We start from the raw sequence: 72,089 nt of genomic DNA, 5'->3' as shown, positions 1-72,089 counted from the left end.
AACTTTACAAGCCACACTGCTAATTAATCCACAGGAGTGGTAAACGACTGATGAAATGTTGAAATGTATAATTTCATTATGGAGGATGGCAGGCATAGATGAGTGCCTGTAAATTTCAGCATCACAGAGTACAACCACGAAAACATATTGAGAGAGATCTAGACAGCGAGAGAGAGAGAGAGAGAGAGAGGAGGGGGGGGGGGGGGTTGGGAGAGAGTGGTGTGTGACGTCATGTCAGGTTGAGATATGTCAGAAAAGAAGCTGGAAGTTTGCCGCATGTGAAGGTCAACTCTGGTGGCGTAACAGTCTCCGGTATTTACGTGTCTATAACAGTGGAACAATGCTGGAATCATGCCAGTCATATTTAGCATATTTCTCACCCTGTTTTTTTGGAGAAAAGGTTTAGTTATAAAAGTTAATGACCTTCACATAATCGCAGTGCCCTGATCGGGAGTTCTCGGATGTCGTTAAGAGACAGGACATTCCACTGCATAAAAACATTTGTTGATATAGCAATGGGTAAGTAAGTCATGAGATTTTTTCCTATAACACTCACTCCCTTGCGCAACTTTACTTACGGACAACATTCAATGAAAATGAACGCTTGAACAGGAATTAGTTCATTACTTCACAATACATACACACAAAGTGTAGAAGAAATCGACGATTCTGTTTATAATGGACATTACTGGTAAGGTAAAAGAATTAGAGAGGCAACGGAGACAGAGGGGGGAAAAAAGAATATAGCGATCCTTCAAGGGTACGAGGAGGAAATCAAAACTAGCTGTTCTGTTCTCTGTCTTCTTTTTCTTTTTTTTTTTTTCTTTTAAAAAGAATGTAGCATTCATTGTTCCGTTGGGTCAAGCTTATTGTCTGAATGGGACTTCTTCAGCCATACCAGTCCCTGTTCTATGATGATGTGGTGGTGATTACGTTGTTAGCTATGTTGCTGTTGTTGGTGCCGCTGAGGTCCGGTTCGTGGAGATCTCAGATTTAATGCTCGGCTTCAGGGAAGTACTTCGGATGAGATAATATGGACGAAGAATTAACTGGCAAGAGGTGATTCTATGGTTTAGGATTGCAGGAGGGAATTATTTAGTCGAATATTGTCAAGGTTGGGATTACTGACAGAACTTTGCCTTGCCGGCGAACGGGATCGGCTGTAGCAGTATGCCAAATGTTGTTTGGGGTTATAATGGCGCTTACAAGATTTTCTAAGCGGGAAAATAGGAGAAGGGACCGGTATTGGAATAATGAGACTTTGGCATTACTGTGAAAGACAGGCCGTCCTGGCAATGTCAATTTTTTGGACAATATGGGGGCCACTTAACACAAAAGCTTTCTGGGCACGATACCTCGTTATAAAATAAAAACCTAAACTTCTACGTTGACTGACTCTGGCAGCATAGCTCTATACAATAAAATATGGGGGCCCTTAACTAGGAGGATATATAGTGGCCATCATTTAGCGGATAATAGCACTACCTTTGGTGATAAGTCACGCTGTAGTTACCATTGTAGCAAATACTACTGTAGCAATTATATCGTGCAGATGAAGAACAGAATATATCTGAACTGTCTGTCATAATTAAGACGTTATTATATAACAACTGAGGATGTTTCCAAAATTACATTTTCTTAAAAAAAAGTGAAATATAATTGCAGCAGTGTGAGCGATATCTAGGAAAGCAGTTCAGTGGATGGAGGTCGTCAATATTTTGTGTAACTGATTTCTCCTGAAATTTGTGCGAATAGTTATTGTCTAATGGATTGTAGGTGTCACAAAAGGGTGGGAATTACCGGTTAGCCTTACTCTGGAAGGCTGTGGGGTAGCAATACCCACTGCAGTACGACAGGAAAGTTAATTTTTACAATATTTCATTAAATAGTTAGTATATGTGAACCGTATTTTGTAAAAGACTTCTTAATGCTGTAACCACTGTATCTACGGAGTTATTAAATAACAGATCTGTTGGTAACGAGATGCTCAGTAGCTGACAAGGATTCAAACAACCTGATGACAACGAACGTGGCGCTGGAGTTGTGTGCGTTGACATCTTTTCAGGTTTGGGTGTTAGGGCCGGAATATCACTCTCTTTCACGTTTCTCTGCCGTGATCCTATTAACTCTGAGAGAGTTAATGTACATCCATAGATGCACATTGTAATACTATCTCCTTCCGACTTGTGAGGATTTGTAAACGTTTTAAAGTAACAAAATAAAATGTTCACGAAGGAAGGTAGCATCACATTAACAACAAAAAGAGAATGATGCAAACATACGAATGCTTAGGCTTTAGGAGTCATTACTTGAGAGCAAAGAAAATTCTCCTGTTGCGTGTATCACTTTAAAGCAATTAAATATCTGTTCTCTTTGTGAACCTAAAGCATTAGGCTCAGAAGTCGTTGTTGGAAGGTGGGTGGGCTTGGTGATACAAAACTATGTCTTGTAGAAATGTGTGTGAATTCCTGAGGGACCAAACTGCTGACGTCATCGGTCCCTAGACTTACACACTACTTAAACTAACTTATGCTAAGAACAACACACACCCCCATGCCTGAGGGAAGACTCGAACCTCTGGTGGGAGAGGCGGCGCAATCCGTGACATGGCGCCCCTAACCACGCGGCCACTCCACGCGGCTACTATATTTTGTGTTAGGTTTCAATGCAAATAAATAACTTGGAAGAAAATATCAATGATGATCTGACTTCGTTCAAACGGTAAACTACCGACTCGAGTTATATACGTTGTAATATGGAAACAAGATAGCGCAATTTTGTCGCCATCATAGCGTCACCCGAGGGACCACTTACAACTAATTTAATAGGCTAAAACACACATTAAAAGATTTCTTCGTTTAGAGGGTCACAGAGTTACATGTAATGTTCCCGAATAACAATTAAATTTCTTATTATTCCAAAAGAATTCTCAAGAGCACACTAATTACCTGACTTGATCGTCCAGTGGCTTAGATGCATAGGTAAAGAAGACGACTACTTGTACTTCACTTTTTTTTAAAGAGCAAACAGTCTAAAATTGGCGAAGTATATAAATTCTTTACTAAAAACAAATTTTGCTTTAAGCATTACACTTCTGTCGCTGACAGCGAATTCAATTCTCTCCTGCTAGCGGCCGTACTCAGCACTCCGAATGAATGAGTCTACAAAAAGCACGTGATACACTATGTGAACCTCAAATATTTCTGATACCACTTTTAAACCACAGATAGTTTGTGAAAAATGATGCTATGAATTGAGATGCGTATTTTTGTGTATGTTTATGATCGAATGTTTTATACACCGAGACACAGAACCAAAGACCATAATCGCCGTTGACTGTAGAAATTATTTATTTCACAATTGCCGTTTCGGCCGTTGAGCCATTTGTAAGTGGTACTGAAAAAAACTAGAATAATATAAAAATGAAGTATAGAGTTTACATACAGAACTACACAAACATGTCACGTAGACAGTAGTTCATTAGAAAAATAGTAAAAATAATACATCACTTACATTTCGCTTCAGCACAAGTCGAGTTTAAAATCCTCCAACACACCCTTATCACAAATAAGCCTTTTCACTGTACAAATACCGTAACATCAGACGAGACCGAAGCCCTGTACATCGTGAAATGATGGAAATAAAGTGAAATATTACCAGTATTAACGACCTTCACATAAACCGTTAAAAATAAATGTTCCAACAGTATACTTCCAGGTGAACTACGGCCGTTGGCACGCGAGTACATTCACAAGTCAGACTGTATGTGTAATAATCAGAGATATTACAATCCAGCGATAACAACTGTAAGCTTCATAACATAATATCTTTTTAGATCTGTTGACAATGTATTGCTTTCTAGGTGATGATATAGTCATAAGGTGCCAGTGGACAGGATGGGAAAATTTATTTATGAGTATAATAAAGTAGCGTAAAATTACATATGTTATCGGTTCTAAAGATCTCTCACTGACTTGAGTACTCATACAGAAAGTGGCAATAGGAATCTTAAAAATTACTTTGTTTATGCGTACATTGCAACTGGTGAAAAAACACAGAAAGCTCAAAATAAACGCTAGTGATACAGCCAACGATGAAGCGCTACAAATTTGGACAATAAATCAGAAGACACTGCCTCGTAAATACAGGCTAAGTCTTCTTACCAAATCCTCATACGCGGAATGTAGTTGTGTAAAAACATATGTATATAAAACAATAAATTCCAAAGTGCTTAAAATGCTTTAGATAAAATTGTAAAAAGTGTAAGTAGGCTGTTTAGGTTTTTTTATTGGTAACGCCACCTCTGTATGAAAATCACTGGCTGTGCTGTGTGCAGTCTGTGGCTCCTTTGCATTGTTGTAATACTCGCCATTGTAGTGTTAGGCAGCTGGCTGTGAACAGCGCGTAGCGTTGCGCAGTTGGAGGTGAGCCGCCAGCAGTGGTGGATGTGGAGAGAGAGATGGCGGAGTTTTGAAATTTGTCATGAACTGCTATATTTATATATGATGATATCAAGGTAAATACATTGTTTGTTCTCTATTAATATCTTTCATTTGCTAACTATCCCTATCAGTAGTTAGTGCCTTCCATAGTTTGAATCTTTTATTTAGCTGGCAGTAGTGGCGCTCGCTGTATTGCAGTAGCTTGAGCAGCGAAGATTTTTGTGAGGTAAGTGATTTGTGAAAGGTATAGTTTAATGTTAGTCAGGGCCATTCTTTTGTAGGGAATTTTGAAAGTCAGATTGCGTTGCGCTAACAAAATATTGTGTGTCAGTTTAAGCACAGTCATGTATAATTGTTCAAAGGGGACGTTTCATATGTCGACCCTTAGCTGAGGATACCTCACTGGAATCTTCTGATTTTTCTTGTAGTTTGTGTAATTAGTGTAGATTTTGTTTATTGATAGCGCGTAATCATAGAGAGAATTTCCTCTGTAGTTGTAGTTTTTCATTGTTGTACAGTAAAACAGTTGTGGCTTGCATGTAGATTTGCACCAAGTATTTCGCAGCTGCGCTGGCAATTAAGTAGACATTATTTCCATTGCTATGTTATTTTATTTTGCTCTTCAAATTGTGCTTTTCTGTGTTATCGTGTGAAATATTGTGACAATTATGGCGTGTGAAAAACGTAATACTAGGCTCCAAAGTAAATGAGAAATGACAGTGAAGACGAAAGCAGTGTGTTAGCGCCGCAGAGTAATGAATTAACTAATGTTCAAAGTAGTAATTTGGTAATTGCGCATAGGGAAATGGAGCGGGCGGCAAACAATGGTGTAGACAGTGAAACAGGTAGTGAACAGGGAAGCGTTATCGATCGATTGGTCGGAAACAGCTCGCCTCAGGAATCGGGAATGACAGAACACAATATTGCAAATACTGCAGACTCAGGTTTTGGGTTCTCACCGTTTTCTCAAATGAGTCAAGACACATTTTCCGCTTGTCAAAATGTGAATGTTGCCGGTGCAACTTCACTGCCGAAAAGCACTGAGGAACATGTTTCAGACACCAGTGCTTTGTTATTACAATTAATGCAACAAATGGGACAAAAGCTTGAAAAGTTAGACACAATGGAACAACACCAGAGACAAACACAGCAACAGTTAGACACAGTGGAACAAAATCTCAAAAAGTTAGACACAGTGGAACAAAATCTTAAAAAGCTAGACACAATGGAACAAAATCAGAGACAAACACAGCAACAGTTAGACGCACTGGAACAAAATCAGAGACAAACACAGCAACAGCTTCAAAAGTTAGACTCATTGGAACAAACTCTTGAACAAACGCGTGAAGATTTAACTACTGAGTTACATAACATTGAATCGAAATGTCAAAAAGTCTGTAATGACGTAAAAACTCAAATTTGTGAGCATTTTCAACCTATTTTTTCGCGGCATGAAAAGGCATTACAGAATCACGAAGAAGCCATAAAAGAACTGCAAATTATTGTTCATGAAAATCATGAGACCTTGCAAGCTAAATTTGACTCAGTTGCATCTACCGATTCGGTTACGCAACTTGCAAAAACTCAGGAAAACTTAAAGAACACAGTAGATTCGATTTCAACACAAATGGACACTCTGAAACTTGGTTCAGAAAAACACATTGAGGAAATGTGTTCACTATCGGAGAAAGTAGCCGAACTTTCGGATCAGTTCACTAACTTATCTACGAAGGTAGATGATAATCTGAACGACACAAAACCGGTAGTCTTTAATGACACAGAAGAGTGCGAACAAATTAGGAAATTCAAACAAAATCAGAATCAAATTAATACGCAACACCAAAGAGAAATCCGGGAAGTACAAGATCAGCTGACTCAGGTAATACAAGAATTACGTATTTCAGAGGCCACTCGCGCTCCAATACGGGAAGAGGGACTTAGAAATACGGAACAACGACAAAATAATAACACAGGACACTTCGGAAGTTATGAAAGAAATTGGCAAGGTGCACCGAATTTTGAAATGGAACCGCCAAAACGACCTAACAATGACCGATATGCGACTCGCCGACATGATGACTTTGACTATAAGCTGTTCATTACTACACGTAAATTCAAAACATTTAAGAATTCTGGCAACGACATTCATCCACAAGCATGGCTCCATCAATTCTCTCATTGTTTTCCTCCCAACTGGTCATCAGAGCACAGATTAGAATTTATGTGTGGCTACTTAGAGAATGAACCAGCTGTAACAATGCGGTCGGTCATTCACGATTGCCACAGTGAAGGAGAGTTTTACCATGCCTTCCTTTCAGCATATTGGTCTCAGGCCACACAAGACCGAGTAAAACAAAGCATCATAATGATGAAACGTTTCGAACAATCTGAATTTTCCGGTCTTATGAAATATTTTGAAGACATGTTGCACAAGAATCAGTACCTGTCGAACCCATACAACCCCTCAGAACTTATCCGCATTTGCTTAATCAAATTGCCTGAACATTTACGACACATTATTTTGGCAGGACGTTGCAAAGACGACATTGAAGCTTTTCAGGGACTGTTACAAGAATTGGAAATTGACACTGACAATCGCGGAATGCGGAAACAGGAACACAACAATTACAGGTCACATCCGTCACAATTCCTCGATAATAACTGGACGCGACAAGGCTATTCTCACAACACAAATCGTGACCAAAACAGACACCACCCGTATGATAACCGTTGGCAGAGTAGTAATAATTACAGGGAAAGATCACCTCTCCGCGGTAATGACTATTACAGAGACAATCAGAGAAACAGACAATATGGGAACCAAAATAATTATTATTACGGGAGACAGAATAACTTTAGACGCAACGGTCCAGCGCAGAGTTACGATTCAGGGAGAAATTCTCCACCACATGACCGACAAACAAGAAACTATGTAAACTACCGACAAAACGACAGACGTGAATTTCATCAGAACTGGCGGGATTCTAACAGAGCTGGGCCCTCTTGGCAAGGCGAATTCGTAGAAGTTAGGTCTCCTAATCCCAATAACAACGCGCGCCAACAAAGAGACAGACAATGACTCGCGCCGCAGGCACCCACGTGCGCCGGCTGGCTCAGAGAAAAATAACATAGACGCTAACCTTGTGAAAAATTCCAGTATTCTTTACTGACGTATACTGCATGATAATTGCGTTCAAGCTGAAATTCTGAGTACTTTGAAGAGTAAAAGATTGTACCACATTTCACATGTAAAACCGTTTATTGAAAGATAATTTGCTTTTTAACTTCGTCTTTGCCATAAAACTTTTCACTTCACATTTCTAGTATGCTTTGTCAGACTTAAGAAACTGTTAACATGCAACAATGTTTGAAGTTAAATATCCAGTCTAGAACCTAGGGAACATTTTTAAACAGAAATTACGAATGCATTGTTATAGTGTACAGACGACACGGTGTTGTATTTGTACATTCTTGCTTGTTAGTTGCACGATTACGTAACGACTATAAGGCTTACATACTTAGAACATTTACCAGTACTGCTAATGAGATTTTAATGCAACATTTTGGTTTACTTGAAAATATATTCTGGATTTAAAGTACTTTCAGTGAGATACCAGATGGCACAGTGGTTAGTTTATGTGACAGCTACACGATTTTATCACGACGCTACTAATGAGTGACAATTTACAATGTTGCTTTTGCAGTGTTTCTGTTTTATATCTGCACAGTTTTTCTGAATTCTTCTGGAAAGTAAAACATGTTTTAGTAGTAACTTTTGTGGTACAGCAACAATGAGATTGTCTTTTCCGTAGCACAACAATACGTTACAGCACAGTACTTTCTTCATCACGGCAATAAGCGTAATAACTAAGATATCTATACATAAAGCATTTCACTTTTGTTTATCATGAGGTAAGTACATTGACTTCTGCAGAACTTGGCTTTCGGAGGACGATAAGTACGACACTTCCACAGAATTATCTTACAGCAAGACGCACATTTAGCGCTACAGGACACGCATTTGAGAGATTTTGTACTTAAGCCATTTATTTTTCAAGATTTTTGAATTACAAAGAAAGTTTTCCGTGATATATTTCATTCTATTGCTGTAATCTGTAACACCTGAGGGTATAATTACATTAATCCTCAGGGGGGTATACGCCTACTTTGTGTACCATGTGTTTGGCAACCACAAGGAACCCTAGCTAATATGGTATTTGCTTATACAACTTTACACATCGGTACCATATTTCTCTAACACACAAATTACACAGCTATCTGATCATGTAACTGAGAGATAAACTTTTTTTATTACATCAGTGACAGATGTTTACGCAATTACACAGTTGGATAACTTCACACTTATGAAATTGTATTTTGTCTGTACTTTGTGAAATGCTCATATTTTTTCGGAACCATTGTGATACTATGAGAGCTTTGAATGATGTATTTGGTATGGATTCATGATTTTTAAAGTACGTTTGAGGCAGATGACACTTTTGACATGAGCAGAGAATTTTTTTTAATTATTGGAGGAAGCTACGACGATTTTGAGATTTGACTGAGGTGTTATGATGTTATTTTTACGACGACGATGTGTATTATGCTGCTGAGGTATGTTTACGATTAATAGGCTGAGGCTATATGAGTTATTTGATTATGCTTCATATTTATAATGACGAAATATTGACGAGTGTCGATGGATACGTATATGTGTAATAAGGTAAGGAGTAATGAATAGTGGGTAGGGACTCTTGACTTGTGAAAAAGGATGTTGGAAACCAAGAATCGTACTTTAAGAGTTATGAAATGTGTGTAAATGCGTGAATGTATCACAATGCCGGCGAAAATTTTTTGGACAACGTTATATTCATAGGATTTTCTTTCTACAGATTTGCAACGCTAACTCTTGACCTGTGAAATATTTTTATGTGAGACTGTCACTGTAGCGGAAACTGGTGTCGTAAATATTTCCGTAAGAAAGTTAAGTGACCACCTGCACGTAATGCGTCGTGGGCACGCAGCTGTGTCAAACACCTGGAGAATAAGCCATTAGGGTGTGCCTTTCCGGAAGCACAGGTAGAAAAAAAAAGAAAAAAGGCAGGCCTTTATCCTCGCCATTGGCATTCCTTTAGAGAAAATATTGCAAATGCGACACCCTCATTACTTCCATTAACCTTGCTATTGACATTCCTTTGTAGAAAGCATCGCAAATATTACACGCTCATTACCTGAAAACATATGATTACTCGTACTTTGTGCTAATTACTGCAATGCTTATGAATTGATGGGAAATATTCGTACATCTGCACACCTGATTATGACAAGTGTCTTTCTATGAGAGTTGAGAGCTACTGACTTACGAAATGCCACATGACTATTGAATGATATTTTTATGCTTTGCTTTTCGTAGTTGCTTATTTCACTTGATATCTGGTTTCCAGCTGCGTTGCAGCATTGCTTTTATAAAATAAAATGCATTTGCTAATGTGAACACTTTCTGTCAACAGATCTATTAAATAATTATTTTATGATCCACATTCTTTAAAAAAGGAGCACTTGGAAAGGAAAGAACAATAAGAAGGAACTAGTAACAGTAACACATAATTTTCTTTTCAAGTACATGGTAATATTTCTTTTTACAATCAGTTGTTGTGGTGCACCACTTTAATTACATAGATATTAAGATGTGAATACACATTTCCCTTATCTGCATTGTTGTTTTTACTGTAATATTCTTTCTGCTTGAGCTTTGTCATGTATAGATATAAGTTTTATATTTTTTATATTTTTTATATTTGCTGCTGCTGTTTGCCAGGCATAGTGCTACTGAATTTTAAATTGTGTTACTCTGTTAAGCTAATTTTACTACTGACTTATTTTTCTTGCTACTGTACATTGGCTCATATTAGTTGTAATGTTGCATTGCTTGGTAATTTATATTTACTGTAGCTAGTTTTGCAATTTTCCATTTTTTTTGCATTGCTGTTTGTGTTAATTTGTTATGTGCTGCTGCATTGCCTCGTCCCTTAGTTTAGTACCTGAGCTCAGTAGATTTAAGTTAGCTTAAGAGGAGACTATATAAGAAACTAACTATTATAAATTTATAAGAAATGCATTGAGAAGCTATCAGAAAATGGTCTGGCAAAATAAAAAGGATACTGTACAGTGGAGAAAAACTATTATTGACAGAGGATGTGAACAGAATACAGAAAGCAGAGAGAAAAACTATTTTTGACAGAGGATGTGAACGAAATACAGAAGGCAGGCTTAGATAGGACTTTTGGGAATAATGATGAATGAAGGGAGATCTCCAAGAAGCAAAGAAAGTTTTGTTTGCAAAATACTGCAATGAAACAAACCCTATCCTTTCCTTTTGTGTTATCCCACTATGTGTTTGGGTACCCTTGTGTATATATGTTCTTCCTGTCTTTATATGTTTACCTCATCAGACTTTTGTTGTAGAATTTTTCTCATACTCAGCTACATGAATTATGATGAGGAATACTGTTATCCTCAAATATAATTTGCGTTAATAATATGTTATTTACTTTGTAAAGATGTTAGACATTATTAATTCTGTTTTGTTTTAATGCTCATGTGTAAAGTTGATGTTTCAAAAGTTATTCTGATCTTTTATGTATTTACTTATGTCATAATTCCTGTAACACTGATGTATATGTTTATTTCTATTCTTTTGTAAAGCCCCTATTACTACAAACGTTATCTGTATTATTATGTTTTAATGATGTGTTTTGTACCTTTGTTATTGTATTCTTATGTTATAAAATTGTAATTGTCACCAGTTCATGATATTATTAACTTGTTAGTTACATTTCACTGCACACGTTTCTGTTGGTCATAGTATATGGACAATATGTGAGAAGTAGGGACTGATAGTGTTTGCACGTGTGTTAATGATTCAGCAAGGGACTGGATAACAGCATTGCTGGTTCTAAGGACAATTTCAAAAACTTTGTGAGTGCACAAGTGGTGGTTTATGGACTTGCTATATTATCCGCAAGACTCTTCAACGGTGATTGTGCACCTGCACAGTCACAACAGATGGCTGCTGGCTATCTCTCCAAGGACTACAGTGGGTCTGCATCTTTGATGACCCACCAGTACCATTATCTCTACAAGGACTACAGTGGGTCTGCATCTATGATGACCCACCATGCCATTATTTCTACAAGGACTGCAGTGGGTCTGCACCTCTGGTGGCCCACCAATACCGTAATCTCTACCAGGACTACAGTGGGTCTGCTCTGTGATGACCTACCTACCAATACTCTTCAAAATTTCGACTGACTCTGCTGTGGGTTTGCTCTGTTGTGGCCCATTACCTGTCTGCATGTCGAGAGTCAGCACTGTCTTTCCATTGGAAGGACAACACTACTTCTTCAAGACTGCATGGAAATCCACTACTTCCGTGTGCATTTTCTTTTACTGCTCAGACTTTGAGAAAAACACTGCTATTCTCCTGTTATGTACGATTAGGACTGTCTTTATGGACTGTGAGACAATTTTAGCTTTTGACCAACATTGTATCAATAAGTGTGTGCATTTGATTTCTTTGTTATTGTAATTATGAAAAAAATTTTTCAAATCTGTATTGGCCACTGCCCAATCCAATTTGTAAAATTTTTTGTGGGGAGCATGGGGGCTATGTAAGTAGGCTGTTTAGGTTTTTTTATTGGTAACGCCACCTCTGTATGAAAATCACTGGCTGTGCTGTGTGCAGTCTGTGGCTGCTTTGCATTGTTGTAATACTCGCCAGTGTAGTGTTAGGCAGCTGGCTGTGAACAGCGCGTAGCGTTGCGCAGTTGGAGGTGAGCCGCCAGCAGTGGTGGATGTGGAGAGAGAGATGGCGGAGTTTTGAAATTTGTCATGAACTGCTATATTTATATATGGTGATATCAAGGTAAATACATTGTTTGTTCTCTATTAATATCTTTCATTTGCTAACTATCCCTATCAGTAGTTAGTGCCTTCCATAGTTTGAATCTTTTATTTAGCTGGCAGTAGTGGCGCTCGCTGTATTGCAGTAGCTTGAGCAGCGAAGATTTTTGTGAGGTAAGTGATTTGTGAAAGGTATAGTTTAATGTTAGTCAGGGCCATTCTTTTGTAGGGAATTTTGAAAGTCAGATTGCGTTGCGCTAACAAAATATTGTGTGTCAGTTTAAGCACAGTCATGTATAATTGTTCAAAGGGGACGTTTCAAAAGTAATTACGCACTAGCATGATGCTCTGCCAAAATAAATTAGATATGACAAGATAATCTCTTAAGGACAAAATGAAATGTAAAAGATAAAATTAATTTACTAAAATAAAATGTATAGTAGTGCACTTAACCATTTCTCGTTACAATTTATAAAACTTGCAATACAAAAGAAAACATCGGGAGCACTGATAAAATTTGTTACATAGCATTTATGAAGAGCTGGTAACATATATCACTTAAGAGATTATAAAGATAAATAAAGATGAAAATAAAAAGCAATATCGCATATCTTACTGAATAAAAGCTTCGTAAGCACCGGACATATTATGAAATCAAGGACAACCATTTCTGTATAGAATTTTAGGCCAGCAAACACGCATCTGATGGGAAAGATAACACGTCCTTATGTCAAGTTACTTTCTGTCAGTTGCACATAAAATAGTCTGGAAATTATATAGAAATCTTCTGTTTCTTAAACAAGACTGATAATTAAGTAAGTCACCAGGTTAATTTTTAATGTAGCTATAAATTTCTATTTCTTCGAGAATGTTCATATCGCTGGAATGTATTATCTCTGACTAGAGTCCAAACAGTCAGACTTGTGAATGTCTTTCGTGCCAATGGCCTTACTTCACACGTAAACAGTGTGTTAGAACATTGATTGCTAACGATTTATGTGAAGGGTGTTAACATTAGCAACATTTCACGAAATTTCCAGCATGTCACAATACAAAGAGCTTTGCAGTCGCCTGACGTTACGGTATTTCTTCAGTGAAAAGGCTTATTTTTGACGATGACATGTCGGCGGATTTTAAAGTCGACATGTGCTGAAAGAACTTATAAGTTATGTAGCCTATTATTTTCAATTTTTGTAACATTCTGCTGTCTACATGACATGTTTGTGGAGTTCTGTCTGTGCGCTCTGTGCTTCATTTTTTTTTAATCTTTTAGTTTATCGAGTACTACTTAAAATTGGCCAAAGGCCGAAATTTAAATTGTGAAATAAATTATTTCTACAGTCAACGGCGAATATGATGTTTGTAAAACACCCCGACCGTGAGAAGTTAAATATGTTACTGTACTATCCGTCCGTTGAGCAAGCGACAAAGAAGCAAAAGTCGGCCTCGGTAGTTGTGGGTTGGCGCGGAGGATTGCTAACTGAAGGAGCCCAGGTTCGATTCCTCCTAGCCCGGTCGGAGAATTTTTCCGCTAGGGGACTGGGTATTGAGTTTTGTTGACCTTCGTGTCTTAATAAATGACATAGCGCTATTGAGATGGCTGTATGCACACGACCGGAAAAAATAGGAAAAAGTTAGGTGGAGAAATTAAAGTTCAGGGAGAAGGAATAAAAACTTTTGCTTACCACATGATATTGTGCTTGTTATTCTGTTAGAGACAGCAAAGAATTTCAAGGAGCACCTGAATGGGTTGGACATTTGTCTTGAAATGAGTACATAACACGAACAACAGAAGCAAAATAAAGGTAATGGGATACTGTCAAACTGGAACAGGTGAAGGTTCGGGAGTCAGATTGCAAATGAGAGACTAAATGTAGTAGATGTATTTTGCTGTTTTGGCAGTAAAATAGTTGATTATGGCTCAAGTAGAGAGAGAACAAAATATAGACCGCCAATGGTAAGGAAACTGTTTCAGAAGAAGAGAAATTCGTTAACATCGAATATAAACTGTCTTGTTAGGATGTTTTTTTCCTAAGTTATTTGACTGGCGTGTGGCCGTGTACGGAAGTGAAACCTGGACGATAAGCAGTTCAGACAGGAAAGAGAGTGGAAGCTTTTACAACGTAAAACTTGACTGGAAGAAGACACTGTTTGACAGTAAACATTCTAAGACATCAGGGAATCATCGGTTTAATATTAGAGGAAAGCCGGCCGCGGTGGTCTAGCGGTTCCCGGAACCGCGGGACTGCTACGGTCGCAGGTTCGAATCCTGCCTCGGGCATGGGTGTGTGTGATGTCCTTAGGTTAGTTACGTTTAAGTAGTTCTAAGTTCTAGGGGACTTATGACCTAAGATGTTGAGTCCCATAGTGCTCAGTGCCATTTGAACCATTAGAGGAAAGTGTGGTTGGAAAAAACTGTGGCGGGAGACCAAAGGATGAACAAAGTAAGCAGATTCAAATGCATGTAGGTTGAGTAGTTATTTGGAGGAGGTGCAGGTGTTTGCATAGCACAGAGTAGCATGGAGAGCTTCATCAACACAGTCTTTGGACTGACGACACAACGGCAACAACAACAACAACAAGACTATCTATGGCATGCGAGTGCTCTGCAAAAGAGACTGATGAGTAGTGATATCATTGAGGTTTGCAGAGAAGCTTTTTCTTTTAGAAATGTGTTAATGGATATTATTATGGTTTTAGGCTTCTAAATTCAAGGTTGTAGGGAGAGTAAAAAAGGCGCAAATATGTTAAATACGAAGAGCAAAACAGCCAGAGTTTAACTTCCGCCGTCAAATGAACGTCACTTGAAAGGTAGAGAAAAGATAAATTGCATCAAAAGATCTGGCTTTCATTAATGGGAAAATCGCAGTTTACTGTGGGAAATATATCACTCATATTGGTCCTAAAAAATGGTTCAAATGGCTCTGAGCACTATGGGACTTAACAGCTATGGTCATCAGTCCCCTAGAACTTAGAACTACTTAAACCTAACTAACCTAAGGACAGCACACAACACCCAGCCATCACGAGGCAGAGAAAATCCCTGACCCCGCCGGGAATCGAACCCGGGAACCCGGGCGTGGGAAGCGAGAACGCTACCGCACGACCACGAGATGCGGGCATATTGGTCCTACTTTAGCACTGTTCCTGATTTGCTATAAGTATTATTTAATAAAGAAGTTTAGTATTTCGGTAGATAAAAGGTTTTGATAATACGGCGTATACCTGTTCGTGTGAGTTCTGTCATTTGTCGGAAACCTGCAATAGATATCTCGGGCCTTTATAAACTACTTAGAGTGTCAACTTTTCGTGTAAATCATTTTGGGTACAGATGTACTGGTATTCGCAATGTGACGGGTGTAAATTCCACATGCAGTCTCTGGACCAAGTCAGCCATTTTGCTGAGTCAGTGAGCCAGTAAACATCAGCAGCTGCTATTTTAGGCAGTCGTTAATATTCTCATATGACCCAAGCAGATAGGCCCCAGACTTGTTTTTCTCTATCCTAAGGTATTTCGGTAATCCTCGGGATCCGATTAACGTCGATTAGGCGCTGTCTGCGTCATACAGTGCGCGCGAGCGTCAGTGCTGCCTGCGGAAGATTTAGTTGTGCGGTCGACGCGCGGTGAGGCTGGGCGGGGGTTCAGACCTCGGCGCGCCTGTATAAAAGGGCGCGCGGCCGGCCGCCTGCGTAGTCGCCACCATCACCGCCGCCGCCGGACAGCGCCTTCCTGCACGCTAAGCGCACCAGACATGGACGCCGCTGCCTCCTGCGCTCTGCTGCTGTTGCTGCTTGTCTCGGCTTCCGTCCTTCCCTCGTCAGCTCTCAAACTACGTGAGTAGCCACATCCAGTCCACTCAAGTTTCACTTTTCGTTCAGCTCGAGGACCACACTGGCGTCGTCGAATACGATCCTATTCTAAATTTTGAAAACCGAACCACGAAGGCTGGTTTGACGCATACCTCCAAAATACTCGATCCCGTACGACCTACAGCCATTTGAACCTCCTTTCAGTGGTCAAGCCTTGATCCCCAATTTACGTACGTACGAGGAGCTACTTGATTGAGAAGTAGCGGCTCCAGTCTCGTAAACTAACATACGGCCGGGAGAGCGGTGTGCTGACCACCTGCCCATCCATATGCGCATCCAGTGACTCCTGTGGATGAGGATAACAGGGTGGTCGGTCAGTACCGTTGGGCTTTCCGGTGGAGTTTAATTTTTTGTTGTTGCCTGAGGATGTGTCCTATCAACCGATCCGTTTTCTTAGTCAAGCTGTGCCACAAGTTTCGTTTCCCCTAAGTAGATTTAACACCTCATCATTAGTTGTCCGTTCCTCCCATCGAATCTAAGCATTTCTTTTGTGGTAATACATATCGAAACCTTGTGTTCTCTTCTTGTCCGAACCTGCTATTGTTCACGTTTAACTTCAGTTCAACGCTACAGTGTAGACCATGACCGGTCAAGATTTCGGCTTGAGGGTCGTGCCCGGGCACGAGTGCCAAAGCGCTCAGCGTCACGTCACGTCACGTCACGTTTCCCCTACCGCTACGTCGCGCTGCCTGAGCGTGAGGAGGAGAAGAGGGTAAAACTACAGACACGACCGCGCAGTGCGGTCACACTGCAAACTAGTTGGCTTGTACTTCGTTTTATATTTCACATTTCTCAATAACACAGATCAGAAACAAACAAAAATTTCAGCCTTATTTAATTATTTTTGGCACCCTGAAGACTGTAATATAATTTTTATCTAGTACAAATTGTCGGCATATGAAAAGACGAAGATCATTTCACGGAATTTCGTCCTGAGGTTGACACGTAATCCTGACTTACTTAGTTTCATAATCGAACAACATTTCACACAAATATGTCGATCGAAATATTGTAATACTTCAGCAACTTCATATGGAGACTTCGAAACTCTACCTGAGGAAAGCAATGTAGACGTTTCAAATTTAAAGGCATTTGTCATTAAAACTGGAATTACTTTGCAGATCAGTCAGTTACCTCTGTACAAGCGCAGGACCGCTTTTCAACTCAAACGGCAAAGGATATCGAAAACAGCCCTGAAACAGATGTGAGACAGACAGTGTCCTGAAAAACTTCATATAACTCCTTGTAACTCTTTCAAGACCATAAAGAATTTTTCAAACCGCGCGTGTTCCTCAGTGCCAGTGAGCTTATAGAACTGGACGCTCTTTGTGAGAATGTGTCACTTGTACAGCGCTGTTTTTTGTTTTCTTTCTAAATGCATCCGTTTTAAATCAGTAAGAAGTCATCTCGCAGTGTCTTACTGTGGCCAGTTGTAGCCAAGTCCACTTAAAATGCGAAGTCTGCAATCCATTCTAGATATTCTAATTTTCGTCCTTGCAACCCTCTTTCCTTAATAAATTCTATAACAGCGTGTTTTAAATCGAAGAATCGTTCCAAGCTTGCCCCTTGACTTAATCAAGGTACGTTGGAGTACTATGTCTAGTTTCCATACTCTTCGTACAGTTCTATTGAAAATTGTTGCAACTGACAATGTGCGATATCAGAAATTTTAGTATTCTTTCCACTAATTACTTTACGTGGTCCAGGCCTGCAAATTTAGCGGACAGTGCTTGTTGAGGGTCAAAACATTGAATCCCATTAGTCGAGCGTCTTTGGTTTTTCATTGTCAATCAAATCTTTAAATTCTTTCAATTCTTTTTGCATGGCATTGTAATGTCGTTACATTGCAGATTTGCAGCACCTGTCGCTTATACGAACTGAGAACAGTCATCCCTCTCTTCTGTCATGCCCATTCATTTTAAAGGACTGCAATAATAGATCGATGGACTGACTAACTTTCTGCAAACGTCCAGTGGATCTAGGGCGTCTTTCATACCACGAGAACATAGGGAAGATTTAACAGTGCTGACAGCACGATTCTGACGAAATCAAAGAGTTGTGCCGACCAAAAAATGATACAGCGCAATTCTAAATGAAATGTCGCGCTGTTCCAGGTACTTCTGGGAAGGACCCAGCAAAACTACGTGACAGCTAGGGCATTGGCCCGCACGCGGTCCAAACACGCTGCACACGTGCACGTGAAGTTTGCACGCCGTAGCCGGCTCTGCTCTAAACAACCAGAAAAGCCATCCTCAGATTTAAATTTGTCTCTTCTCTCCTGAGCCAACAGCATATATATATATATATATATATATATATATATATATATATATATATGTGTGTGTGTGTGTGTGTGTGTGTGTTTTCACATCTGCTCCTAAACCACTGGATCGATTTCAGCCACACTTAGCACAGATTTCCTGTACTGTCAGGCAACAACTGCTGCGAGAGCAAGGCCCCCTACCTAACATACTTAGGGAGATATGACGTAATAAACAATTAGATGCTTGAAATATTGTCGCATCATGCGTGAAGTTGTAATACATTTATTCCTTACTATTAAGACACTCGAACAGACGAGTTAAAGTAATGAAATCCCCCACATCTGGCAGCGCTTTTGACAGCTTTCAACTGCGAAGCACGAATGGCTGGAGGCGAAAAAAGTATCAGTCTATAGAGCTATGAAGAGAGAGACGTTCACAAGATCACGCTGCAGACGCGCGATGCAGCTGCTCCCAGCATATAAAAACTATCCGGGGTAACGTTTCATAAATTGGATATTGTACGTATACATCTGCACATTGTGCATATTATGTTGTACGACTACAGAATTTTAGATATCATTATTTGGAAACAGCGATCTGTCACTCAAGTAAAATTAGTCAGAAACAGAATCGATCGCACAGCCATTTGTTAAAAATATGAGAGGGTTCGGCCTCTAGTAGCAGGTCATATTTAGATATGCACCATGCAGCTTACCATGATGACTCTTGGGACAGCAGTTTTGTGACTGGGGTCAACCCAGCTGTTCCTAGCGTCATCACCGAAAGCCGGAAGGTGCATTATATGATGATGGTCTACTACTAGAGACAAAACCGACTATGGAATCGAAACTGTTTTTTACTGCTTCTACTTTGTACAACTGTTCCATAATTCCAAGGGTGTTTTCATGAATATATGGAAATGAATTTTATTCGATAGTTCTCTGTAAACACAGTTCTTTGTTGTTTTAGCTTCTGATAGAAAACTGGCAAAATGAATACCCGGGCTGTGCCTTGTTTATCAGCTAGCTTTTATAGGAAATGATTACCATTTAGCAGAAAAATGCTATATTTAGCTTTTGCTGGTCGTATTTCTTCACCAAAAGCTTGTTCCACCTAGTACGCAATGTGTCTCAAGTGTATGTCTGGGTGGAGTGACTTTCATAATGCACCTTGGAGGGGATATTTGTCTGGTGACATGTAGTACGAAAACATATTACACCTGCTTCCTTCTTACATCCGGAGAGTGACTACTTTCCGGCGACGAAATCACACTCGATCATCTGGGTCAAAGGTTGGACGATCGCGTACCTCTATGGGGATGCTGCCAAGTCGCGACTCGACTTTTGGTATTTCTTGCAGCAAGCCCACAATGAGGTTCATAGATGGTCTCACTATCGGAAAACCTTTGCCAATTATCTTCAGGCAGTCTTCCTCGACCCCCCACGCAGTTGGGAGGTGCCGGGTGCAGTCGGTGTGCACATTTGACAGCTGATAATGAACCTCACGTTTCTCTCACCGCTCCATATATAATGCACAAGCTATACCATGAAATGATCTACATGTTCCTTTTAACAGAGCGATCTTTATGAAAAATAAATAAATAAGTACATAAAAATAACATCCCTGTATCCCTGTTCCTTTACATTTGTAAAAAAAAAAGTTGGTAGAGCACTTGCCCGCGAAAGGCAAAGGCCCCGAGTTCGAGTCTCGGTCCGGCACAGAGTTTTAATCTGCCAGGAAGTTTCATTTCACAAAAAAAAAAAAAAAAAAAAAAAAAAAAAAAAAAAATTACTTAATTTCGTCTGTATAGAATACTATTTTTGACAGATAAAATTACAGCTCTTGACAAAAAAAAAATGCTTATATTGAAGAAATACGACCGCCACAAGCTAATTAAAATATTTTTCAAGCAATTGGGAATCAGTTTATGTAACAATTTATGTATGTTCTCGATGATAACAAATATACCTTCGTCAGAAATGTATATTTTGCTACTTTTTGAAGTGGTTACACAGTGGAATTATCGACAAAACCACCGTAGGATTCAATTCAATGGCTTTAGTTATTATTTTCAGCTGAGTGTGCTTTCGACACCATCTCTTGCTAACTATATTAAAGCTGTCCTCATCCTGCAGCTAGATGTGAGCAACGCTGAGCTTTACTAGGCATGCTCCTATTGGACCCTACCAACCTTTGACCTGATTTATCCAGCCAGTTGTAGGGATACTTAGATTTTGACATGGATCGCGAACCAAGGTGCAGCTTGGCCCTGTTCACCTTAATGAATGGCTTTCATACGTGAAAGAAACAATAAGTGAGAGAAAGAGCCTGAGACGAGCTGGAAATGGAACCACAGCTACCTGGGTGTGTAGTCAGGCAATTACCTTCTCTGCCACTGGGGCACACCCCACTCCTGCTTTCTTATGTGAATCTGTTAATCTACACATTCATATTAGTGTAAAGTATATTACTGCAGATGTTCATATTCCAAAACGTGTTTCACACCCTTTAGTTCACATATTCCTTCTTCTGTTAAAGTAGTTAACGCAGAATATTGATAACTTTTACTTATGGACCATCTGACAGCAACTGAATAAAACACGTGTGTTTTATTCAGTTGCTGTCAGACGGTCCATAAGTAAAAATTATCAATATACCGTAATATTACACGCAACTGAGGAAGACAGGACTACAAAAGTTGAAGATGTCAATACAGCTAGTTAACCCAGATTTGTCTATGGATTCCGTTTGTACATTTTATAGCCTTAAATTTCTGTTCGGTAAATTTTTAAGATCTTCACCAACAACAGCCAAATGGATCCAGTCTCTTCTTTAACGGTTGAGTCACTGCTCATATTCATTTCCGCACAGCATTCTGGTTGTACCTGTTCCGGTAACTTCCTCCGCTGGTCTTGGTGGCCGTTCTAGAGGGCAGTGCTCTTATTTCTTTAATTAGTAAACGTCTTTTCGCTTCATTCTGTCCAGGTCTTCTTTTCTACATGGAGAGAACTGTTCTTTCCCCTCTACGGTTCTTACCAAACATTAGTCTTTTAACACAGGAATTAATCTGAGTGCTAGACCTTGTGGCTGCTTGGCCTGCTAACCGACTGTTCACCGTCCGCTGCCTTAGAGACCGTGGGACGGCAGCACTGGCGCCTCACAGCAATATGTCGACTCCCGATGTCGTCATGTCGTCTTGCGAAACTTACGCCTTCCTTTCGTTCAAGAAGCAACTCAGTTGTACTCGTGCGCTTACTTGTATCCCGTTCCGGTTTTTTCACAGCGGAAAAATCCTGGACACTTTCAGTAAACGAAACAAGTTGCTACGTGTGTTGTGAAAACGCGCTCATCACATACCGTGTGGCGAACAACAGTGGCACTTCCTTTTGCCCTGAAACTGAGCTCCTCGTCATACACACTTCACTGTAATTATTTGTATTTAATACTTGCAGCTATTGGTTAGTGCTTGGCTGACTTTACGTCATCTCCATTTTACTCAGTTATATTTAGCTACCACTAGTTATTACAATAATTTCCTTGATATATTCATTTTCTGACCGATAGCTAATTAGCGTCGCGTATGTCTTCAATATTCGTCTCTAGTCTGTTTTCGAAGAAACATATTAAATGTCACGAGTTATTAAACTTACCTTAATTTCGAAATGCTGGTGCTTTCTTGGCATGTGTGTGATAAATATGTTTTTCCAAAAGTCTGATTTTTCGTTGAAGATAAAATACTGAACGGTCTTGTAGTTACTGAGTTTTCCTTTTCCATTCTGTTGTTATTTCATCCATTTCTATCGAGTTGAAACAAACAATTAAATCAACTGGTGTACAAATTTGCTTGCCTCAAAAATAAAATTACTAGTGAAGTGGCATACTCGTTAAGAGAATTAACTATTACTGCGAATAAACGGGATAGAAACTCCTGTTTGGCCATCTTGATTTTGATTTCTTTGGCTTTCTCAAGCTACTCGAGATGAATGTGTTGGGACACGAGATTCGCATTCGGGAGGTTGGTGGTTCAAACCTCGGAGGGCCATCCAGCTCTAGATTTTCCGTGCTTACCCTAAATTGCTGGGTTGGCGCCATTGAAAAGGACACAAATGATTTCATTACCCATCCTTCCCCGATCAATCGCGTCTTCCGTCTCTGATGTTCTCTTCGCCGACGTAAAAAGCTAACCTTCACCCCTTCCTCTTTTTCTTTCCAAACGAATGGCTGTCTGTGACATGTCGCCACTTGCTCTCATCCATCATATCTGTTCGAATGAGCATGGGCTGCGTCTACTATCTGACCCACAAGAATACCTCGTACTAATTTATTAACAGTTAAACTTCCTCTTTACTGACTGATCATCAAGTAAAGTTTGGTAGACAGTGAAAGCCACAGTCCCGACTTCCGATCGATAATAATGAAGGGAGAAAAAGAGGGAAAGAATTCAATTCATTCACTCACACTATTAGTTCTTTAGAAATGTGAAATTATGATGTACGTTTGTTTTCTAAATGTGGATATAATGCTTCAGATCAGTTTGGATTTAGGTATTACTAGAGTAAGAAGCAAAGAGAACTGCGAAAACTCGAGAACGATATAACTCTGTTGCGCCTCATAAAGAGACAAATTCTTTCAGGTGGGTGGTACAGTGTGCAAAGCAACAACAAGAAAAAGGAGAGCCAACAGCTATGTACCACCGCAAAAGATATAGTGCCGTCGCTTCCTATCAAACGTTGTGTGTGTCATATTGACTGATAGTTCTTCGTTTTTTTTTGTTTTTTTTTTTTGAGAACAGCATTTGAGTATCTCTTTCGCTCGATTATCTTGAAGTTTTTATTTTGTCTCTGTTTCTTGTCATTGTTACTTGCTCTTATAGCTTTGGAGACGGCAGTGTCTCAAAAATCAAAACTGTACTGTTGCAGCCAGCTATGTGAAACCGTGCTCCAAGAATGACCCGAACCTCAACGACTGCGCCTACAAGCATGCACAAGAGGCCATCCCGAGCATCCTCAAAGGTGAGTACTGGACGTCGTCCGCTCAATCTGTAGCGTGCCATACCATGTCGTGCTGTAAATCGTTTGGCATATTAAGAAGTCTGTTCCACATGAAGCTTTACGATTTCTAGCACAACATTTCATTCTTTCTGTGCGACACTGGAACATGAAAGCTGTATCTGAATCGAAGCTAATCTATATCTGTTAAGAAACGCCCACAGAGCACCAGGTCGCTCAATGTTTCGGCATTGTAACCGCTTTGATGACGTCACTCGTCTATCGCTGTTTTGTGCTAATGCTTACATACATTCACATCTGCTGTAACAAAGATTCTGAATAACTCGTTACACAATTTGTAAACTTTAGCCACCTGTTAGTATTTATTAAGGTTCCATATCGAAATCATCAAAAACGGAACCCTTATACGACAACTTTGTTTTCCGTTTGTCTGCTTGTCCGAATGTTAAGAAACATTTTTCTCAGAAACAGGTAGACGAATCAAATTGAAATTTACGTCACATTCTAGTGTCTATGGTCCCTAATGATGTAAAATAGGTAAGGTCTAAGTCAGTGCAATCAAAATATACGGCCAGCTTATTTTAATACTGCCAAACTCACTCATTAACAGCTATAGAATACTTCACGTTGACCTAGAAACATCAAATTTGGCAAGAAGCAAAGTGTTACAGTGCAGGAAAGAAAACTAGAAAATTGTTAATTTCTAGATATATCACATGAAAAAAAGATTCTTTTCTCGTTTGTTATCTGACTTCCAACTTAAAATTAAAACATTCTCGAATTTTTTTGAATTTCCGTGACGGATGCATTGTCTATATAAATATTTAAATTTGTAATAAACACTCAGAGCGCGATGTCTACGCCCACCTGGTAATTCTTTTAAAAAAGGTGTTGCTTTCAGTTATTGCCTAGGTCCATAGGAGTGTCTACCTGTACTATTTTTTTCACAGTGACGTCTGTGCCCGTTTAGTCTTTCTAACAGAACAAAATAAGAAACTTTCCAGACATATGTTAAGATGACCCCTGAAGTAGAGAAAATATTAAGCAAACCTTGCAGTTTTGAGGAAATGGAAGCGCGTTGCAGTCTTCCATCCAGCACTTTCGAAATGAAGCACTCTGGGACACAGATGTCTGACAAATGAAGTACGTAACGGATTGAAAGCCACCATTCAGTACCTGAACTAACAACAATCAAAAATTAGCGAAGAAGTTAGCCTTCGAATGTCAGACAAGTTTATTATAGAGCGATCAGATAAATTGTTTATTTGTTCACTAAACTTTCTTCGGTTCCTATTTGTTGTTAAAACTTTACGCAAGAAATGAACTGAACGTACCTTCTCCGTGTCTTTTGCGTTGCCTGGAAATGGCGCTTCACACATTTAAGGGCGGTAGGACGTCAAACGGGCCGTCTTGGAGCAGGAGAGACACCACAGGACATTTTAATTTCCACTGTCTATACTTTTACGAATAAATTCATAAAACTTTGTCAGCATGACCAGGAAGGACTCAGGATTCACAATCATAGCAGTGGAAGTTCAAAAGAATTACAAAATATTTTTTTACATGTGAAAGTTCATCATTTTTTCGCTTCTATTGGCTGCGTTTGTTGCTATAAGTACACGTTTCTTTATAAGTAAGAGAGATTCTTCCATGAATTTTGCACAGCATACAAACCATACTTACAGGTGTATAAAACTCTAGAATTTATTTAATTTATGAAAAAAAGATTGAGCTGTTATATTTTAAACTTCATGTTTAAAAAAATACAAATTTTATAGTTAATTACCACAATTTTTACCACGGTTTTTAATAGATGTGGAAAATTCTAGAGTTTCATACACCTGTAAGGACGGTTTGTATGCTGTGCAAAATTCATCGAAGAATCTCCCTTCTTATGAAGAAAAGCGTACCTATAGCAACAAATGCAGCGAATGGTAAGTGAAAAAAGGGTGAAATACAAATGTAAAAAAAGAAATTATTTTCTTATATTTTTGAACTTCCACCACTATATGTGTAAATCCCGAATCCTTTCTGGTCACTCTGACAAAGTTTTATGAATTTATTTTTAAAATGATAGACAGTGGAAATTATAAATTCCTATGGTGTGTCTCCTGCTCCAAGTCGTCCCGTTTGACGTCCTACCCTCTAAGAAACATATGGCTAACTTGGCACCAATAACGTTCCCCGCGTGTTTCATAAGAAACTCTAGTTATTCTTTTATTACAGTGTTTTCAAATTACTCACCAAAGCAAAATTAAACTGTACATTGCACTTTACCAACGAACAAAATTTCATGTGTTAGTGAAATAAAATACACGTAAATTCACTGTTTTAACGTTTTGCGCCCCTCTGCTTTTAATTATCACGTAACAGCCAATTCCGGAAAAATTACTTTTTCATACGCATATCGTTGTGCTATCATGCAGAGTACGTTGAGAAATGACGGTTGCCGACTAGGCACAGATTCTGGGTCACGATTCCGGCGTGACGCGGCGCAGCCTCGAGCGCAGATTTCTGATGCTTCCGTTGTCCCGCAGGAGACCGCAAGTACAACGTGCCGGCTATGAACCCCCTCAAGGTGAGTCAGATCAAGGTGAGCCCAGGCGACGGCAGCGTGGGACTCGGCATAACCTTCAATGACGTCAACCTCTACGGCGTCACCGACGCGGTCATCAAGGAGACCAAGTGAGTTCTCGCTGCGCCTGTTTTCACGGAGAGGCTCCTGCCAAAGCGCTTCTTTACTTCCGGTCAGTGTGCAATAGGAGGACTTTCTTGCGTGATTTCGGATTACAACTGCGAAACGTAATACACTAATGGCCATTATAACTGCTACACCACGAAGATGACGTGCTACAGACGCGAAATTTAACCGACAAGAAGAAGATGCTGTGATATGCAAAGCATTAGCTTTTCAGAGCCTTCACACAAGGTTGGCGCCGGTGGCGACACCTACAACGTGCTGACATGAGGAAGTTTCCAATCGATTTCTCATACACAAACAGCAGTTGACCGGCGTTGCCTGGTAAAACGTTGTTGTGATGCCTCGTGTAAGGAGGAGAAATGCTTGCCATCACGTTTCCGACTTTGATAAATGTCGGATTGTAGCCTATCGCGATTGCGGTTTACCGTATCGCGACATTGCTGCTCGCGTTGTTCGAGATACAGTGACTGTTAGCAGAGAGTGGAATCGGTGGGTTTAGGAGGGTAATACGGAACTCCGTGCTGGATCCCAACTGCCTCGTATCACTAGCGGTCGAGATGACAGGCATCTTATCCGCATGGCTGTAACGGATCGTGCAGCCACGTCTCGATCCCTGTCAACAGATGAGGTCGTTTGCAAGTCAACAACCATCTGCACGAACAGTTCGACGACGGTTGCAGCAGCATGGACTATCAGCTCGGAGACCATGGCTGCGGTTAACCTTGACGCTGCATTACAGACAGGAGAGCCTGTGATGGTGTACTCAACGCCGAATCTGAGTGCACGAATGGCAAAACGTCATCTTTTCGGATGAATCCAGGTTCTGTTTACAGCATCATGATGGTGGCATCCGTGTTAGGCGACATCGCAGTGAATGCACATTGGAAGAGTGTATTCGTCATCGCCATACTGGCGTATCACCCGGCGTGATGGTATGGGGTGCCATTGGTTACGCGTCACGGTCACCTCTTGTTCGCATTGACGGCACTTTGAACAGTGGACGTTACATTTCAGATGCGTTACGACCCGTGGCTCTAACCTTCTTTCGATCCCCTACAATTCAGCAGGATAATGCACGACCGCATGTTGCAGGTCCTGTACGGGGCTTTTTGGATTCAGAAAATGTTCGACTGCTGCCCTGGCCAGCACATTCTCCAGGTCTCTCACCAATTGAAAACGTCTGGTCAATGGTGGCCGAGAAACTGGCTCGTCACAATACGCTAGTCACTACTCTTGATGAACTGTGGTATCGTGTTGAAGCTGCATGGGCAGCTGTACCCGTACACGCCGTCCAAGCTGTGTTTGACTCAATGCCCTGGCTTAACAAAGCCGTTATTACGGCCAGAGGTGGTTGTTCTGGGTACAGATTTCTCAGAATTTATGCACCCAAATTGCGTGAAAATGTAATCACATGTTAGTTCTAGTATAATACATTTGTCCAATGAATACCCGTTTCCCATCTGCATTTCTTCTTGGTGTAGCAATTTTAATGGCCAGTAGTGTACGTAAAGACTTTAAGATGATTGATACATTAAAACGTAAAACATTACAAGGCTGCAACACACCCACGTTTCAAAAGTCAACATCTCATGACCATTTTCGGAATGAAAATTCCATTTTCGAGTAATTATTTGCGGAAGCTGGGTACAGGTGTGAGTGTACATCGCTTCTATAGCTGTAACATTATATAATTCAAATAAAAATTAATTTTATTTGTAATGTATAATTTTATCTGCATGTGTTTGTCAAATTGTGTTGATGATGGTTATGAAGAGGATGAAGATGATGATGGTTTGTAATGAATATATTTTTATTGCTATACTTTAAATATTTACATTGCAAGTGGAATCAACATAAAGCCAGTAGGAAGGCTAATACACGGGTAGACAGTGATCATAGCACGTAACAGACTATTATCGAGCCATTGGGTATATCAGTAAATGAAGAGGTTCGTAAAGAAAAATTAACAAACAATAATTAACCAGTCGAATGGAGGCTGACTGTAAAAAGCGGTAATCACTTAAGTGCACATAGGTTTCAAACCTTATAGTATATGTAGTAAGGCATTTGGTTAATGAAAGTTAGAAATCAACAATATGAAATCTTTGGTGCTTAATGCTTCATGCTCATGCTTGTGATAGATGAAATACAGTCGGTGATGGAGTATTTATTGGTGTCAGAAGTAGTTCGCCTTGTAGTAAAATTGAAATAGATAGTTCCTGAGAAATAGTAGGGTTGAGGCTATACCTGACAATGAGACTAAACTAATAATTGGATCGTTTTACCGACCCCCCGACTCAGATGATATAATTGCTGAACAGTTCAAAGAAAACTTGAGTCTCATTTCAAATTGGTACCCCAAATGTCAATGGTGACTTCAATCTACACTCAATATGCCGGTAAAATTATACGTTTAAAGCCGGCGGCAGGCATAAAACGTCATCCGAAGTTGTACTGAATGCTTTCTCAGAAAATTATTTTGCACAATTAGTTCATGAGCCCACTCGAAGAGTAAATGGTTGCGAAAGCACACTTGACCTCTTAACAACAGACCGCAAGGCAGTTGCTGCTAAGCTGAATAACATTACACCTACGACCATCAAAAAGAAACGCAAAATATATCTATTTAAGAAAGCTGATAAAAATGCTCATAACATCATTTTAAGAAACAGTCTTCACTCCTTCCGATCCGATCATGTAAGCGTAGAAAAGTTGTGGAATGGTTTCAAAGAGATAGTATCGGCAGCAATTCAGAGATATATACGACATAAATTAATAAGTGATGGTACTGATCCCCCATGGTACACAAAACGTGTCAGAACGCTGTTGCAGAAGCAGCGAAAAAGCATGACAAATTTAAAAGAACGCAAAATCAACAAGATGGCAAAGTTCTGCAGAAGTTCAAAATATAGCGCGTACTTCAATGTGAGACGCTTTTAATAATTTCCACAACGAAATTCTGTCTCGAAATCTGGCAGGGAACCCAAAGAGATTCTGGTCGGACGACGTGGATAGGGGTTAAGGGAGAGTACGTTCTCAAATTACATGTTTACCTACTAACATTTTCGTTTTTTTTAAAAAAAATGACTTTTTGGCACACATCTAGGATGAGTGAGGTTCAAATCACTGCCCACCTACCTAGATAATGTTAGTCCCTGTGATCTCTCTATCGATCAAGGTGAACGTGCTTACTGTCACAACCGCTTTCTATAATTGTGGGAGTGGTACGAGATTTAATCATTTACTACATCACTGTTTCATTTTCAGCTTCGATCTCGCCAAAAACGAAGCTGTGATAAAAGCCAGCGTCCCGGTAGTTCAGATGGTGGGCAAGTACGTCGTGGACGGCAAGATCCTCCTGGTTCCCATCAAGGGCAACGGAGACTGCAACATCACACTCAGTGAGTACAAGTGCATGTCAGCGGCAATATCACCTCCCATGCTATGTCTCACTCCAGCCTTTGTCCTCCTGTAAATGATTCCTCTCCGACCACTAGCTAACCGTTGCCTTCCTTTCGTTCTTTGGGAATTTACTATAGAATTAGAAATGTATACTAATACAATAACGTATTTGCACGCCTCACAGCTCCAATCCCTCCACCCTTCTCATGACTGCTCTCATACGTTACAAACTTCACGTAAGCTCTAGCGCTTACCTTACTGCGTTAGTACTTTTGGAAGAAAGGTTATCGCCGAAATTTGGTTGACGCGAAACGTGGGAATTATGCTCTTGTCTTTCCCAGAGTACCGTCAAGCGGTGTTATTTTTCACAACCTGCATTACTTGACTCTCTTCCCATTAAGTACTATCGAGGGCTGCACGTGGCCAGTTTTGTAAGTTCTGAGTAAAATGGCTGCATAGGTAAGACACAGTGAACCTTAGTGGTAGGAAAGACGTGATTGTGTTGTTGGTACATCATTTTGCTGGATAATAAATGCAGTTAACAGGACGTGGGTATCTTTGTGTATTGTACGTTACCTAGAAAGTCTCATTGCTATATCATAGTTACGTTCTAGTTGTTATTCTGGTTTGCGTGAAATGTACTTCAACAAGGTCTCAAGAGGTGGGAACCATAGGCGAAAGTTACTAGAAAGCCGAGAACAACCGAAGGTGTACGACTCACGATTGGGTGGGGTAAACTTTACATAGGCTGCTAGATGCAAACAGAAGTAAAAACAAAGAAAACCAAGAACTTTATTGGACATGTGGACAAAGTTATTTGTTGCGATGAGAGACAATTTCGTGAAGATAACGGGTGACTTAACATACATATTTATATGGCCTGATGTTGATGATATCTCCGAAATCAATTATAAGGACATTGTGGGCGCACTTGATAAACCTAGATTTGTGCGAAGAGTGTTTCTGAAGTTCAAAGAACACCTGTAATCACTTACGTACATATCAGTCTTTACTGCAATCAAATTAGAGTTAGTGCTGTCTCATGCTGCCGTAGAAGTGCCATAAAAGTGAAGAGTGAGAAGTCGCGCTCCGGAAACTACAGGAACACTGTCTTCAGCTTATTTTCTATGAACTTAAAATTGCAATGATTCGTCATTTTCCACTGATTTTTGTAGTGTGTTACGACAAGTCAATAAAGCTACGAAAATTGTCGCGCCTCTTCAGCTTTCTGTTTTCATTCCATTTAAATTTCCCGTACACGTGTAAAGTTAACCATTACGAGGCAATATTGTCGAATATCTTGCTAAATACGTGTCTGTTAAGTTACCCCTTGGTAGAGGTAACTTTATACACAATTTTTCTTAAGACACGTCATAAACGTGATTTTCATTCATTTTCAGGTTACAATTGTCCTTAAGAGTCCTGATGGTGTAAACAAACTCGTTTCTGTCAGTTGTATAACTAACCACACTTTATAAACCAAGAAACACAAAGAATGTGTGTAAAGTAATTCCGGTTGACGGTAATTTAGTGACAGTTTCTTATGTCTTGAACTGACGTTACGAGCCACGTGTTTCCTACTGTATCACGTTTGATATGCGTATTTCTTTCAATCTACAGTTGCTCCGAAAGCCACAGTATGGGATGTGGCAGACGATATTTCCGGAAATACTCTCATCACCCTCCTTGTATACATTTTCCATTCCCCTATGGTGAGTGGGAAAAATGTGATTTTCTGTCAATTTCTCGTCGTGGTCATTGGGAGGTGTACTTTAGATCAACACTCAGAAAGTACAAATACACTCTAGTTTATCTTTATCGTATGCCATCGCTTCTTCAAATACTGTAAAGTGTCATAAGAGTCTCCAGTAATATTTATCTTACAGCAACAGCTTTCAGAGACTACAAGAGAAGAGAAAAATGAGGTAGACGTCCTCAATGAGTGTACAGCAACTACCCCTGTCGCCACTTGCGAACACACTGTCGTAAGAACTCCTAATGAGCTTATATCTTAGAGAAAGACTTTAGCACTGTTGTCTAACGGAATCAACAAACTAATAAAATAATATTTCAAAACTAGATAATATTCCAGCACTGGCTAAAGTAAATTTGATTAAAATTGGGAGAGCTCAGCACTTACTTGTGAGAGAGATAAATCAGGCAGCCGGGAACTTGAACAAGAGCTCATGCAAACAACTTTTTTATTTCGAAACTGGTTTTTTTCTGATTTCTACAGAAAATACAAATGTATTTTGTTTATGAACATGCTCTATCTGCGTCATAACCGCGTAACATTTTGTTGTACCAAATTATTAGAAATTTTGACTGAAGATATATTGATCCTCTGTAGGCATGAACATGAATTAGACAAACACAGTTGTTGTGAAACTGAACTGGCTCTGTTTGTACACCAGTCCAAACGCCATTAGGTAATGGATCAAAGGTTTGTGTATTGCATCACTTGCATACAGATGCGCTCTGTCGTCAACTGAAAAAACGTTTAAGTTCAAGGAAGACTGGACCGGTTTAGTGACTATTCAACAGATAATCACTAACAGGTAAAACAAGTCCAGTCGGTCTGAATGGCATGAAATCGTCATATGTAAAAGTAATTTTGAAAGTAATGGCAATTTACTTTGAACACAAATAAATTAGCTGAGCATAAACAGACTCCATTGTTGTTCGATTATGCGAGTGGCACTAAACCACTGGAAACAGTTACAACATCAAATATCTGGTAGTAATCGTCTGAGAACATGGGAGCTGGAAGAGTCACGTAAAATTATACTGCAAGATGGGACGAGAAAATGAAATGGAGCTTCACGGCTTGAGAAGCGATGTGATATTATTTCAGTGATTAGAAAATCTAGTCAAACTTGGCAGTACGAGCCTGCGTATCAGAACGACGCTGCACCATCTCTGGCGTTGATGCGTGAACTGATTCAGTTGTGATGTGTGTGATAAAGCCGTTTTGTCCTCTCCTGAGGTAAGACGTCCCATGACTGTCTAACGGATCCTTGATAACCTGGATACTGATCTGGGACGCAGGTGACGTTAGAGCTGGTGACATACACGTTGGGGACAGGTATGAGGATCTTGCTGGCTGCAGGAGAACGTCAACGTTGGCAGTCACATGCCATGATGCCATGTGTGGACCAACATAGTCCAGTTGTAAAAGGGCACCACGAGAGGTAATACATGAGAACGCAGAATGTCCGTGACCTACCGTCATGATGTTAGAGTTCCCTCGATCACTATCGACCGCGTTCTGAAGTCATACCCGACGGCTTCCCCCACCATGAAGCCAGAAATAACACCGCTGTGCCTCTTCAAAACATCGAACTATTGGGACACCTTCCCAGGTCTTCGCCATAACACGCTGACGCGTTCATTCGGGTTAGTGCAGGACTGCCATTCGTTGCTGAACTCAGTGTGACGTCATTTATCAGCATTCCCTGTTTCCTGCTTACACTACCACTCCAACTGCAGTCGTTCGTGTTGTGGTGTTAATGGCAACCTATACGTGGAACGGTAATTCCACTGACCGACCAATGGTGCGGGATGGCAGTGAATGTTGCAGGAAGTGCATTATTTGTTCTCGGGTTGGCAGGTCTGATGTGAAGGGGCTAAGATGGGCTTGGTGCAGAATATACCGATCGTCCCTTATGTCTGTCAGACGTGGTTGGCAGCAACCTTGACGAAGAGTGTTTCTGCTCTCATGTTTTCATGCACTCCAACATCAGGTAGCTGTCACATCTGAATACCCCACAAATCTGGATACTTCATGATTCTACCAGCCAGCCAAATGGAAGTCCGCAATGACGCACCTTTCAAACTCCATCAAGTGGTGATAAAACTGTCTCATATGAATACACAGCATCTCCGTCTCGTCCACAATGATCACTCAGTCATTCAATATCTGACGCTATTCACGTCATTTACACAGGGTGTAACAGGTACGAGTGCAAATATTTTTATGTGTGGTACCTTAGCTTGCACACACTTAAGTTGTTTTTTATCTGCGTTGAACAGTCTTCCCACAAACACATCACAAACTTTACGACCTAATGTTTCTGCACAATCATAACTGCACCTCGAAGTGGACTACGCCTGGTACTATAGACTACCTGTTGTGCGTCCACGCATCCACACTGCAATATAAACTATGCTGTCCAGGCGAAAATAAGCGTTTATGGCTTGCTCTTGCCAAATGTACTTGGAGGTACTAACCAACCTAACAACATACAATTGTAATAACTACAATTTTTAGTCTGCAAATGACGAAAACACTGATGTAATGTTGTTCAATACACTGTTCTCAGTCACCAACATAAATATCTTCAATTGTGCCCGTTCCTGGCTGCATATCCTACCAGGCCTGATACCAATACTAAATACGAATAACAATTATGCTCTCTGGGAGCCATTCTGCCTATCACAGAAAATTGCAGCTGTAACCGCTGATGGTGTGCATGTGTACGAAGTTACAATTACTTTCGACCATGTGTTGTGGTGATTTTACTATTTTTTGTCAGGCAATGTAGTTACAAAAGAAGCAGACAGAGCGAAAATCATTGGAAAAATTTTATGAAATGCAAGAATCCCATGAAAGAGGTAGCTTACAGTACCCTCGATTGATCGATACTGCAGTATTCATCATCAGTCTGGGGCCATTACAAGGTGGGAGATCCCAAGACTAGCGGTACTTTTTGTCTCTGGGGCGTTTACTGAGCGTGAGAGCGACACAGAGATTCGAACCAAACTTCAGTGACAGACGGTGCAAGAAAGGGATTGTGCATCACAAAGACGTTTGCAATTACCATTCCGAGATAGCACGTTCGAAGAAGATGTAGGGGACATATAGTTTGCTACATTCATGTCTTGCGAAATGATCATGATGAGAAAATTTGAGAATTTCCATTTCGTACAGAAGTTTGCCAACAGTCTTTCCTCCCATGCAGCATTCGCAGTTGGAACAGGGAAGGGAGCAAACCGTAAATGTAGCACAAGTACCCTCCCCCATACGCCAAAAGGCATCTTGCGGAGGATAGATGTAGATTCTTGCAACAACAGGAGCTACATGATACGTGTCACTCTGCAGGTTGAAGGGTCGAAAATATGAAAGTGATTACACATCGAGAGCTGTTGTACAATAGATCTTAATTTTTCAAACGCAATTCCCTGGACTTAAAAATATCTGCTAGAGTATACAGAAACAGAGGACTGAAATTAGAAATTCAAACAATATTTTTATAAGTTTCTGTGTAGGCTAGTGCTTCTTCACATGGAAACTTGCGTAACAGACAAAAGCTGTTTGGAGGCGAAGCCTAATTCTAAATTTACTCAGTCACTTATTTTTTCAGACAGCGTATGGTCTAATTGCAACATTTTCTCCATAAGTGTTCTGTCAGTATGTCTCTGCTTGTTATATCGGTATCAAGAGAAACTTTGAAACCAATTGAGTTTTTCAAAACTAGAATGAGAAACCCATCAGTGAAATTACACCACCAAATCACATCGCTTGTTTTTATTTTCAGCTGACTTGGTGCTCACCGTCACGGTCCACTGGGAGCTGGAGAAGAGAGACGACGGAAAGGAGTACATTAAGCCTGTGCACTCGGACATCAAGTACGACTTGAGCCGCGCCTACATCAACCTGGACGGTCTGTTCGGTGGCGACAAGGCTCTGAGTAAGTTATGAAAACTGACACATTAGCGTTCTCCTTGTAACACGTCTCATGGGTTTCTACAACACATCGCCAAAAGGGCTTCAATCACCAGTCGTCAGACTGGTGCAAGAACGTTTAATAATTTGATCTCTGTTTCACTCTGGCATAATTTCGTACCATTGATGACAAGCGTGTTTCCTATGAGACAGTAGAATGCAGCACGTAGTATGTTTGCGATGCATCGTGGGCGGTTTTACTGTGATGCTTTGCTGGAATAGGAAACAGAGAGAGTTTGCTACCGTGAATTTTTTCACCCTGCGGCAGTTAAACTTAAATGTGTGTCAGTGTAGGCTGAGATATAGCCCTAGTGCTTGGTCTCCTGTATCAGGAAGACTTTCTTTCTTCGCATTCATCGGACAACTTCAATTTACGAAGCGTGCCGTCTCTTAATTGTGTTTATATCGGGAGAACATTATTAAAACTTACAAATTCCATAGACGGATTCCTGACAGGAAATGAGGAAGAAAGGTCCTATGAACCTGTGTCCGGAACTGCACAGCTGCCACGGCTGATTGGGTTGACGAACTAAAGTTCCTCTGACCAGGGACTGTGTGTTCCTTGTGTGCTGCAAGCAGTGTGCTTGACGCAGCATACTTGGTCCGGTATTCATGTCGGTCGCAGGCTGAGGTGGTATTTGTGTGCGGCCAAGCATATGGAAACGGTCGAGAGGCAGAACCCGATCCTCCAAATCTGGTGCACGCACAGTCTGCCGCATTCTCGCACGTTTGTCTGTCTGAAAGGACCCATGATCATACAGACGCACAAAATGGTCTTGAAATGTTGTGTGATGTCGTTGCTGTCTGCAAGGGTATTTGTTTTGGTATAGCCGTGCTGCCTCTCTACCGTTTACATCTCCTTGGCTGTACACATACACCACCTCAGCTTGTTCCCGCCATGAATACCGGATTATTCTGCCGCTCACAGTACGCTGCATCAGTCACACAGCCTGAAACACACAAGGAACACACGGCACGTGGACAGACGAACTTCCATTCATCAGCGCCATCTACCGCGGCAACGATGCATTCCTGGACACATGTTCATAGGTCCTTTTTTCCTCCATATCCAGTCAGAAATTCGTCCCCGTAGTTTGTTGGTTTCGTTAAAGTTCAAGCTGTATTCTAGTTCACTGGTCAGAACATGAGGAGTGTAAGATAGTGCTCGTGTAGTTGATGAGAGTTATGAAAGAGAAGGAAGGGGTGAAACCCAGTCGAAGAAATGCCTATTCCTCTCAAAAAGTGGTAAAGCACCTGCCAAGCATAAATTCCCTATCCGATGGACCGACGGGGATGAACAGATTCACTTACTCTCTGTCCGTAAGACAGCGTACAGGAATTTGGAAGAGAATCCAATAGGGCCTGCACTGGCGCAGGTGTGGTCTTCAAGAACTATCATTGCTTCCGCACTTGACGTGATGGCTATCGCGTAGTCGAACGACAATGGGAAAATGAATTGTTTTAGAGGCCTCTGCTACGGTGCTTACTGAACGCAGCTCGTAATTCTGTTAATATTTAATTTATAAAAGTAATTAGACTCACACGAAATTTTATGTTAGCGCTAGAAGCTTTACAGGATTCACATGATACACGGCAGACAAGGATGCCAACACATGAAGAATAACTGAACAGACTGGCATGAATTTGAATATTCACAGTGGCACAGAGGATTGCCTTGGTAACGTAATGATTCCTGTTGCTGCATACTGTATCATGACGTTATTTCCGCGCTTGATAGAAATCTGGGTTATATAAGAAGGAAGAAAATCATCAAAATGCGTTGGTTATCGAAGAAGACATTCAACAACATATTTTAGACACGAAGAACCATTGGGAAACATAGTGCAAATTGCTGTATATTCCTGCTTTTACTTAAACTTCCGTTGCGGATCCACCGAAAGTCGACTAAGCAAAGGATTATATTTCAGTTCATGAGTGTGAGAGGAACTTCGTAGCCACATAAAGTATTATGTGGCTACTGGTCAGAAGCCTGATGACCCCTTAAGGCGTATTGCACTTCAGTTGTATTACACTAGTGTACATTTCTACATAAAAATCATACAATGAGTCACAGTTTTTGAGTGCACTGGTGTTGATATGTTTAGGTGTTGTCTGAGGGCTGACTGGTTCAGCTGATGGCGTTTGATATGGCCTTGGTGGCTCTAAGTTAGCGGTGGAGCTGTAGCTAGTAAGTGTGTAAAATCATATGGGAATTATTCCAATTCAGAACGGAAAATCTTTGGTCCACCATACAATTTGCACCCTCACCAGGAAGAAAGAGGGAGATTATGTAGTTTACCATGTTTTCTCGGCGCGTTTGAGTACTAGTGTGCTTCCGGCAGCTCTACCGACTCGGTGGAATACCCTATAGCACACTTTTAAGGAAGACTAGGTTTAACGTTTCAAGGATGGAGAGCCGGCCGAAGTGGCCGTGCGGTTAAAGGCGCTGCAGTCTGGAACCGCAAGACCGCTACGGTCGTAGGTTCGAATCCTGCCTCGGGCATGGATGTTTGTGATGTTCTTAGGTTAGTTAGGTTTAACTAGTTCTAAGTTCTAGGGGACTAATGACCTCAGCAGTTGAGTCCCATAGTGCTCAGAGCCATTTGAACCATTTGAAGGATGGAGAAGGAAATGGGCTGTGACCTTTGAAAGGAACCATCCAAGTATTTGCCTAGAATGATTTTGGGAAATCAATGAAACTTATATCTGGATGGCCAGATGCGTACCGTCGTGCTACCCAATTCGAGTCCAGCGAGCTATCATCTGCGCCACTTCGCTCCGTCTCTTACTTCAAGACATATTAATTTCGTCACGGGCTGTCCGTGGCTTTAGCTTTTGCTTTAGAGATACTTATGCTAGTAATGTACCTTTCTCTGTCACAATGTTTTTCTCTTTTACGATCAACCCCTTTAAAAACCACAACTCTGTGTCGAGGACTACACTGCCGTTGTATCTGCTTTCCTTTACCACCTCGCAGTAAATGAACAACATAGTTGTTTGTTTTATGAGAAAAGCGTCTCAGATGAAATTAACAAACAAGTAAATTGTCATAATAATGTAATTTGGCTTCTGTCAGTCTTTGTGTCGCTAGGTCAAAAGTTTCCGATCACCTATCAGAACTATGAATTTGTGGTTAAAAATCGGATTTCGTTTTAAAAATTCTATCACATTTCCGTTCTGATAGTAAAATAAATACAAACATGTAAAGACAACGCGTCTCTCTGGTTTATCTGATTGGTTGTTAATGCAGAGGGGCGTTGACTATCCACAACATCACTGATGTGCCTTTACCTAAATTAGTTCCGTTCGGACAGGCCTCATTCCTTCAGCTGTCTGTGTAGCAATCAGTTCGAATTACTTTACAGTATATTGGGTGCATATAGCAAAGTGTTTGAGTTCATGATCCGGTTCATACCACTTTACCTCCTAAAGGGACGAAAGCACGAAACTGAAATTGAAAAATATGCTCTAAGTGTAGCTCTGCATCGGGAAGGTTGTCTAGAAGAAGATGAAGTAAATATTCCTGAATTCCAATCAAGAACAACTGCCAAGATGAGAAACATAGAAGTTGATATCCTCGGTGTAACAAAGCAGCTTAAATCACTTAATAAAGGTAACACCTCCGGTCCAGATTGTATACCAGTCAGGTTCCTCTCAGAGTATGCTGATAAAATAGCTCCATATTTAGCAATTATATACAACTACACGCTCACAGAAAGATACGTACCTAAAGACTGGAAAATTGCTCAAGTTACACCAATACCCAAAAAGAGAAGTAGGAGTAATCCGCTGAATTACAGGCCTATATCACTAACGTCGATTTGCAGTAGGGTTTTAGAACATATACTGTATTCGAACATTATGAAGTATCTCGAAGAAAACGATTTATTGACATATAGTCAGAACGGATTCAGAAAATATCGTTCTTGTGAAACACAAGTAGCTCTTTATACTCATGAAGTAATAACTACTATCGACAGGTGATGTCAAATTGACTCCATATTTTTAGATTTCCAGAAGCCTTTCGACATCGTTCCTCACAACCGTCTTCTACTCAAACTGCTTGCCCACGAAGCATCTCCTCAGTTGTGCGACTGGATTCGTGATTTCCTGTCAGAAAGGTCACAGTTCGTAGTAATAGACGGAAAGTCATCGAGAAAAACAGAAGTAATATCCGGCGTTCCCCAAGGAAGTGTTATAGGCCCTCTATTGTTCCTGGTCTATATTAACGACATAGGAGACAATCTGAGTAGCCGTCTTAGATTGTTTGCAGATGATGCTGTCATTTACCGTCTTGTAAAGTCATCAGATGATAAAAACGACTTGCAAAGTGATTCAGATATCTGTATGGTGCGAAAAGTGGCAATTGACCCTGAATAAAGAAAAGTGCGAAGTTATTCACATGAGTACTAAAACAAATCAGCTAAATTTCGATTACGCGATAAGTTACACAAATCTGAGGGCTGTAAATTCAACTAAATACTTAGGGATTACAATCACAAATAACCTAAATTGGAACAATCACATAGATAATATAGTGGGTAGAGCCAACCAAAGACTGAGATTCATTGGCAGAACACTTAGAAGGTTCCACAGGTCTACCAAAGAGACTGCTTACACTGCGCATGCCCGCCCTATTCTGGAGTACTGCTGTGCCTTGTGGTATCCGCATCAGGTGGGACTGACAGATGACATCGAAAAAGTACAAAGAAGGGCAGCTAGTTTTGTATTATCGAGAAATAGGGGAGATAGTGTCACTGCCATGATACGTGAATTGGAGTGGCAATCATTAAAACAAAGGCGTTTTTCGTTACGACGGGATCTTATCATGAAATTTCAATCACCAGTTTTCTCCTCCGATTGCGAAAACATTCTGTTGGCACCCACCTACATAGGGAGAAATGATCATCACGATAAAATAAGAGAAATCAGGGCTCGCACGGAAAAATTTACGTGCTCGTTTTTCCCGCGTGCCGTTCGAGAGTGGAACGGCAGAGAGACAGCATGAAGGTGGTTCATCGAACCCTCTGCCAGGCACTTTATTGTGAATAGCAGAGTAATCACGTAATGTAGATGTATTAGGGTAATAGCAAGAAAAGTTGCGTAGCCCAATCTACACTGAAGTACGTGTCGCAGCGGTTCAAGTGAAGTCGTACCAATGCAAGTGTTTCGCGATTTGGATGGCCCCGAGTAACATCTTCTAGGGAAGGTCAGTTCTATGTGCATAGAATGAACGTTAGATGAGTCGTATTGCACCAGAAATTTGCAAGTAAGTAAGCAGCATGATAGCAGCTCCAACGCCATTTTTGTGAATAGGGTTTAAAGGGGAGCATAGAGTCCAAAGAAACATTTATTATAGAAACAAAATAGGGTTAAAATATTGCAGTGGGCACAGCAACGTAAAAACTCGAGCGTGCAGCCACGGTCCAATGCGATATTCGCGGATGAATCCAGGTATGACGTACATGGAAGCTATCGTCTAATGTTTGTTCGTCGTCTTCGCAGTGAGTTTATTAAGAGTCAGTGGGAATGTTTTACAAGTGATAAAGTCTGTCGTCTAGTGAGAATTACAGAGTCATTAAAGAAGGAAGGATATCAGAGGATACTGATCAACAATGGCGTTCCATCTGGAAGAGACTTGTTGGTAGCAGGTTTGCTCTACAGCATGACAATGATCCCAAACGTGCTTCTGAACTGTGGAGAGGCTATGTCAATACGAAAGAGAAATGTAGGAAACTGAAGAATATGATTTGGTCAAGTCAGTCGCCCGACTTAAATCTCATTGGCTCTTATGGGGTGTACTTGACATGGAGGTCAGCAAACTGAGGTCATCTAAGTTGAAGATCTATGGAGTAATTTACAGAGCTGTTGCACTGATGCATCTGTAATAACACTACAAAATCTTATCTACAGAATTCCAAGAGTTTGTGCACCTGCTTTGAGGGCAAAGGGTGGATACTTTGAAGAGACTAAAAATGTAAACTATATTGTATTGTACTTGATAATAGAGAGAGAAAGTACTTATTTTGTTGATCTTCTTAATTTGTAAGAGGTGTTTGTTTTTAGCACGAGTGATGGAAATTTTTTTACCGGTAATGTACACTTGCTCGAGAGGGCTGCAGGCGTTAACTCACCACGCTGTCTGCAATGCTTGTTGGTGAGCAGCCCATCCACAATATTACTGACCATAACGACTAGTCGTTAATGTTTGTACTACTCCTCTTAATTCTCGCTAAAACGTAATTAGTGGCGCCTCTTCCCCGCCCCCAAGTTCTTTCTAGAATAAAGTTCCCCATTGCCCTTGAATGTGTGTTCAATAATATCGTTATTATTAGTCCCAATTAGTCTGGAAATGCTCTATAACAGCATAAGTAAAAACTGAATTAACACATAACTTCCTCAACAATGGAATATGCAGGACTGAGTCACAGATCATGTAAAGCAGGCCCATTACATGCCTAAGAGATGATTACTTGCTACAACGATGGACTATGTTAGTGAACATATAATATGAAGAGTGACTGGGAGACATTCTTCTGATTTTGTTTGTTGTGGTCACTTTCGAGTGGATATTGAACATTTATAGATGATTTTTTTGTGATTATCATTACATGATGATATCTGTTTTGCCGCTATAGCTTTCATTATGGGTCAAATTACGAAAAGAGCTGACTGTTACACGGACAAGAGACAGAAAAACTACACTATCTCAGTTTTCCGAGAGAGCATCAGAAGCAGAAACTGAGATCCCACGCGCACCATGCCATAGGGTTTTAATTACCAATAGGGAGAGCAGATGGAGCCTGTTGCCTGGAACTGTGACAGAAAGATAGCTGAGGACGTAGCAAAGCATTTGCTTTCTACATGCGAAACACGTAACGCAACCCTAAATAACCGCCGGCGACGGCCCAGCTGTTAGCTTGGGTGTATGTGGCAGAAGTCGTCAGTTAAACGAGAGATAGCATTTTCCCCCTGAGAATGAGCAGGGATACTTGGCCGATAGCTCGTGGAACCATTTAACTCCATTAGAAGTCTGAGATACCAACATGCCTTAAACGCACAGCTCATGTAAACGAGGAATTATTATTTCACAATGCGCATCGGTATGCTAACTCACTAAGTTTTCATGGTTAGTTTATCCACCTAAATGCACCATTCCTTCCTCCGTCCTTCTTGTTCCCCCTCTGGTCGTGCAGTCTTCTTCTACTGCTCCACTTCCTTCTTGCGCGCAGTCTGTAATCTGCCAATACGAGATGATGTACTGATGAGACATGTCACTTGTGTTTTTTTTTCAGGTGACAACACAAACAAATTCCTTAACGAAAACTGGCAGGACGTGGCGAAGGAGGTTGGTCCGGCCTTGGCGGAGGCGCTGGCCGCGGTGGTGACGCAGATTCTGTCCGGTATCACGAACCTGGTGCCTTACGATGAGGTCTTCCCAGAGAATGTGTAGCCCGCAGTGACCGCCAATTGTACCAAATTGTTGTTATCGCCATGTTTTTCTGTGCCAGTAAAAGTTACTTGAAAACATTTCCTTCCACATGCCTTGACATTTATTTATCCATACAAATTATACGTATAAATGTATGTTGTAAATCTTCTGCTTTCTTTTATTTTGCACAGAGCTTCTAGTTTCGGTCATAGACCATTTTATAGCTTGGCAGGCATAAATGGCAACCATGTTATACAATGATGTAAACGATTGCAAGTTGCTGTTGCAGGCCAACCATAGTCATTTAAAACTATAGTAACTCTACAGAGCAGTTGTCGTCGAAAGGCTTATTCACATCGAAAGTCAATAACAAACTTACATATATACATGCCACATCTCCTCCTAAACGAGTGGATCGATTTCAGCCAAGCTTAGTACACATATTACTGTCTGGAAGGAATCGCTGTGGGGGTAAGAGTGAAAAAGTTGTGTAGTCCATGAGCGGCGCGAAGATACGTAGTTTACTCGTCCAGTATTTGAGAATGAAAGCGCTTAGTGACCTGGAATAAGCTCTACATATAATATGCATCCTTTCCTTGCTCGCAACGCCTGTAAAATAATGAAAGATATAAGTTTATCGCATACTACATCTTCGCTGTTCATACAATAAAACTTCCGCATGCAGGGTGGCGTTCTAATTTATTACTGATTTACTACTAACTATATTCGCGACACATTTAGCAGACAGTTTTCATATATACCACTGAATGTATGAGCAAAATTATATCGTTGTAGGACCATAGTTCAAGAGAAACAACATCAGAAACGTTAAGGTACGTGGAAATGAAACTGCACAGTGAAATTCGCTAGATATATGTACAAATATGTATGGAAAAAGATAAATATATGTGAAATTTATATGACATGTGCAATCTCGGGCAAAGCTACGGGTAAAAAGTTCATTCTAAACTCCTGGAACGATTTAAACCATATTTGGTTCATCTTACGATCTGGAAAGAAATACTGTGGGGGTCAGAACTGCCAGCATCCTATAGTGGTGGGGATGATAATGTGGAGAGAGAAGGGGGAGGAGCAAATTGACTGATGAAGAAACGGAAAGAAGAGATTGACAGAGAGAAGGGTGAGGGAAATGAACAGAGAGAGAGAGAGGAATGAGGAGGAGATGGAGGAGAAGGAAAGGCGAGGAGATGGACAGAGGTGACGAAGAGATGGACAGAGAGAGGGGGCAGCAGGAGATGGACAGGGAGAGGGGAGCAGGAAATGGACAGAGGAAGGAAAGTGAAGGAGATAGACAGAGAGAGGGGAAGAAGACCTGGACACAGAGAGGAGAGAGAAGGAGATCGACAGCGAGAGGGGAAGGAGGAGACGGTCAGGGAGAGGGGAAGGCCAACAGAGAGAGGAGGAAGGATGAGATGCACAGCGAGAGGGGAGAGGTTGAGACGGACAGGGAGAGGGGGAGGTGGAGATAGACAGAGAGAGGGGGAGGAGAAGATGTAGAAAGAGAGGGGGAGGAAGAGATGGAATGAAATAGGGGAGAGGAGGAGATGGACAGAGGGGAAGGAGCAGATGAGCAGGTGGACAGATGCTGGGGTGGGGGGGGGGGGGGGGGAGGGAATTGGATAGAGAGAGGGAGGGAAGAGCAAATAGACAATGAGAAGGGTAAGCGGAGATGGACAAAGAGAGGAACAGGAGGAAATGGACAAACAGAAGATTGGAATAAATACATAACCGGGCAACCTCAGGTACTCAGCTAGTATTAAATAATATGTATGTCCCAAAGACGAATGTCGAACTTTTGGGAGGAGAGAGTTGTGCATTCCCCAAATATTCTCATCTCTGGAGCTAGTGATTTCAGGTAATATGATAATTTTCCACTACATCTCTAACTCAAGCTTACTCTAAAAAACATTATAGCAGCGAATTGTCTTGTTTAACGATTTCTGACGTTAAGGCCTGTTTTGGTTACTCAAAAATCTTAGTATTTCTAAAATTTATAATGAGAAATCCTGTTTCACAAACGCTAATTCAATGGCATTGTGAAATCTAGCTGCATTAGAAGGAAATGCACGCTTCCCTGAATGTAATGAAAATGTGGGAAAGCGATCAAAATATTTGCTGCTTAGTTAATAACGCAACGCGTTAGGTTTGCGAGACGGAGAGGTGAGTCAGAGCAGGATCAAATTCACCCAGACGATTAGCGTGCACAAATCAGTGTGAGTGTGGTTTTTAAGCACTTTTCCAGCCCGTTACGTATATTCTGGGCTGGTCCCAATCTCCGCCTCAGAATATACGATACAGCTAAAATAACGACAATACACAGATCAGAGGTCACGCACTTCACAGACGGTGTAGAAAAGATACACCCGGGTCGACAGAAAAGTTATCGAGTCACTAAGTTTAAAAAATGGCCGAAAGCAGTGTACTCCTTTGACGGGATAATCGCAAGAAGCGATAAGTGATGTCATAAAAACTTGTTTCTGGTTCTAATTACTAACAAAAAGTGGAAACAACAATTTTTTGTAAGTCGTATATCAATATTATGAACATATTACATGGTTTTATTTATAGAAAGTTTCCACGGAACAGCTACTGTATAGGAATAGTCATATGTGAAACATTATTATTATCAGACTCAATCAAAAACATGCTGAATTCTGAAGTGATTGTACCAAAATCATTCTGATATCATTTTGTCAAACTAAGACAAACGCCTTTCTCGTGGCCTTTTTCGGCGGTATAGAATGCTCCCTCATTGCTCTGCTCATTTTTCTTTGGTCGCTACACACTACCCGACAGACTGAAGCCGCCCGTAAACTTCAGTTTAGAGCCGTTCTTCTGACAGTGGAAGTTACGTTACCAATTTTAAACTGACCGGTCAGCACATTAACGCAGATGCGTTGACTCGTAAATCAGTGTGCCTTAGGTCTACGTTGTACAAATTACAAGGATCCAGCACAGTTGGAATAAGCACATTTTGGCTGCCATAGGGCTTCCTAACTGTTATTGATAGCTGTTGAATAGACAACCTTAGGCGAAGAAATATTGTAATGCAGTACAGAAGCAGATGAATATCTCATTGTAATCACTTACTCATTCCGGGTCAAAACTATTTACACCCCTGCACAGTAATCATTGATGGGTGGTCACATAACGTACCACTTCCAGTATCATGTTTAATGACGAGTTGTTGATGCAGAAATTGGTCAAATTTGCACTCCTGTCCAAGATATTAATGATATCTGATGACGCCCTCGCAAACGTTCACATCCTGGGCCACTCTGTGATAGCAAATGGATCCAGTCCATTCTGATCTTACCAGGTTATAAATATCAACAGTCTTTCTGAAGTGTCAAGTAAGCATTTGTACTCTGGATCAGAAATAACAATATTCTTACATAAACAAAATGCAGATCCTGATGTGGTCGGCGACAATGCGGGCGGTTTATTTAACCAAGTAATGTGCAGCGCACTTTCTTGTCACACAGTATGCCTGCACTACACGAACGGCGCTCCGCATCTTGTTTTGAAATAGTGGATTCATTCGTAGAAAAAGATCACAGTCACATTTGTATATTCAGTGAAACGGTACTCATAAGTTATTATTGCGTGCTCGAATAATATGGCCACATCCAATTTGTCTCCTATTTTGCAAAGTTAGGTTACCTTTCAGAAAGTAATAGATATTTGTACTGACCTCTTGCTTGCGCATACCATAAAAGGAAATAAAATGTTGTTTACTTATAACAGTGGAACACAACGAGACTTGTAATCGTAAACAAATCACTTTTGGTTGTTTACATCGTTATTTCCGAAAAATAGTTGAGATAATGTAAACTATGAAATACTTTGACACTGTTCAGCTGCAGACGTTAACCTGAACATGTGACAAGGTAAAGACATTATTCTACTGAAAAGCTCTCTGGCCTTTTACTTTGCCCATGTAACTTATATCAATATCTGCAGGCTTTCTAATGTTAGAATTAATGTGAGACTGTAATAAGAAAAAAATTTCAGAACAGCTTAATGTTCCATTCAGAATTATAATTTTACAGAACGGCATTCAAAAGAACTTGCACGTAATATGTCTTTGACGTTCAGAATCATTGACGCTCAAGATACGAGAACTAAAAAGTGAAACCAAAAGGGCAGTCAGTTTACTAACTAGAAAGAAATACTACTACAACAACTACTACTGTCACTATTATGACCGTCATCACTACTACAAATAATCTATCAGTTCATTAATAAATAAATAAAGAAATTAACTATAGAATGGACTTGCACGTGCAAGTTTACTTTAAAATCTAGATCAAAATTTTTCCTTCTAGTCAAGGCAAAGCAAAGACATATTTGCATATCAGACAAAAAATGAATAAATTTTATTACCTGACACCGATTTAAGGGCCTAGAATTAACATCTGTACCGTATTATAGCAATGATCCCCCTGCAAAAAGAAGTCAAACAGCAGACGCTGTGCCCGACAGCCCTTAAAAATGCTTTCACCAATATTTTTTATATAGTTAGCATATTAACAGAGATGTCTATTGTTTCATGCCTGAGGTCAAGATCAGTTCATTTTCTTTACCGTGGAATAAAAAAAATGCATTTTTCACCAGAGGAATGAAAACAGCACAACAAAGAAAGTTTTTCTCGCGCTGTTGCCACTGCTACTGCTCGCTGGTGGCCAAGTTGGCTACTCTTTTTTTTAATCCGACTTGTTTTTGTTGTTGTTGTGGTCTTCAGTCGGAAGACTGGTTTGATGCAGTTCTCCATGCTACTCTATCCTGTGCAAGCTTCATCTTCTCGAGGTAATTACTGCAACCTACATGCTTCTGAAACTGCGTACTGTATTCATCTCTTGGTCTCCCACCATGAATTTTACCCCGATTCCACCCCCATCCCCCCCCCTTCCTCCATCACTAAATTGGTGACCCCTTCATGTATCAGAATGTGTCCTACTAACCGAATCCTTCTTCTAGTCTGGTTGTGCCACAAATTTCCTGTCTCCCCAATTCTAATCAGTACCGCCTCATTAGTTAATTTAATCTTCAGCATATAATCTTCAGCATTCTTCTGCAACACCATATTTCAAAAGCTTCTATTCCCTTCTTGCCTAAACTGTTTCTCATCCATGTTTCACTTCCATACATGGCTACATTCCATACAAATACTTTCAGAAAAGACTTCCTCACACTGAAATCTGTACTCGGTGTTAACAAATTTCTCTTCTTCAGAAATGCTTGTCTTTCCATTACTCTCTACTTCGACCATCGTCAGTTATTTTTCTGTTTAAATAGCAAAACTCATCTACTACTTTAAGCGTCTCATTCGCTAATCTAATTCCCTCAGCATCACCTGATTTAATTTGGGTACATTAAATTATCCTCGTTTTACTTTTGTTGATGCTCAGGTTATATCCAATCTGTTCAGCTGATTTTCAGAGTCCTTTGCTGTCTCTGACAGAATTACAATGTCATCGGCGAACCTCATAGTTTTTCTTTTATACCTGGACTTTAATATCTGCTCCAAATTTTTCTATGGCTTCCTTTGCTATTTGCTCGATATACAGATTGATTAACATAGGGCATAAGATAAAACCCTATCTCACTCAATTCTCAACCATACTTTGCTTTCATTCCCCTCGACTGTTATTACTGTGACATCTGGTTTCTTTTCAAATTGTAAATAGCCTTTCGCTCCCTATTTTTTTTTAACCCTGCCACCTTCAGAATTTGAAAGAGGGTATTCAAGTCAATATTGTCAAAAGCTTTCTCTAAGTCTACAAATGATAAAAACGTTGATTTGCCTTTCCTTAATCTTCGAGGGTAATCCCGAAAGTAAGTTTTCCTATTTCTTAAGTACACAGACTTGTTTATTTCTACAATGGTTTACATTAGTTTACAGCTTGAACATTTAGCTATTTTTCGACATAATAACAATTTCTGTCGATGCATTTTTGTAGACGCTGTGACTGTTTTTGTATGCACACGTCATACCAGCTCGCCGCCATGCTGTTCAGAAAGTTATGAATCTCGTCGGAGCTGGATCGCTTTCCGGGCAAATTTTCTTTTAACCTAGGGAACAGGTGATAGTCACTTGGTGCCAAGTCAGGACTATAGGATGGGTGGGTGATTGATTATGTTCCACTGAAACTGTTGCAGGAGAGCAATTGTTTGCTAAGCGATGTGTGGGCTAGCGTTGTCATGGAGAATGTGAATGCCCTTGCTCAACATTCCTCTTCTCCGGTTCTGGATTGCCCGTTTGAGTTTTTTCAGAGTCTCACAATACCTTTCAGCGTTAATTGTGGTCCCAGCGTTTCAGCTTCGACGACGAGGTGAAAGAAGAGGTTCATAACTTTCTGAACAGCATGGCGGCGAGCTGGTATGACATGGGCATACAAAAACTGCCACAGCGTCTACAAAAATATATATCGACGGAAAGGGTGATTATGTCGAAAAATAGCTAAATGTTCAAGCTGTAAACTGATGTAAACAATTGTAGAAATAAACAGGTCTATGAACTTATAAAAAACTAGGAGAACTTACTTTTGGGATTACCCTCGTATCTTCTAAGATTAGTCGTAGGGTCAGTATTGCCTCTAGTGTTCCAACATTCTTACGGAATCCAAACATATCTTCCCCGAAATTGGCTTCTACCAGTTTCGCATTCATCTGTAAATAATTCGTGCTAGTATTTTGCAACTGTGACTTATTAAACTGATAGTTCGGTAATTTTCACAGCTGTCGACACCTGCTTTCTTTGGGATTGGAATTATTATATTCTTCTTGAAGTCTGTCGGTGTTTCGTCAGTCTCATACATATTGCTCACCAGATGGAAGAGGTTCGTTATGGTTGGCTCTCCCGAGGCTTTCAGTAGTTCTAATGGAATGTTGTCTACTCCTGGGGCCTTGCTTGGACCTAGATCTTTCAGTGTTCTCTCAAATTCTTCAAGCAGTATCATAGCTTCCATCTTATTCTCTTCTATGTCCTCTTCCATTTCCATAATATTGCCCTCAAGTACACTTCCCTTGTATAGACCCTCTCTATACTCCTTCCACTTTTCTGCTTTTCCATCTGACCTCTTGGCATTCTTGCAGATGGTTCATTTTTCTCCAAAGATCTCTTTAATTTTCCTGTAGGCGGCATCTATTATCCTGAGTGACGTATGCTTCTAAGCCCTTACATTTGTCCTATAGCCATCAGTGCTCAGCCATTTTACACTTTCTATCAATCTCATGTTTTAAACGTTTGTATCCCTTTCGCCTACTTCATTTAACTGCGTTTTTATGTTTTCTCCTTTCATCAATTAAATTCAATGTCTCTTGTGTTACCCAAGGAATTCCACTAGTCCTCGCCTTTTTACTTACTTGATCTTCTGCTGCCTTCAGTATTTCTCTCTCAAAGATACCCCATTCTTCTTTTACTGTATTCCTTTCCGCTTTTCTTGTCAATCGTACCCTAATGCTCCGTCTGAAACCCCCTACAACCTCTGGTTCATTCAGTTTGTTCAGGTTTCATCTCAGTAAATTTCTACGTTTTTTCAATTTCTTCGCCCTAGAGTTAACCAGTAAATTGCGGTCAGAATCTACATCTGTCCCTGGAAATGTCTTACATTTTAAAATCTGGTTCCGAAATCTCTGTCTTACTATTGTATAATCAGTTTGAAACCTTCCAGTGTCTTCAGGTCTCTTCCACGTATACAACCATCTTTCACGATACTTAAACAAAGTGTTAGCTATGATTAAATTATGATCTGTGAAAAATTCTACCAGGCGGCTTCCTCCTTCATTCCTTTACCCTAGTCCGTATATACCTATTATTTTTCTTTCACTTTGTTTTCCTAATATCGACTTCCAGTTCCCCATGACTACTAAATTTTCGTCTCCCTTAACTATCTGAATAATTTCTTTTTCTCATCATATGTTTCATCAGTCTCTTCATCATCTGGGAGCTAGTTGGCATATGAACCTATACTTTTGTGGTGGATGTGCGCTTCTAGTCTATCGTGGCCGCAATAATGACTTCATTGTGCTGTTCATAGTAGCTAATGCATCTTCCTATTTCTTTTTATCCATTATTAAGCTTACTCCTGAATTACTCCTCTTTGATTTTGTATTTATAACGGTGTGTTCACCTGACTGGAAGTCCTTTTCCTCCTGCTACCGAACTTCACTAACTCGCTTCTTAAGTTTTCTAGCCTACCTGCCCGATTGAGAGATGTGACATTCCACTCTCCGATCCTTATAACGCCATTTTTGTTTCTCCTGATAACGATATCCTCCTGAATAGTCCCCGCCCGGAGATCCAAATGAGGGCTATTTTACATCCGGAATACGACTTCCGTAGTGCACTCATCCAATGCCGTCAACGTCACCATCGTCTTAATTTATAGACTCTCTAAGTTAATCGATTGTAAGTAGTTGTGCAAGCCATAAGAGACAAACATTCTTTTTACTTTCTGAATTTTGACATATGCAGGCATTAGCAGAACATTTAAAACAAAATGTTTAATTCTCATGCTATTCACTGGCGTAATCTGGTGCATATAAAACATGTTATTCGCGTTGGTTTCGTAAATCTGGAAACGTTTATTGGCGTCTACTGTGGTAAAAAATATGAAACCTGTCAGATAATTACCTGATAATTCCGGAGATCCTTTCATGAAGACAATAAAATTACTGCTAGTGATCATTTATCCAAATTTACGGGGTGAGGGAGTTTCCATGTACTCAAAATACAGTATTCCATCTGGGTTCATAGACGTATCACGGCACTGCAATGAACAGATATTTGAATATTGAGCAGGGGCAGCTGAATTGAGTGAAACTAAACTTCTAATTGTTGTTGTTTATAGGTCCCCTAACTCTGACTTCAGAGTATTTCTGTTCAAGCTAGAGAGATTTTTTGATTCACTTATAGGAAGTACCAGAAATTAGTTATAAATGGTGACTTCAATATTAATTTTGTATATGACTCTGCAAGCAAAAGGATCTTGGTAGATCTCCTAAATCCATGTGATATTATGCAGACTGTGTTTTTTCCAACTAGGGTGCAGGGGAACAGTAGTACAGCCATAGACAATATTTTTATTCGTTCTTCATTACTAGATGGGCATTGTGTTAGTAAAAGGGTGTATGTCCTCTCAGACCATGATACTCAAATTTTAATACTAAAAGCTTTTGTACTCAAGCAAATGTCACATATATTTACAAACTATGTAGGAAAGTTAATCCAACAGAAATATAGAGTTTATTAAACCTTGTCAAGGGACGAGAGTGGCAGGATGTTTATAGTGCCTATAACATAGATGACAAATATAGCATTTTCCTTGACACATTTCTCATGCTCTTTGAGAGTATCTTTCTATTAGAACGTTCTAAACGTGTTACTAGTAGTAAAAGGCAACCAGGGTGTCTGACAAGTGGGAAAAGGATATCATGTAGAACAAAGCGGGAATTATATCAAAATGTTAGAAGTAGTCACAAGGAAGCTACAGTAGTCCATTACAAACAGTACTGTAAGGTGCTTAAAAATGTTCTTAGGAAGGCAAAGAGTATCTGGTATGCAAACAGAATAGCTAATTCACAGGATAAAATTAAAACCATATGGTCAGTTGTGAAGGTAGTGTCTGGTTATCAGCGCATGGTCGAAGATATAAAGTTAAAAATATTTCTGTAACTGATAAATCAGATGTATGTACAGTATTTAACAATCATTTTCTGAGCATTGCTGGTGAATTAAAGAAAAATTTAGTTTCTACAGGGAATCATGTAATTCTCTTGGCAAATGCCTTTCCGAGATTGATGTCTGAAATACTCGCCTGCGACACAGACAAGGAGGAGATTGAGTCAGTAATTAAAGCACTGAAGACTAAGGACGTTCATGGATATGATGGAGTGCCTAGCAGAATATTAGAGTATTTTGCTGCACATGTTAGCTTGGTATTTAGCCATATTTGTAATTTTTCCTTTAGAAATGGCCAGTTTCCTGAACGATTAAAGTACTCAGTACTAAAGCAGCTTTATAAAAATGGAGAAAGGAATAGTATAGACAATTGTAGACCTATTTCTATGCCATCAGTGTTTGCTAAAGTTATTGAAAAGGCTGTTTCTGTAAGGATAATTGATCATTTTAGATTACACGATTTGCTATCAAATGTACTGTTCGGCTTTGGAAGTCGTTTAAAAATTGAAAATGCTATATTCTGTCATCTCTGCGAGGTACTGGATGAGTTAAACAAATGGTTTAGAACGCTAGGTATATTTTTTGATTTAACTAAGGAGTTTCATTGTGCTGATCACAAAATATTGCTCCAGAACTTGGACCATTACGAAATATGGGGAGGAGCTGACAATTTGTTAACCTCTTCGCTAGTCAACCTAGGTGAAGAGCACTGCAGTTTAAATTTAGTTACCAGACAGCAAAAGGTCATTATTAACAATGTTGAGAATGCCTGTGATGTGGGCTCTGAGTGATCGTAGCACATGTGGTATCAAATGAAAGCTGAAGATGTCAGTAAGAAGCACATAAAATCATACTTCAAGTCCTTTATAACAGTATGATGATGTAAATGTGCCATTACTCTGAGGCCTCCACAGTTGTATGTAGTGTGAAAATAGCACGACTTACCCAAATCCTTCGCTAATTAGCCGAGGTGAAGACCACTGCAGTTTAAATTTAGTTAAAAGTGTACTGACTATGCAAATGAACGTTACTAAAATTTCGACTAGTTAATAAATGGTGCACGGTACTTAAAATCTAATGGCCCAAATGATTAGAGGGTGCTTTTCAGATGGTTGAATTTATTCTTATAAATTTATTTTCGTTTTACAAAAGGCATATGTGAGCTCGAATTTCGTTATATTTATATCTTTGCAACACTTTATTGCTAACGTCTTAAGAGGTAGCAAAATTACCACGATAAACGTACGATAATTTTAATATAATCGCACACAGTGTTGGACAAAACTGTGGAAACACCGCGAGAAATGCATGTTTGAACACTAATGCAGATGCTAACCAAGCCTGCAAGTTGCGCTTTCGTATTTGACCAATAAGGGAACCTGCACAATGTCCTCAATACGTCACAAGTGTCAGTCGTGGTCAAAGCAGTGTCCTGTGTAGCTGTGAGTGCACTGCATGGGAGACGAGTAAATTCGAGAGCGGGCAAATGGTTGGGCTAGTATGGTCAGAGCTTCCGTACCCTGTGTAGCCGAAGTGTTTGGTGTTTCAAGAGGTACCGTGTCGAAGATTTATATGGCATACCTGGGAAGCGGAAAACCATCATACGCTAACTCACAACGCGGATGAAAGTGCGTGATCGTGACAGACGGACAATGCACAGGACTGTGGCAAAAAATGAGAAGACGGGAGCTGCAAAAGTGAGCTGGAATTCATAAACGACTCATCAGTGATGAAACGCGCGTAACAAGAAAACGCCGAAGCCATAACACCTAACACTAGTGTGGAGCAATGGCATAATGTCATTCCATCGGATGACTATTGCTTCACACCGGTTCCAACTTCTGGCCGAGTTTACATCTGAAGAGTGAAACATAGCGGGGCTTCGGTGACGATTACGTGGCCATTTTGGCTGATTATATCCATCCCATGCTAGTTCGACAGTGGCGATGCTGTGTTCCAAGACAACGCAACCCCTGTTCAAACAGCTCGCGTCGTCGTCGACTTGTTTTGTGAGCACGGGGATGAATGGTCGCGCCTCCTCTGGCCGCCACAGTTACCATATCTCAATATTGCCGAGCCTCTGTGACCTGCTTTGGAAAGAAGGATGCATGATCGTTATCCACGTCCACCAACCACCTCCACCATTGTTACCTGAACTAGCGTCTATTTTACATTAAGAATGGTATAAGATTCGCTTGAAAACTATACAGGATCTGTGTTTGTTCGTTTAGAGTCGAATGGAAGCTGTTTTGAATGCCAAAGTTTTTCCATGGCAAATCGTCGAAATCCTTACCAGCTGTTATTAAGATGATGTTGTTAGGGAACCTTGAAACTTGTTCGATATCATTATCCGTTGCCGAAATCACGAAGTTCAAAGCTACCGTAATTACGCACGTATAATACGCTCGTGATATACAGTCTGAGACGTAAATGTGGTTTTAAGTGACGCAATGAACTCATGGCAATGGTTATACGGTTGCCGTAAGGTTTTTAAGGTCACCACCAGCGTGACAAAGGGGATGCGAGGAGTGCGGTCAGCACTGGATACCCGCTCCATGGGGGTGACAAAACTTTCTACATTCTATGACAAGAGTTGTCAAAGTATTTTTTAAATAGCAGCCTTTGTATATATCAATGGCCACAATCATGTACAAACACACGCAATTGTTTCAATCGTGGGTACACTTTATAATTCTAATTTGATAGTGCATTTCGGCTAACTGTTATCATCGGATTAAATACTAGAAAAAGTGTAAGCACCCACACTCCGTACGAGTACGTGCTAAGTGACGATATACGTTGTTCTTATGTTTTGTTTCGTCTTTTCACTCCTGACACTTACGGGAGCATGCGGCCCAGATAGCTTATGGACTGGATTCACTTTACCGCTAAAATATCATGTAAACAAAACAGTCTATTTTCTTTTACTGTCCATATGTCCCGAACAGTGTAATCGGAGTCATTGCTGCTATTATTGTTTCACATTTTGCATCTGACCCGAATGTTTGCACTCTTCTATTATTGTGCGTGAGCGGATGCGACTATTTTCGTTGGCAAAATATAGCTCAGGGAAGATCGAATAAATTATTTATTGATTTGTAAGCGAGTAAATGGAATTATTTACAAATATTTTTGTGCATTATTTTTTGTTCTCTTAGTCGTAATGGATGTGACAAGGTTTTTTTTTCTCTCTGCAAAACGCCTTAAGGTTCTTTGGGAATCACTTTGCAGTGATAACGGTGATGATGATGATAATGATAATGATAATGAATCTGTGACATATTTCTAACCTCAAACATGATAAGGTTTAAAAAGGTGAATACGATACTTCTTCTGACTGATTCGATGCGGCCTGCCACGAATTCCTCTTTTCTGACAAACTTTTAATCATAGTGTAGCAACTGCAACTTAAGTCTTCAATTATTTACTGAAAGTATTCCAATCTCTGCCTTTCTCTACAGTTTTTACCCTCTACAGCTCCCTCTAGTGCCACGAAATATATTCCCTGATGTTTTAACAGATGTCCTATCATCCTGCCCCTTCTTCTTGTCAGTGATTTCCACACAGATTCTGCGAAGAACCTCATTCCTTACCCTGTCAGTCTACCTAACTTTCAAAATTCTTCTGTCGCACTACTTCTCAAGAGCTTCAGTTCTCTTCTGTTTCGGTTTTCCCACAATCCATGTCTCACCACCGTACGCCACTGTGCTCCAAACATACATTGTCAGAAATTTCTTCGTCAATAAGACCTGTGTTTGACAGTGGCAGACTTCTTTTGATCAGGAATACCTTATTTTCTAAGCTAGTGTCCTTTTGATGCCCTCCTTTCTCTGTCTGTCACGGGTTGGTGCCTAGGTAGCGGAATTCCTTAACTTCATCTTCTTCGTGATCCCCAATTTTGATGTTAAGTTTCTTACTGTTATCATTTCTGCTACTTCTCATTACTTTCGTCTTTCTTCTATTTATTCTCAATCCATATCCTCTATTCAGTAGACTTCATTCCATTTAACACATCCTACAATCCTGTTTCTCTTTCACTGAGGATAGCAACATTATCAACGAATCTTATTATTGATATCCTTTCACCCTGAATTTTAATCCCACTCTTCAACCCTCCTTTTATTTCCGTCATTGCTTCTTCGATGTGTAGATTGAACAGCAGTCCTGCCTTACACCCTTCTCAATCTGAGCACTTCGTTCTTGCTCTTCTAGTCTTATTGTTCCCACTTAGTTCTTGTATATAGAATATATTACCCGTCTTTCGTTATAGCATTCCTCTATTTTTCTAGAATTTCGAACATATTCCACTATACTACATCGTCGAGCGATTTTCCAGGTCGACAAATCCATTGAACGTGTCTTGATTTTTCTTCAGTCTTGCTTCCATTCCCAACCACATCGGCAACCTGCCTCATTGGTGCCTTTACCTTTCCTAAAGCCAAACTAATCATCATCTATAGTTCAATTCTTTTATCTTGGCGGTTCGCGCATGCCCGCCCAGACGCGGGAGATTGCTGCGTTGCCAGTTGTACGCGCCAAGAGAAGCAGTGCCATAGTATAGTTCGCAAACTTACGTTTACGGGGGAGCGCGCAGTTTATGAAGTAAAGCCACCACGGCCGCATTAACCCTTTCGCTGCTACAGAGACGTGCTCCCCGCATTCCGCGATGTGCACGATTTTGTCATCATCGCTCTGCTCGCATGTGCAGACACATGGTGTTTCGACTGCTTTGACACACTTTATCATTCGATTTCACAAAAACTATTTGGCCCAAAAATTTGATTTTTACACATCTTCATGACTGATACCTTCCCCCCATAAATGACTTAATTTTGTTTCGATGTTCAACACAGTTATTGTGCATCATTAGATGTAGTAAACCATTGCACGAAATTTTGAAGAGTTTGCAGAAGTCCATAGCGTATACTTTCCGTATGGTCGATTTTAGTTGCCACTAGAAATTTCAAAAAATTACATTCAAACGAATAAAATTCATCATGAAGTAAGACACTGCGATATTGTTTTCAAGTAAAGAAAATATTAAGCACCGAACTAGTATAGAACTCAGAACCTTTCGCTTTGCAGCCATACATGTTAACCGTCACGCTCACGCAGCTCGTCATTCAGTACATCGTCCAGAGGACTTTAAATTATCACGCAAAATGCCGACAAACACTGTTGGTATGACTATGAATTACTCACGTTTCGTCGAAAAAGCGGTTAGTGAGAATGATACAAACACCTTTCCTTGCTATCGCCTGAATTAAGAGGCTTATTGCTAGTTTGGTTTAATTAATTAATAGAATATGAAGCACTTGGTATAAAGAATGCTTTTTCCAAACTTTCTATAAAAAAAGTCTGCTATCAAGACATTGCTTTTGTTCAGTTACTTTATTTATGACTAAATGTTTCTAAAACTGAAGACACTCGTCCATGCTCAGCACTGCAGTCGAGATCTGGCAATGTCATTCTCTGTTCATTGGCTGACTGTGTTTTGTGACGTCAGATGCGCAGAACGAACCTAAACTCTGCCGCCGTCATAAATGACGCGCACTTTAACAGATCCTCAGTTTAATTTTCCGTTCGTCAGTATATTAGTCTTGTCAGCAACCTCGATGCATGAGCTGTTGAGCTGATTGTGCTATAATTATCCATTTGTTGGCCATAGTTATCTTCTGAATTGTGGGGATGATATGTTTGCAGAAGTCTGGTGGTAGATAGCTAAGTCTCATTCACTCTACACATCTGCATGAATAGCTGTTTTGTTGTCACTTCCCCCCAATGATTACAGAAACTCCGATGGAATGCTATGTATCATTTCTGCCTTATTTGATCTTAAGTCTTCCAAAGCTCTTTTAAATTCTGATTCTAATACTGGATCCCCTGTATTTCCTATATAGCCTCCTGTTACTTCTTCTATCACTTGTCAGACAAGTCTTCGCCCTCACAGATACCTTCAATGTACTCTTTCCACCTATCTGCTCTCTTCTCTGCATTTACGTTTGGAGTACCTGTTGCACTCTTAATGTTACCACCCTTGCTTTTAATTTTATCGAAGGTTATTTTAACTTTTCTATAGCTGAGTCTGTCCTTACAACTGTCATTCCTTTTTTAATTTCATCACATTTTTCATGGAGCCATTTCGCCTTAGGTTCCCTGAACTTCCTATTTATTTCTGTACTCCTGAATTACCCTGAACATTTTTGTACTTCCTCCTTTCGTCAATCGCCTGAAATATTTCTTTTGTTATTCACGGTTTCTTTGTTGTTACATTCCTTGTACCTACAGGTTTCTTTCTACTTTCTTTGACTGCTCTTTAAGGAGATGTCCATTTCTCTTCCACTGAACCGCCAACTGAGCTATTCATGATCGCAATATGTATACCCTTAGACGACTAAAATCGCATCTCTTCATTCATTAGTAATTCCATATTCCACTTCTTTGCGCATTGATTATTCTTGACTAGTCTCTTGAACTTCAACCTACTCTTCATGAGTACTAAATTCTGATGCGAGTCTATATCCGCTCCTGGCTAAGCCTTACAGTCCAGTATCTGATATGAGAATCTCTGCCTTACCATTGTCTGAATTCTTACCGTATCTCCCGATCTTTTCCGAGTATACCTCCACCTATTGTGGCTGTTGAACAGAGTATTCGTTATTACTAACTGATATTTATTGTAAAACTCAATTAGTCTTATCCCTCTCTCGTTCCTACTACCAAGCCCAATCTCCCATTAGTACTAGATTTTCATCTCTGTTTACGTACTGAATTGCGCTTTCAATATCTTCATACACTTCCGCTTGCGACGTCGGCATGTATACCTGAACTATTGTTGTCGTTTGCTGTAGATTCTGATGAGACAATCCTGTCACTGAACTATTCACAGTAACACACTACCTGCCCTAAATGGAAATAGCATCGTTAGCCGGGAGGCCCCTATTCGGGGAAGTTCGGCCGCCAAGTGCAAGTCTTATTTCATTCGACGCCACATTGGGTAACTTGCGAGCCGTTGGTGAGGAGGAGATGATGATGATGAGTACAACACAGCACCCAGTCCCTGAGCGGAGAATCGCTTGCACGGAAGGCGAGCACATTATCATCCAGCTCAGCATGCGAACTGCCTGCCCTAACTTCTTATATATAACGAATCCTGCTCCTGTTGTACAGTTTTCTGCTGCTGTCGATATTACCCTATACTCGTCTGTCCAGAAATCCTTATCTTCTTACCATTTCACTTCACTGACACCCACTATATCTTGACTGAACCTTTGCGTTTTCCTTTTCAGATTACCTAGCTTCCCTAGAATGTTCAAACTTCTGAAATTCTACGCCTCGACTCCTAGAACACTATTCCTTCCTGGGCCATTCAATTTTTTTCTCATGGTCACCTCCCCCTTGGCAGTCCCGTCCCGGAGATCCGAATGGGAGCTTGTAAGTTATATTTTGTTAAAAGAGATATCATCATGACACTATTTCAATTACAGGCCACACATTCTGTGGATATGTATTATGTGTCTTTAATGCAGTGCTGTCTATTGCCTTTTGTATCCTCATGCCGCTGATCATTGCTGATTCTCCTGCTTTTAGAGCCAGTTTCCCACCACAGTTGCAGGAGTGTGCCCTGAACCTCTGTTCTCCCTATTTGAGAAATTCGTCGGCAGAACGAGTGTGTCCTCTAAAGCTGGAAGTCATCGACTACCCTTGTTGCTGATTATTAACCAAAATATAAGCAATGATGGGGTTCGAAACCGGGAGCGAGGACGTTCTTATTACTAGTCAAAGACGCTATACCTAGACTAGAGGTGCAAATACTGTATCTATTCAGCATTTGTTGCTACTTTTAGTTCTGAAACGTTAGCTATGACTGATAGTTCCTTTTTTTTACCTGAAAGTAAAACCAAAGGACCGAAGCAGCCATTTAACCACAGAAAGCCTGCTAAAAACATAATATTAGTATCACACATTTACCTGGAGCTAGGGTGGCCATATCTCAGATGTGCAAAAGCAGGACCTTATCGTAAAAATAGTCCAGGCTCTGAGCACTATGGGACTCAACTGCCGTGGTCATTAGTCCCCTAGAACTTAGAACTAGTTAAACCTAACTAACCTAAGGACATCACAAACATCCATGCCCGAGGCAGGATTCGAACCTGCAACCGTAGCGGTCTTGCGATTCCAGACTGCAGCGCCTTTAACCGAACGGCCACTTCGGCCGGCAAAAAGTCCAGCATAAGACCAGAGCTGTTTCCCGCCGTAGCCACTAGCATGGTACATTGGGTTGTACAGTGATAATAAGACATTACCAATTACAAAAAAATACAATATGTGACATCAACTAGTGGTGTCACTCGATATTTATATATTAAATATGTGATTATAAGACGAAGAACTCCACCTATTGTTTGTTTTTCGTGGATCTCTGACCCTCATAGGAAAAAAAAGTGAATCATTTTCTCTTACAAAATATATGATGTTTGACGAGTAACTCATTCCATTTAGGGTTATTCCTCGTTTAAGCAGTACTGGAATAAAAATCAAAAGAAATTCGGAAATTAGTTGCTGTTGTAGAATATAAAAATTTATATTTGCACACATTTGGCGTGTAATGCAGGAATGCAGTCTGTCGGTTCGTTCAGGAAGTGTAACCGTTTTTCAGATATTCTTAAACATCTTGTTACTCACATAGAGGACTAGGGGAGAAAAAAAAACCATTGATGACTGGTGTATCAGTGTCCCACTTGCAAGAACCTTAACCAACTTAAAGCTGACTTTAATGGGAATATCACGAAAAATAAACATGACATTCTTGCTGAGCACCAGCCAAAGAAACACAGAGGTGTTGATTTCAGGTTTGCTTGGTTGTACGAGACAAATATGTATGAGATTTCAGGTTCTGAGGACGTCCCGCTGTTTAATTCTAAGATAAACTATGCAAACTGATGACAACATACATGACGATACACGTAAAAATACTATTTTCTATAACTGCCCTGAGGTAAGATTGGACACGAATAAAGATCCCTGTAACAGGAACAGTGGTGGGCTCAAGATAAGCATACGACCCCTTCCCATTTTCTATTTTTTGAACGCCTGCGCATTAAACACCTATACCATTTACAAAATGAAGACCGTTAAAAAGACACAAAGAGAGTTACTTCTCAAGGAACTTAAAACTAGCTTATCGTGGAGAACGTTGTCAAGAAACTTGTGATAGCAGTATAACCCGAGTTATAAGAGAGAAAGAAGCTGCTTGTGATACGTAGAGGAATAGAAGTACCAACTCAGCAGCAGTAGGAGGAGCAGCGCTGCAGAAAATGAAGAGACGTCACACCTGCCCCAGCACAAACGCTAACTAGCATTCAACATAACGTGCTGCTTGCAAGGAAAGTGTGTGTCAAATCCTGTCCAGCGTTGTATGTACAAAATTTTTAGCTAACTCAAGTATTTCAATACTGCAAAAAATTTTGTGCTATAACTGTCTGCGGACTAAGTTGTATTTCCATTATTTTGTACGTAATAATTTCAGTGTCATTAAGTGACGATAAGTAAATGCTGCCGGTACTTAATGAATTACTAGTTTATGTAAATATTTCGTTTTTATCAATGCAAAATTGTTGTTACTAACTAAATTACATAAATTTTTAGGAATAAATGTTACTTTTTGCAGAAACATAATTTGAAATATATATAAAAATGTCAAACATCGTCTGAGTGGAGCAGAGCAAAGGAAAAAAGAGAAAGCGAAAATTTTGCAAAACCAGCCGCTGGTGAACTCGGGGATGAAATTTGTTAAGCCTTCTACGTCAGTACAAAGTATTCAAAAGACACCAAAGCAAAATGACATGGAAGAAAATGTCCATCTCACTCTGAGAGAGAATTTGTATATAACGAAAAAACTGCTATAAGTAACAAAGTGAAGTACCAGTAAGAGAGGTAATTCTCGAAAAAACTGAAGAGCTAAAAGAAAATATCGAAAATCTTGTCGATAATTGTGATGTAAATGAAAACATAGTCATAATTAGCAGCTGCGGCTAGCACACTGGCAATTCAGTGATGATCATATTTACAGGCAGCACTGGCTGTATACATCGTGATGAATTTAATCACCTCTCCATAACATCACAATTAGGTTCCACCTGGGCCCTGGGTCAGGTACAGTTGCACAACAACTTCACTTCTGCTCCAAGCCTGATGAGCAGTCGCAGTTGAGAAGTTGCAAATTTGGGTCAGTTAACAATTATTTTCTTCAGGAACTGAACTTTTCATCATATGCTACCTTGCACAAAATTTGTCAACCATAATTCATTTCAATTTTTTTAAATAAATTATTAATGTCGTCACATTGGAGTAAGCTTTTACTGAATAACTTGACAATTTATGCTATTAAAGTTACGGATTTATCTTACCTCTGAATTCTGTTTACTCATACCTTTGCATAATTAACGAAAATTTGCGATTACTGCTCACCCATTGATCCATTTCTGGGTCGAAAACTAGAGTTTATTAATCCGTTGTGTACAGCTTGATTAGAGTTGTTCCTTAAGCAAGGGTATAGATATTCTAATACAAATGGGGGAAGGGGTTCACATAAATTTGGCATACCATGGCCAGATTTCGATTATTTCTGTGATCATTTATGAGGCAGTTACGTTAGAAAATTTCAAACGATAACATACATTTGATTGAAATAACTGAAAATTGTTTTTCATTGGAAAGTTTGAGATATATTAGAACCACATTCCTACCAGTTTAGATTAAGTTGCTGGGGCCAGTACTTAACAGACAAATCTTTCTTACAGCTTTTATTTTATATTGTGGATTCTGTTCCACATATTGCGGTTATCGGTGTCGATAGCATTGTAGTAACTTTTGGATGTGTTTATGCTGCATATGTGTGATAAGCATTGTTTTTATCCCTAGTTTTAATACGGTAGGTTTTCTCAAGCATATTTGAATAGTTCGTGGTTTGAATGAGAACGACAAGCCAGATGAAGCTAGCAAGGGATCAGGCTGAAGGTAATCAGGTAACAAACAAGCTCAGTATAAGGAAGATGTTGGTACTGGGGAGGAGCAAACAACTTTTCCCACCAAACACATGACTCACAGAGCGTCCAAAAAGAAACATAAGGGGAGGAGAGAAAGCTTGAATTAGCAGACACTGTCAGTAATGATAATGAGGGAGAGTTCACTGTCGTTTCAGAGGAAGTTTACATTATATTAAAAATGATAACTCTGAGGTGGAGGAGAATGATAGGTCAGACATTCCAGCACAGATGTGTACTCCGTTCGGTTCGTGGACATCAACCCCAAGTAAATAGACGAGTGGGGAAGCACAGTTTGTGCTACATTGGAATTTTTGTGGAAAATAGATGAGAGGAGCAGTAAGGCTTGGAAGGCGGGCATCAAGAAGCTGAGACAGAAACTGAGGTCAGAAAAGAACCTAAGAAAGATTAAAAATGGAGAATGGAAGCAAAAGAAATTAGGAACACGACAGAAGGATGAGAAGAGAAACGAAGATAAGGGTAGAAGAAATATGACAAGAATCTGCAGAAGAAGCTAAAACAGTTAGAAAAGAAATGGGGGAAACATGGATAATAGCAAACTGCAGAAACAGACAACGTCAGAAAAGTAGCGAAGGGAGAAAAAGATGAAGATACAGAGACTAACAAAGAAGCAAAAGTGGGTAAGAAGATGACTAATGAGAAAAACAAGAAGAGGAAGAAAAAAATGTTCGATTAGAACAACTTCCAGTCATGGAGAAGATTAGCGATAAGCAGGAAGAGCAAGAGGAACTGATAGGCAGGACAGAAGAGTGGATAAACAGCGCAAAAGAATGTATCGTCAGCAAAGTAGAGGAGGACACCTTGTAACCTCCCAACAGAAAAATATAGCTATAATATTCACATTTAGTATAACCTCCCAACAGAAAAATCTCGTTTAAGTTCCCAATAGAAAAATTTATTTCCAATAATAAAATTTCATTTTTTAATGTGACCTTCCATTAAAGACTGACGACATGTCGAGATTAATAAGTTTTGACGTCAGCAGCGCTGCGTCTTGGCCCTGTGAAATCATCCTGAATAAACTGAAAAATTCTTACCTCACAATGATGTCGCTGGATAACGCTATCTATATATCTGCTCCTATAAGAAATTTTTGGCACAGCCCACTGCAATGCTAGCCACTAGATTTTCATTTGTAGGAAAACAACATATTTCCTTTCGTTTAATCAACATGAGTATGCACAGGAAAAATTCGTAAAATCTTTAAACTCAGATAAATGACTAGCAAAATTTTTCTTCAGAACAAAAGTTATTTTTGAAACCTTACTGCAAGGAATTACATGGGACTTTAATTGTGGTTAAATCAGTTGTGGCAATTAACATATGTGCACGGCAACAGAGAACAATTATATATATATATATATATATATATATATATATATATATATATATATATATATATATAGTACATCGCTCAGGCACTGCCATCATTCTGCACTACCGGCCCAACACAAGTCAACCACTGAACTGCCCTGTCTGAACTCCAGAACTCAAGTGTTCTGTGGGATCTACATAACACGACTGCTCTCTGCGAGCTACTAAACTCGACTTACTGCCCACAGTGCTCTGACCTGCAATTCTATTGTAGCATAGATATTCCACATCGCTGGCAGCAAGTGAGCAATCCATCGAAATTACAGCTACTCAAGTGCGCTAGCGGATAGTAATGAACCCCTTACAACCTAGAGTTGCGTAGTCAGGAAAATATGGAGAGGGAATTGTACAAGAGAGATAGGCCGGACAGCTTAAATGCAGGTTTGTTTGCAAGAAGAAGTCCAACATCTACGCCAGTTCAAAGTGGCACAAGTGCAAAGATATGATGTGCTGATGGTTAAGAGAACAAGTAACGCAAGTGCTAGGACTGGTGGCAAATCCGAGGGAAAAACACAACCATGCACCACTGAGAATGAACTGTAAAGGAGAAATGAATGAGTTTAACGGTAGGGCAAGTTGTAAATGCAAAATGAGAATAAATGAACATTGTTACCAGTAGCAACTAGGATGTGTAGCAGAGAAGATGAGGCATCTGATTAACAACAGTTCGTTTGTGTAACTGGATTTCACATGTATAAAGGCAGTGGGAATGTGCTCTGCTCCTAGGTGTGGACATCTCAGTTTTATTCGTCATGGAGAGGGGAGGGGAGTGGAGTGGAGTTCCTTTAGGGTGACCAACATGTTTTCTGACCCATAATTAATTGATCTATAAAGTAATTTCCATAATTAACTTGATGTTAAAATTAAGTCAGAACTTCCTTTGTCCCACTACTAGCGTATACGCCATGGAGTCGTTTGGATGAGGGATACTGAGGAACGTAAATCGGTATTCTTTTGTCCACGCTGAGAGCATAAGGACCATATGATGCATAATCATGTTGGTATTTAGGGTTTTCACAGAAGGTGCAGGAAAATGTAGGTCTTATAGATCAACCTGAAATGACAATTGCCTAGTGTGCACGGCTGAGATTTCGACGCACACCAGTCGAGAGCCACAATTCAGAAAGACAGAACGTCAGTTTTAGTAAGGGATGAGTTGTCTTGATAAATTTTTACCTATATAATGTTGTGACACCAGGAAAGCAGAGACAGAATTGATGAAAGACGTAAGACTAATTCAAGGATGGTATTGACGCGACAAACAGGATACACCAAGAAGGAAGCTGTAAGAAGGGAATCAAAATCAGTATAACAAAGTACAAAAAATGATCAGGTCAGTGCACTGACAGGATATGGAGGCTTATATCAGTCAGATGATAAGTAAATTTTTCGTTCCAAAAGAATAGATGTTACTAAGAATGAGAAGACAATATTACAAAATATGTGTGTCTCCTTTTTAATTTTGCTTTGGATAAGGATCTCCACAGATTCGAGCGATGCGCAGATGGAGCGGAGAAGCAGGAAAGATAAAAGGATGATAGTTAGAATATGATAACCCACGGAAAGTCGTACGATAGATGAGGATAGTAAGACGCATAGGGGAGTAATGCTAAGGATACGACGAAGGTTTCCTATTCCTGTACAGTGTATTATGTTACCGGTAATTAGTATAGATTAAAGTACGAATTGCACGATATGAAGCATGTACTTGCACTTAAAATATCGCATGACAAAATAAAATGATGATGCATGGTCACTAAGAAGGTGAAAGGACTAGCTTTAAATACTCAATCATATTTACGTAAATTTAATACGTTTGAGTAAATATCTAGTAAATAAATCATAATACAAGTCACATTCGTCATTAGGTGACTTAGGATTAACTCATCTCACACTCATGGAGTACTGTTCAAATTAAAAGGTAATTTCATTCTGTGAAGATTTAATTTTCTTTCGAGAGGAAACTACTCTCATTGTAAAACATTTGTAAACCTTTCGAAAGTTGTCACGTTTACCTAACGTTGAAACTTCGTGGCAGATTAAAACTGTGTACCGGACTGAGACTCGAACTCGGGACCTTTGCCTTTCGCGGGCAAGTGCTCTACCAACTGAGCTACCCAAGCACGACTCACGCCCCGTCCTCACAGCTTTACTTCTGTCAGTACCTCGCCTCCTACCTTCCAAAATCAACAGCAGGCCTCCTGCTCATTAGAAAAGTTTCGCGTATCTTAAACAGAGGGAATCTAAAGGTGTTGTTACATGGATGTGCTTACGCCGAAAAGCGGATCATTGCAAGGGAAAGCTGCTTTCGAGGAACGGAGAAGTGTTGAGCGTATTAGAAGATCCCTGTGGACCACCTGACGATGCAGCTCTAAAAGTGAGAAAGCAAGTGGAAAGGGCGGAGAGAAGGTCTCGAGAAGAAACTACACAGTTATCGGAGATATACGCAGATGAAATGGGAAATCTGCATAATGAAGTTTATGACTTTGTTACAGTGATGCATAATTCAGAATCTACGAAGAGAACCATGCGTCGTCGATGGAGTCAAGAGTCGGGGAATCAACAAGAGCCGCTAGTGGTTTGTGGCGGTTGAAGGGACCAGACTACGAACCAACAAAAGCCTACGAACTCTTATGAAATTGATCTTCATGAAGATCTATTAAAAATGGGAGATGGCAGTAGTTTTTTTGTGGAAGACGATAGATTAGAGATGAGAATAATGATTTTTAGTGGAAGCAAAGGAAAAGAAAGTTTAAAAAACATGTTCCCTTTTTTATGGATGGAACATTTAAGAGATGCAACTAGCAGTTTGCACAGATCCACACCATGCACGTAGACTTACGAGGCCCGATTAAAGAAACAAACATTCTTCCTACTGTATTTGTACTGCTCCCCAATAAGAAGAAAGACACATATGTTCGTCTGTTTCGTCTGACAAAACAGGCAGTCTCTGAGTGGTGTCCTAAACAAGTAAAGGTGGGCTTTGAGGCAGCTGCGATATCTGCCATTCGTCAAGTTTTTCCCACATCTGAAATAAATGGATTCTATTTCCATATGAAGAAGAGTTTATGGAGAAGAACTCGAGTTCTCGGTCTAACTGAGGAGTACCGCTAGAGCGAGGATTTAAGACTTCACGTCAGCATGTGTGCAGCGCTGGCAGTTGTAAAACTGGATTGAGATTCATGCAGAAGCTCCTGATAACGGAAGGTTCTCTCAATTTTTTGACTACTTTGTGGATAACTGGTTAGAGAATGAGGATATCGCAATAGAAATGTGGGACTGTTACGGAAAAAGGCACCGAACGACGAATGCTGTTGAAGGGTGGCACAAAAAAATAAATAGTATTATTGGAAACCCTCCACCTAAACTCAACTATTTGGTGGACTGCTTGAAAAAGGAAGCAGAGCTCACAAACTGCATGTACATGAAATTGGAAATGAATCTTGATGGAAGAAGAGGAAGAAGAAGTACTTGAAGCTGGACGACAGGATAGAGAGAATCCTAAAGAATTATGAAGAGACTGGCAACATTAGGCCTTGCTTGAAAGCCATTGCCCATATTCAGAAACTGGACTATGAAGACCACTGAGTCCTCGCAGGTTACTGAGATAAAATTATTAAAAGATTGAAGCAGCGTTATCGGAGTTAATATTAAGTTGTGATTGTAAATAGAGTGCACATTAGTTCAGCGTGTTTAGGCTGATTTTACACACGCTAGAATGGTAGATGGTCATTTATCATTTTCACGATCCAAAGCCTGTGCAAAGTGTGATGCGAATCAGCCTTTAATGTAAAAATTAAAAAGTGTTTCAAGCCTCACAAAAGTATCCCTATTGTTGTCACGGTAAGATAACTTTTTTCTACCTTCCAATATTATGGCCATACTATTAAATTATCGTGAGTTCTGAAATAATTTTTTGAAGCTTCAGAATCGCAACTATCACCTAAAATATCATGGTTTGTTAAACTGATAGTATGCGCTTCCGTAAAAGAAAATGGGAACTGAACCTTTGAATTGCACCTAAAATTGACATCCCAAAACTGACCTGATGCTAAGATTGACAATTTTGGCACCTCAAATATTTTTTATTTAAGTTTAGCTGCAAACATTTATAGTAGATGTAAATCTACTTAAGTACATTTAGATATAGTCCTTAAAAAATTAAAATTTCTTACTAAATTGTTGATTATCTTTAAACAGGTCAGTAAAAGCAAGGAACTTACTACTGAAAATTAATTATTACTAAAGAACATCAGAAACAAATGTATTAGACCTACTTTTCTTATACATTAGAGACTTTTTGAAAAGATATTTGATCATTTCCTCTGTCACTGACAGCGTAATTTCAGTTGCTTTGCAACACCAGGGATATCTACTTCTAAATTATGTTTGCAGCTGTTCTTATTTCGAATTCTGGAATATTTACTTCGTCTTCTTTGGTAGAGGAATTTCGGAAAATGCATTTACTAACTCCACTTTAGTGGCATTGTCATCAGTAACATTACCGTCGCTGTCGCGCAGTAAAGGTACTTACTGAGCCATTCTGCTGGTTTACTTAACATGGGACCAGTATCTCTTTGGATTTTCCGCCGCATTTCTAGAGCGAGTTTCGTTGTGGTAACTATTAAATGCATCTCGCATTGAAATCCGCACCAAATTTCGAGCCTCAGTAAAACTTCACCAATCTTGGAGATTTTGCATTTGTCTAAATTATACGTGCCTTTTGCGGTGCTCTTGCAACAGCTTTTTGTCGTGTTTTGTGTACCATGGGGGATCAGTTCCGTCTCTTATTAATTTATTTGGTATGAATATCTCGAGTGCTGTTGATATTATTTCTTTCAACTTAAGCCACATATGGTCTTCATTTACATAGTTTGGAAGGATTGGAGACTATCTCTTAGAAAGACGTCACCAGAATTTTTAGCTGCTTTTATAAATAGATATATTTCGCGTTTAGTTTTGGTGAATTTCTTTGTTACGGAAGTGAGCCTCTCTACGACTGCGTGTTCACTAATCCCTGTATCCGTCCTGATGCTCAGGATTATTTGTGGCTAAGAGGTCAAGTGTGTTTTCGTAACCATTTACAATTTGAATGGCCTCGTCAAGTATTGTTAAAATAATTAAAAAAATTAGAGCATTTACGGAAGTTGTTTTCTATTTACAACAGGGTATGAAAACGTATTTTTGTCAATATGCGGAAGGTAGACTGAAGTAACTGCCAACTGTAATTGTATGAGTAGGGTACCTATTTGTGATGAGACTCAAGTTTTCTTTTCTCTGAACTGTTCGGCAACTGTCTGAGATAGGGGTCGGTAAAAGGAGCCAGTTATTAATTTACTCCAGTTGTCAAATATAACATCTGCCCATACGAAGTCACAGGAACTATCTGCTTCAAAGTCGATTGTGAGCTTACATTATTTTCCCTTAAGTTGTCTTTCTTGTTTCTGTTGTGGTGCAGTTAATTACAATTACGGCTTTTCCCTCCAGAACCTAAGATGCTTTCTCTGTGACCCTGTAAATACCAGAGCTAAACAATGTAGAACAACAACGTACATTACAATCGTAGCATTCTGTATTACTTCATTTCCTTATTTCTAACATTTTAAAATTGTAAGTCGACTTTAGATGACATGTCAATCATAGATGTTCTTATCTCTATTTAGTGAACGTGTTTTCAGTTATGTTTTGAACATTGTCTCGCTACACTTTATTAACTAACGTTTTTAGTGAGTAAATTAATAAGGAGTACGTCGTTCTTCTCTTCAATCATTCACAAACCCATTTATTCTTTCCCTATTGTCTTTTGGGTATGCAGTTGTAGTAATTAAAGTAGGCATAAATGCAGTGACAAAAAACAAATGATTAGCGTACATTTGCATTCTCGTTCCATCGTTCCTTTCTTGTTGCTCCCATGCCAATGGACTATTTCTATCGCAATCGGTAAGCATTAAAGGAAGCTACCATACAGACAGAGGAATCTATATTTATACTTGGCAGAACTAATTACATACTGACATAATCGTCGGTATTGCTTCAGTTTCCCAAAAGTTATAAATATTTCTATTTCGGAAAAGAACATCTGTATTTGGCCAAGGTGTCGAAGAAGAAGATCCCTTACGTACTGGTTGTATCGAGTAAGATGTGGAGACGGCGGTTTGAAAGCGGACAGAGGTAGTGCGGAGAAGGGCGTCCCTTACCTGAGGGATCGCTACTTAAGCTACCTGGCGAAGGGGCAAGTGTGGCAAATGTCCGGCATGGCAAATGTCCGGCGTGCAAATGTCCGGCTTTCGGTGGAACCAGTAGGAGGTGTCCGCCAGGTTAATAGCCCAGTCAGATTAAGAAAAAAGGGGCATAAACTTAGACAAAATGTATTCACAAGCAACTGAAGTAGTATCCAGCTCAACAAATGTAGTTTTTAAACGTATCCAAAATCAAACGAATTTGGGCAATGGGAAAGTAGCGGAAAATCAAATAAAAATTTCGTGCTATTTTCTCAAAAACTGACATTTTGAGCAGTGTACGAAATATAGGTTCATTCTTACACAGAAGATGACAGCAGCCAGGCATTTTTTGCAAAGCCATTTTATTTAAAGAGTACCGTTACCGGTTTCGAACCGACAGGTTCATCTTCAGATGGCTTACATACACAAAAAAGTGCATTATACAGTTTTTGCTGCCGCAAGATGATGAACAAGCTGCACTGGAACGTAATGGCGCGGGTTCTTCATCGTAAGTAACGGAAACATGTTCCCTTTAATAATTATTATTGGTTTATATCAATTAAAATTGTTGTGAGTCACAATTACAGTTAAAAAGACGTTGCATCACATCTTTTTCTGGTTGTAGGGCACCACAACCCCAAGGAAATTTTGTCAGGTGGGGAAATAAAAGGCGAAATCTAATGTAAAACTTCAACTAGCCGTCTGAAGATGAACCTATCGGTTTGAAACTGGTAACGGGGTTGTTTAAATAAATATAGAGCATTGCAAAAAGTGGCTGGCTGCTGTAATCTTCTGTGTGAGAGTCAACCTATATCTGAAGTTTCATCTGTTTTTGTAACTATTGATTCCTTAACTTGAAGATTTTTGTAATATGTAAGGTAATAAAAGTAATTCCTTTAAACGTTAGAGTACATATTTAAACATAGAAATTATACAACACTGAAACAACAGACTTTGTATCAACAACATAGAAAT

General features: G+C 39.9%; 1 protein-coding gene across 1 annotated transcript; it reads left to right on the top strand.

Annotated features, from left to right (window-relative positions):
• Positions 1-16,020: 16,020 nt before the first annotated feature.
• Positions 16,021-42,845, top strand: LOC124594759 (protein takeout-like). The gene is made up of 6 exons (XM_047133147.1): positions 16,021-16,178; positions 23,398-23,490; positions 26,025-26,172; positions 29,456-29,589; positions 35,128-35,280; positions 42,611-42,845. The coding sequence occupies exons 1-6, from the start codon at positions 16,097-16,099 to the stop codon at positions 42,766-42,768; spliced, it is 768 nt and encodes a 255-aa protein (XP_046989103.1). The 5' UTR covers positions 16,021-16,096; the 3' UTR covers positions 42,769-42,845.
• The last annotated feature ends 29,244 nt before the right edge of the window (positions 42,846-72,089 follow it).

The sequence above is a fragment of the Schistocerca americana genome, chromosome 2, assembly GCF_021461395.2.
Source record: "Schistocerca americana isolate TAMUIC-IGC-003095 chromosome 2, iqSchAmer2.1, whole genome shotgun sequence".
In the NCBI taxonomy this organism is placed as follows: domain Eukaryota; kingdom Metazoa; phylum Arthropoda; class Insecta; order Orthoptera; family Acrididae; genus Schistocerca; species Schistocerca americana.
The sequence above is the reverse complement of the archived record's forward strand: the minus strand, read 5'-3'. Positions and strand labels throughout refer to the sequence as shown.

Bases quoted from the DNA above. Each gene is read 5' to 3' on its own strand.
- LOC124594759 (XM_047133147.1), top strand. From the start codon at position 16,097: ATGGACGCCGCTGCCTCCTGCGCTCTGCTGCTGTTGCTGCTTGTCTCG. The intron at 23,491-26,024 runs GTGAGTACTGGA...GTTGTCCCGCAG, and splicing joins CATCCCGAGCATCCTCAAAG to GAGACCGCAAGTACAACGTG. The intron at 35,281-42,610 runs GTAAGTTATGAA...TTTTTTTTTCAG, and splicing joins CGGTGGCGACAAGGCTCTGA to GTGACAACACAAACAAATTC.